The sequence below is a fragment of the Heteronotia binoei genome, chromosome 21 (genome assembly GCF_032191835.1).
Source record: "Heteronotia binoei isolate CCM8104 ecotype False Entrance Well chromosome 21, APGP_CSIRO_Hbin_v1, whole genome shotgun sequence".
Lineage (NCBI taxonomy): Eukaryota > Metazoa > Chordata > Lepidosauria > Squamata > Gekkonidae > Heteronotia > Heteronotia binoei.
In genome coordinates this window covers 38,025,591-38,097,679 of record NC_083243.1, presented here as the reverse complement: position 1 = coordinate 38,097,679, position 72,089 = coordinate 38,025,591, and the positions used below count along the sequence as shown (strand labels likewise).

Below are 72,089 nucleotides of genomic sequence, written 5' to 3'. Positions count from 1 at the left end.
AAGCCCACAAGTATTGCACAGAGGCCAAAATATCCATCCGTACCCACCCCCCTCCCCCGCAACTGATATTCAGAGTAACGCTACCCCAAACATAAAGGTTCTGTTCAGCTATCATGACTAACAGCCATTGATGGAACAAACTTTCAGAAGCACCTTTAAGACCAAGAAATTTTAATTCCGGGTATAAGTTTTTGTGTACATGCACACTTTAGATACATTGAAACAGACTTCATCATTGATAGACCAATCCTCCGTTACTTTCTACATTCACTTTTAAACATCATCTAAGCTAACTGCCCTCACTACATCTTGTGGCAGAGAATTCCAAAACTTAATTACATGTCAAGCGAAGGAGTACTTTCTCTTTTTTTGTCTGTCCTAAGCCTCCTGACCATCATCTGAATTTTAATATTATGAGGCAGGTAGTAAAAGTTCTCCTCTTTAACCTTTACTAAAATGAAAAATCCCAAAAGCTCCAGCTTTTCCTTCTGAGAAAACATTCCAGCTTTTTCTTGATCATTTTAGCAGCCCTTTCCAGCAACTGGATCTTCTCCACCACATTTCCAAAAACACTGGGGATGCCAGTTATGTGTGTAAAAGGCTCAAAGGTTACCTGATACGCAAATCTGCAGTTCAGTGATATGCTGTTGTGAAGATCAAGGTCAATATTTTGTGTAATAGTGAAGGTGAATGCAGTAAATGGTGAATAGAGATAATGGAATTTGAATGTATATATAATTAGTGAAAACACTGCCTTCGACTTCTGTTTTAATAATTTTTTCTTTTGTATGGTAACAGGCTTGTACACAATATATTAATTTAATAAACTATAAAAATATTGAAAAAAAAGTCAATATTTTATGTCATTCTTTTGCCCTACTCTTCCACTAAGGAGCTTAGGGCTTTGCACACAATTATACCCCCTTCCATTTTTATTCTCAAAACCTCCCTGTAAGGCAGGTGGGACTGAGGCAGACTGGCTCAGGATCACCCAGAGAGCTTCAAGAGAGAATCAGGATTTGAACTGAGGTCTCTGAAATCCTAGTTGTAATGCTCTATATGCCATGCTGTAGCACATATCTATATCACTGCAGGAGACAAAGGTTAACCCTTGAGTAAGAGTTAAAATAGGATTTGAACTGAGGTCTCTGAAATCCTAGTTGTAATGCTCTATATGCCATGCTGTAGCACATATCTATATCACTGCAGGAGACAAAGGTTAACCCTTGAGTAAGAGTTAAAATAGTTCTGTAATGATACCACTAACAAGGAGGGCAAAGGGCAACGGAAAATAAACTAGTTGCATCTTAAAAAGGAACAAAGAGAAGAACAACAAAAGGAAGGTTCTTTTTTTGCAGATTCTGATTGTAACCGCAGCATTATCAGCACTCAGGTTTGATCAAATAAAAGAAGCAGTTAAGAAGCCCTTGAGAAACTGCTATGCAAATCACTGCAAGACAATTGCCTGGAGCTTGAATTTCAGCACCCATATCAAGTATGCACATTGTTCTAACATTCCAGATTCCTCACAAACCAGTCTGGGCAACCGTTATGTCTTTTCAATATACTGTTAAACATAATGTGCACATTTAAAACTTAGATGGGAAGGGTTCTATAAACTCTCTGGGCAGACAGGTTGGTCTTTTTTTTTAATGCAAATTGAAATTAATTTGCTAAATTCTAAAACATCACAACTGAATTTTCCAAACTCCCCCATGCTGGCTCATCTACTGAGAAGAAACTGCGTCTCCACCACAGAACCTCCATGTTAAGGGTGTGCAACCTGTTCCCAAAATGGTATTTTTGCGGTCTGAATATATTGAGTTAAAAAAAAAAAAGTATTTCATGATATTTCTGAATCCCAATGCTGGTATGGTATTCAGATTCGGTAAATGTTCAGGTTTCCCAAATTTTTTCCATTATAGTCAATTGTCCCCATAGGCACAATTGAGAATGGATCTGGAGGTATCTAGGGGCTTTTATTTATTTTAGGTAGAGGCATCACACTTGCAGCATAGCAGCAGGAAGAAACTGCGTCTCCACCACAGAAACTCCATGTTAAGGGTGTGCAACCTGTTCCCAAAATGGTATTTTTGCGGTCTGAATATATTGAGTTTAAAAAAAAAAGGTATTTCATGATATTTCTGAATCCCAATGCTGGTATGGTATTCAGATTCGGTAAATGTTCAGGCTTCCCAAATTTTTTCCATTATAGTCAATTGTCCCCATAGGCACAATTGAGAATGGATCTGGAGGTATCTAGGGGCTTTTATTTATTTTAGGTAGAGGCATCACACTTGCAGCATAGCAGCAGGTGCCTCTCCTCAAACGCCCCCCCCCCCGCCATTTCAAAAAGATTGGACCAGGGGATCCAGTTCTATGAGCCCCCAAAGAAGGTGCCCCATTCTCCATTATTTCCAATGGAGGGGGGAGGCATTTAAAGGGACCATGTTCCCCTTAAAGGCCTTTTGCAAGCCGCAAGTGAGCTCTGAAGCAGCAAGTTCACCTGAAAGGTGTTTAAAGGGAAGGCAATCCCTTTAAACACCAGCTATCCAGTGAGCCCAAAAATCCCAAATATTTTTGAAATTTTGGGGGCTTGGCCGTTTCAGATACCTCTAGACAGTAACGAGCTTTATAGTTGAAAAAGAAATCTGGAAAACACCTATAAAGCATTTTCCAGGTTTTTTCCTTGCTCAATATTGCCCAAATACACACTCCTCCTCCATGTGTTATATGAAGTTTCTGTGAAATGTCTTGGGCATGCACTCAGTTCACTGGCCAGGCAAGTATGGTCACATGGTTACCTCACACAACATTCAGAGTGCCTTCATCACACACACCACCTTTCTCCCCAATTACAAGACAAAGATCTGCGGCTAAGGACAACCTGTCTTTCTGGGAAATCTGTCAAGCCTATCACTCATCAGCTCAGTTCAGACGCATATAAACTTCATTGTTAGAAGTCTTGGAAGTCTCTTCGTATGAGCTGCCTCCCTCTTGTTCCCTCATCTTCCCCAGCACAAGCTCAAGAACCAAGGGCTCCCTCCATCTTGTGACCCATAAATGGCAGCTTGCTTTTCTGCCTACAAACCAGGATTCCAAAACAAGGTTCTAAAATAATCAAGATATGTCTCTTGATTGCGCTGCAATTGCTATTGAACCAGTTATTCACTTGGTTTCAAATTTTGTGTTATCAAGATTTTTTCTAACAAAGAGATCTAAACAGGCCAAATGTCTCAGACAAAATTAGCTAAAGAACCGTAGCTGAAACTGACTGCAAAAGCTGACTGCCAATTACTATTTGAACTTTGTCACCAGAGTTAGTACTCCAGTGCAATCAGCAGACAATATTTTTATTTAGGGAGAGTGAAAAACTTTGAGCCGCCTTAGACAATACCGCAATCATAAGTCCATAGAAAAAGCAACTTAGAAGATGGTCGCTTCCTGTATAATCATAAACATTTAAATGGTTGAGGATCTAAGTAAAATACAAGTTTTTTAAATTTATTTACAGAATTTGTATCCCACCTTTCTGCCCTTACAAGGGCCATCAAGGTGGCTAACAATTAAAAATCATATTTTGAAACCATTGCAACAAATCCACTATTAAATCAATCCATGAGTCCCCAAAACACAACTCCCAAGAACTGCCTGAGAGCAGACACCACCTTGGTAGGTTTGAATTCCTGAATGCAAGAGCTAAAGAGGAACTTTTTATTTTTCTTGGCACATGCTGCATCCTTAGAGATTACAAGGCCAGCCAGTTACACCAAGGGAATCCAATGATCTCATAACCTACAGCTCACAAGCACCCCCCACTAAAAAAGCCTGCCCATTGTTTTCAAGTGTTTGAAACCACAAATGTATTGCTTAATTTTCTGTCCATATAACTAAGCTAATCACGTCAACAATATTTACAGAGACTACATTTATTTGCTTATCTTGTAGGTTTTTTAAACGTTCATGACTGATACTTGTTTAGTACATTTAACAATGCACTACTTCACTTACAAAATTATTTTGCATTTCAGGTTTGAAACTGAAAATAGGATTCTGCTGTTCCTCATGTGCTGCAAACTGGCTTCATTCCCATGCAGTGAACGAATAGTGCAATCTTATGCAAGACTGGCTCACAACTCTGTTTCACGTTTCAAGTTTATTTAAGTTTATATCCCACCCTTTTCAGCGAGGTGGCTCAGGGTGGCTCACAACACATAAAAACTAACATTTGAGTTTAAAACATCTTACAGTTAAAACAATAAAATAATAAAACAGATAATAAAACATATAGCGGCGGTGTGTCAAAACTACACTCAGCTTCCAGTGCCAGTTAATTGTAAGCCAGCCGGAAGGGGGCTGTCTTACAGGCCCTGCAGAACTGGGCAAGGTCCCGCAGGGCCCTCACCTCTTCCGGCAGTTGGTTCCACCAGAAAGGAGCCGTTACAGAGAAGGCCCTGTCCCTGGTGGATTGCAGGCGGGCCTCCTTTGGCCCGGGGATAACAAGCAGATTTTGGGATGCCGATCTCAGTACTCTCTGGGGAACATGTGGAAAGAGACGGTCCCTAAGGTAGGCAGGTCCTAGGCCATATAGGGCTTTAAAGGTAATAACCAGCACCTTATACCGAACTCGGTATGTTATTGGCAGCCAGTGCAGAGTCCGGAGCCCTGGCCAAATGTGCTCCCATCTTGGGAGCCCCAATAACAACCGGGCCGCGGCATTCTGCACTAACTGCAACTTCCGGGTTCGGCACAAGGGCAGCCCCATGTAGAGGGCATTACAGTAGTACAACCTCGAGGTGACCGTTGCATGGATCACCATTGCTAGGTCGTCATGCTCTAGGAAAGGAGCCAACTGCCTCGCCCGCCTAAGGTGAAAAAATGCGAACTTAGCAGTGGCTGCTATCTGAGCCTCCATCGTTAAGGAAGGCTCCAATAGTACCCCCAAACTCTTGACCTTGTGCGACCTTGTGCCCCTTGAGGCACTCCGCAATCAAGTGTGTGTCTCCGGGACAGTTCACCCCCAATCGCGACCCTTTGTCCCCAACCCTCAAGGAAAGAGCCGGCCGAATTGGCACACTACCGGGTCTTCTGCACAGGACTGGATTGTAATTTATATATTAATTCCCCACTGGAATTAGCACTAAGAGTAAAGGTCATGGGACAGTGATAATCTGTTATCTCAGCTCCATCTGCCCAGCACAGAATACCATTGTAGGCTGTGTTTGTTACACATAAATGAAAGTTGCACTATAGCACTGTGTTTTGTAAGAAGTGCCTACAGGCTGTTTTCAGTACTTCTGTCAATAAGTTTTTATCCCATTCTTCTTCTGAAGAGCTCAGCATGGTTTGTTTCTTTCACCACATTTTACCCTCAACAGCCCTGTCAGGTCATTTCAGAGGACAGCCATGTTGGCCTGCAGCAGAACAGCTGGGGTCAAGTCCAGAAGCACCTTAGAGGACAATAAAAAAATTTTGGGTATAAACTTTCAAGTGCCAATGCTCTTATAAAGTAGGTTATTTCAAACAAGAGTGACTGATCCAATGGCATCCAGTAAGTTTCACTGTCAAGAAGAAGTCTGAACCTAGATCCCTAGAATTTCTCCAAAATACCACTGTACTATCCTGGCTTTTTATGATTTGGCAGAAATTAGTATTTCAATCCAGTCTGTTTGGCAGGAGATGGTTATGGTAAGATAAGAGCTAGTGCTATAGGATTCCTCTCTAAATAAAAATAATGCCCCTCTTTTCTACCACATGAGGACCTAAAGGTGGCTCAATTTAAAAAACAATGTAAGATAAGATCAAACTGAGACTGTTCTGGGTAGAGAGCCCTTTTGCCCCCAGAGCTTCTCTTTGTTTTTGTACAAGTTGCCCCGGAGCTGCAAGTTGGTGCGCCGCTATTCCGCAGAAAGCAAGATCCTCTGAAAAGCCCTGGGGGCAAAAGAGCTCTTTACCCAGAACAAGCCCTAGTGCGAAATCGGTCTGAGTGAAAGAACAGTGTTGCATTTACCCATAACTGATGCCCATCAAGGTGTCTTCTGTGCAGGCACACATCAGGACTCCAGCCACTAGAGGCTCTCTTACAGCTATTCTGATACCTTTTTAAAACTCCAAGGGGAGCCCTTCCCCTGCAGAGCTTGTTAGAGACTTGTCTTCCCACCTAATGAACATATGCTTTGCAGGGAGAAGCCCCCCTTTCTCTCAGTCCTTCTGAGCCGCTGCGAGCACCATGAATGCAATTACATCCTATGAACTCACACTGGGGTAGGAGGGAGGGAATGTGTGTGATATGTGACCGAATTTGTGTTTGTCAGTCTTTTATTTCTCTACAATAAAATATTCCCATAGCTTTTCATGCAGTGTGAGCGTTGGATATGTTTTCCTAGCTTGCACCTTTGAGAAGTCTTTCCAATTATTTAGGAGCAAAGACACTGATGTAAAAGGTAAGTCACACCCTATAATTTTCTGTATACCAGTCACCACCTCTTTCCAAAATTTATTTACACCTTCACATTTTCATCAGCAGTGTATATTATTCCCAACCTGACCACTGTACTTTCAACATAAAGACTTATTGTCCCAGTTCGCATCATGTTGTTTTAAGGGAGTCAGATACCATCTAGTAATTAGTTTAAATGACTGCAGACTGATATTTATATTTTTAGAGGTAAACATTGGTGGTTTCCACATTTTTTCAAAATCTTGTGGTGTAATAATTACTCTACAGTCTTTCTCCCACAGCTGTTCCTATCTTGAATACTGTTTACTATCTAACTCTAATAATCTTCTATAAATAACTGAGATTAACCCTTCCATTACAAGTTTTCAGTAAACTCTGGTCTTTGGAAAGCTTGCCTGACATCACTTTGTTCTAGTAAATGCTTAAGGTGGAAATAACAGTCCCATCCGAGTTTATTACCTGTTTTTCCAACTGTACTTTTTCTAATATTTCTTCTTTTTGTACTATGTCATACAAACAGGTCATTTTCACTCAATGTCAAATACTAGCATTTCCAAAATCTTCCAGTTGAAACCATTCTTGCCTGAGAAATGTTGACATTGGAGATGCTTTCCCTACTAATTTGATTCTTCTTCTACCCCATATTTTAATGTATTATCCAAAAAAATTATATTCTTGATTATGGACTGGATTTGTGTATTCCATCTTATTTCGTCATCTTTGGATTAGTGTATGTCTGCTCAATATCAATCCAGTCCCTCTACTGCATCCTTGTGAAGTATCCTAACAATATTTACCAATTGGCTGCTTCATAACATATCTAAATCTTGTATACCTAAGCCTCCTTTCTTCTCAGCTCTTCATATTATTTTTGGTTTTCAACTAGTCCAAATGAAACCGTTTAATTTTTGCAATTTTTTAATTTCCCTAGTTGGTACCTCTATAGGCAGTGATCTTAAAACATATAAAAATTGGGAAATATAAAACTTTAAATTAATCCTAACAGGCCATGTCAAAGTCAGTTTATTTCAGGTTTTTAACTGAGTTTCAACTTCTCGCTATTTTCTATCATGGTTGAATTTCTTTAAATTGGTCAATTCCAGGGGTGTGTATATTCCTACATATGTCCATGTGAAGGTAATCCATTTATAAGTAAAACTTTTTGATTGAGATAGCAGTACTAGCCTTTAAATGTAATGGGTCTAGCAGATGGAAAATGATAAGGGGTAGCCTTGCTAAGGAGGCAGAGGCGCAGAACTCTGCCATGAAGCCGAAGAGGATGGTTCCACTGGACAGCTTGCTACTGCAACCGCCAATGCACCTGGCCAGGTTCCAATTCCTCTTCAGAGAATGAATGAGCTGGGGAGGCACATGTAGAAGGTATTTGTGGTGGGGAGACTCCTTTCCAATGTATCAGAACTGATGCTGATTTGACTGCAATCAGTCACTCGATTCCAGAAGCATCTTGGAACTGGAACACTGTTTCTCCTTCTCCTTATGTTTGGACTTGAAATGTGCCTTCTTCAGCGGGGTGGGGGAAGTTTGATGTGTAGCATTCATATAAACAAACAGTGATCAGACTCAATACTTTGGTTCTGTCCCTGGAACCGATGCTTAATACTAGACTTTCAAGTTGGTTGGTTCTAAGTGGTGATTTTGAAGGCAACAATTGGCAGTGCTCCACCAGGGCACATGTTTTCACTGTCAGGCCACTGGAGCAAGAGAGTGCCTTCCCCTATAAACTAGCTTTCAAGCACTCTGCTCGATCTGAGAGGGACTTTGGGGTAAACTGGAGGCAGATCTTGCACTTGACTGCATTATAGGCAGAGAAGGTGCTCATCTGAGCAAATCATTTTTGTACCACACTGGGTACATTTTTTTAAAAAAATAAAGCCTTTTGTGACATATCTCCAGCAAGGAGAGAGCCCAGAACAAGAGAAACTTCAAGAACAAGCTGAAGAGAACACGTCCTCACAATGTGGCAGTAAAAAAAGGCCTGAGGAAAAGGGGGCTTCTCAAAGAAAGCATTTATTTTATTTTATTGGATTTCTATCCTGCCCTCCCCACCGAGGCAGACTCCTGACCATTAGGCAGGAAGACAGCTTCTAACAAGCTTTGCAGGAAAAGGGCTCCCTGAAGAGTGTTAAAAAGATAGCAGAATAGCCGTAAAAGAGCCTTTGGCAGCTGGCCTATGAAAGCGCACTTCCAATGTGTGCCTGCACAGAAGACTGAAGATGAACATAAGCACATAAAAGAGCATACATAAGCAGAAGTATCTGCCATCTGAGGACCTGGAAGAGAACAGGACACCATCCTGATGCCAAAAGGAAAGGCCATGGCCGATTTCACACTCACCTTACGCCGCTCTCACGTCCGTCTTCTCAGCGCAGCATCCTCCCGATTTCCCACTATTTGCATCAGGGCTGCAGCAAACATTGTGGTTTTCGCTCAGCAAACTAAAACTGGTTTTTAGCGGTTTCCGTTTGCTGCACGAAAACCACGATGTTTGCTGCAGCCCCGACGCAAACAGTGGGAAATCGGGAGGACGCCACGCTGAGAAGACGGACATGAGAATGGCGTAAGGGTGAATGCGAATCGGTCCATGTTAGCATCAGTTGCAAACCCACCTACCTCACTTTTGAAAGTAGGAGGCAGCATCTGTCACCAAGCCTTAGGGGATGGTCTCAACAAACAGGCAGGTTAATCTGGGAGACAGCAGTCCAAATACTAACATTTAGACGTAAACCAACACTATTTAAATTTTTGTTCTGCTAGTCCATATGAAAAAACCCATGTCACTATAATTTATCTTAAAGTAAAAACTAGCTAATAAACAGACTCTTGTGTTCTCAGACCATAAAACTTCTATCCTTTGAAAGTACTGAAGTCAACAGATCATTTGGCAGATTATCTGTGCAGGACAAGTTGCAGAGAAATGTCCTGAACATATATACAAACAACAAATTTAAGTGTGGCATAGGGCAAGGCAGCATCTTAGATAAAATTAAGATAAAAGCTAGCCAAACTAACCACTTGGAAAGCTACAACCTCATGTAAACTTACGGGGGAGCAAGCAGGATTTACTTTTGAGTAAACATGCTTGTGATCACACTGTATGATCAACATGACTTGAAGGTGAATCACATCCAGAATGAAGTAATCATCACAGCAACAAAAGTTAACCTTGCAGCATACAACTCTACTAACCAGCTAGGCCTATAAGCATTTTTCAGTCCCTTTGCTTCAGATCCTCACTTTACCATAAAGACTTCACAAAGAAACTTTACAGAATGTTTTTCAGACTTGTCCACACAATAACACAAGTCTTTGAATGTGTTTCCTATGTAAACTTTGATACCCAAGTATCTGCAAGCTCGCTGTCCAGCAAACTGAATTCTGCTTCTTTTGTGGCCTATCTGCTTTGACAGGATTCCCATCAGACATCTGGCATGGCACAGTGGTTAAGAGTATCAGAATAGGTTCTGTGGACACAGAGTTTGAATCCCCACACTGCCACAGAAAATTGCCAGGGTACCACATGCCCACCACACAACCTACCTTACAGGGTTGTTGTGAAGAGGGAGCAGAAGAGAGGTGAAGTATCTGCTAAGTCACTTTGGGTCCAGATTGAGGACAAAAAGCAAAGTATAACATTTTTAAAATGGCTCAAGAAATCACATATTAGTGATAACTCCTTACATACCAAACTTCTTTCTGAAGAGTAAAAAAGGAAAATCAGCTAGCCTCCATCTCTCTTTTTTGGAAAGCCAGTTTGGAGTTGTGATTAAGAGCACAGACACTAATCTGGGAGAACTGGGTCTGATTCCCCACTCCTCCACATGCAGCCAGTTTGGTGACTTTGGGTCAGTCACAGTTCTCTCAGAGCTGTTTCAGTTCCACCTACCTCACAGGGTGCCTGTTGTGGGGCAAGGAAGGGAGAAGAGACTGTAAGCCACTCTGTATGTGAAGGGTAGGGTATAAATCCAATTTTGTAAAGCTTAAATGAGGTTTAAAGCTGCAATGCAAGAACACAAAAAGGACCAGCTCCCTTATTCACAATGAACCCTAAGATTTTGTCAGGTGGTAGAAACTATCCTCTTCATCCTATCTCAAGTACCCAACTTAGGCCTGAGGGATTTCTTCCAGAGTAAGGAGCAGTCCTGCAGCTTCAGTGGCACTTCCTCCAATGGAGGAGACATTTCTCAAATTTAAGTGGCTCTTCCATTGGGAAAACAGCAAGTCAGAGGAAAGTGCCTTAGGCTCAAGGAAAACCTTAGATTTTCCTCAGTGACAGGACAGCATACAGGCCAGTGTCAGGGTACCAGGCTATGGAGGGAGAACTTTGGGTAATTGCTGACAAGATAGCAGCAGCTCATTTATTTTTCATTTTCTTAGTTCTTCAGATCTTGTTACTTGATGCCTGTCTTGATACTTCAGGTCTTGATACAAATAGGATCAGGCTATTAGAATTGGGTTACTCTGCACAAGCAGAGGGGAGAAAAAAGCTGGTTCCCCCCGCCCTTCAATGGACAGAAGGGAAATGAGCATTAATCAATTAAAGTAGTGGTCCCCAACTTTTTTGGCACCAGGGATCGGTTTTGTGGAAGACAAATTTTCCATGGACTGGGGGCGGTGGGGGGGAGCGATGGTTTCAGGATAATACAATTGTACACTTTATTTCTATTAGTTTGGTTTGGTGGTTAAATGTGTGGGCTCTTATCTGAGAGAACTGGGTTTGAATTCCCACTCCTCCACTAGTAGCTGCTGGAATGGCCTTGGGTCAGCCATAGCTGTCGCAGAGTTGTCCTTGAAAGGGCAGCTTCTGGGGAGAGCTCTCTCAGCCCCACCCACCTCACAGGGTCTCTGTTGCAGGGGAGGAAGGTAAAAGAGATTGTGAGCTGCTCTGAGACTCTGAAATTCAGAGTGGAGGACAGAATATAAATCAATGTATTATTATTATTACTACATTGTAACATATAATGAAATAATTATACAACTCATGGCCTGGTTGCTAACAGGCCACTGCCCAGGGGTTGGGGATCCCTGAATTAAAGGGTGTTTGGGGCTCAGAACACTTTGGGAAAGTTACCTGTCTCCATACAGTTCAACTTTTTATCCCCGACAGCGGCTAGCCAAATGCTTTCAGAGAGCTTAGGAACAGGACACAATGAACATATGAAGCTGCCTTATACTGAATCAGACCCTCAGTCCATCAAAGTCAGTATTGTCTACTCAGACTGGCAGCGGCTCTCCAGGGTCTCAAGCTGAGGTTTTCCACACCTATTTACCTGAACCCTTTTTAGTTGGAGATGCCGGGGATTGAACCTGGGACCTTCTGCTTGCCAAGCAGATGCTCTGCCACTGAGCCACCATCCCTCCTCAATGCTAACAAGTCTCTTTTGTGATTGCCCCCAAAGCTAGTTTTCAGAGGCCTACTGCCTTTGAACATGGAAGTTCCATTCAGCCATCATGGTTGATCCGAGAGGCCTACTGAGAGCAAACACACAGCAGGCACAAACTGCTTAAACGGGGGAAACCAAGGAACATACAATGTGATTGGTTTGGCCAGATAATGAAAAGGCTTTTTGGAGACCTTAGCAAAAGTACAAGAAAAACATTTTCAAGCTACATACTGCTTCCTGCCCTACTTTCGAGCTGTGGTAAAACAAATCTAGAGATTACCTCACTGAATCAACTCCAACCTACCTAGGCCTCACAAGGCCATGGGGAAACACCCAGGATAAGATGGTGATAGCCATCTCTAGCAGCAGGCCCTCAGAAACTGGCAATAGCTCTCTAAACGCGAAGAAACATCCTGGCTCTGGGAATAAAGGGTTTTATTTTGCCATCAAGATTTAAGAGGGAACCAGACAAAATTATTCAAAACAGATCTTTCCCTGGCTATCTGAGCTAGGAACAACAATATTTCTGGGAAGAAACTAAATGAAGTCATTTGAGCACAAGGGAAGCAATTATGCAGTTTGGTACAATCTAAACATACTCTCAGTTTCACTAGACACACACAGCTGTTCCAGCTGTGTCAGGCACCATCTTCTCCCTCTATAAGAATCAGCACTGGCTCAGTTCTTCTTGCAACCAGTAACAGGTAATTTCCCAGGTTGTCGTAAAATGCCCCCAAATACAAGAAGGAAAATCTATGCCTTTATCAATAACATGTAGGTTAGTGCTCTCGAGACCATATGCTTTCTGCAGGGGGCAGAAAAAAAGAGATACACGTATCTTTCCTATGTAATCTGTCCAGACAGCTTCTCAGCCTTTTGGCTAAGACCAAGTATATGATCTGTCCAGATTAACTGACAGGTATGTACTCACGCGTCTTTCCACAACTTGCCTGGTGGCAGCTTTCTATGCTCACAATTGGGCACTGCTGGAACACCCAGCATAGACCTTAAAAGCCACTGGGGAGAAAGCCATAGATCTTCTCCCAAAGGACACTACATGTAAAGCAGTACAGATTACTACCCAGTGTTGCTTTCCCATCAGCTGAGTGTGGTGGACAGCAGCAGAAAATGAAGTTGCTGAAATAGCTCTCCTGATGTTTAAAGTGAAAGCTTGCAGTACATATGTCTAAAAGCTGTGATTCCTCAATTGTTCTGCCTTTGGAGAAACACCTCCCACTTTTTGTCTTGCCAACAAATGCACCACTGAATATCAGCCACAGAACACAGATGCAAGTTACCAATATGCTGCAAAGGCGTTTGAGAACATATTTTGGAGGAAAACACTCGATGCAGTGCAATGGCCAAGTCAGCTAGACCTCATTATGTGAGTTGATGTGAACAAGAATGTACCTTAACACATAACCACAAGAGCCCTTGCAGTAGCACACTGCTGGGGAAGATCCATAGAAGAGGCAAGCTGTTGCCCAAGGAAAGCCTGTCCACTGTTGTGGATTGTCTTACAGATGAAACCCTGGGAAGTTTCCCCCCAGAATTTCCTTTAAAACAACATAATGCAAACATCTCAGGAATACTGAGATTCCTCTGCACGAGAAGCCAAAACAATCCAGTGCTGCTCATCCTTTTCACTGAGCTAGCAAATGTTATAAAACTCATAAGGGTCATCCTAAACACAGTTACACCCAGCTAAATCCACTGAAAAGATTTAAGAAGAAGACTGCAGATTTATACCCTGCCCTTCTCTCTGAATCAGAGACTCAGAGTGGTTTACAATCTCCTATATCTTCTCCCCCACAACAGACACCCTGTGAGGTGGGTGGGGCTGAGAGGGCTCTCACAGCAGCTGCCCTTTCAAGGACAACTCCTCTGATAGCTATGGCTAACCCAAGGCCATTCCAGCAGCTGCAAGTGGAGGAGTGCTAACTCCTACAGTGCTGCCCTTAACTGCTAAGTGCAGCACTGTAAAATGTACAAAAGTTCTCCTAGGTGCCTAAACCTAGGAAAAGCAACAAACTTTACACGAGTAATGTTGTCTTCTTTTAGTAAAAAGAAAAAAAGGAAAAAGGAAAGGTACAGAAAGAAGAGAAGGAGAAGATATTGGATTTATACTCCACCTTTCATTTGACGTCTCAGAGTGGCTTACAATCTCTTCCCCTTCTCCTCCCCACAACAGCCACCCTGTGAGGTAGGTGGTGCTGAGAGCTCTTTCGAGAACTGCTCTTGAGACAACAGCTCTGAGAGAACTGTGGCTGACCCAAGGTGACCCAGCAGCTGCATGCGGAGGAATCAAGCACAATTCTCCCAGATTAGAGTCCACACTCTTAATCACTGGCTCTCCAAAATGGTATAGTAAAAACAACTTCCATAATTCCACCCCACCCCACAGAAAAACCCAACTCTTCTCACCCAGTGCTGAACAGGATCAGGAATGCAGTACTAGACAAACTTTCCTGAGTGCCAAAGCAAATGCTTCATCCATGTATGTCAGATGTCTGATATGACATCATGGTAGTTTTGAAAAACCCTAACCGGGATAGCCTAGGCTAGCCTTATCTCATTGGGAGGCTAAGCAGGGTCAACCCCGGCTAGTATTTGGATGGGAGACATCCAAGGAATACCAGGGTTGTGACACGGAAGCAAGCAATGGTGAGCCACCTCTGAAACATCTCTTGCCATGAAAACCCTAAGGGGTCACCATCTGTCAGCTGTGACCCGAGAGCAAAAAAAAGTTCTGAAAAGATATGTGAGATGTGATGTTACCACTGTCCTCCCTACCCCATACCCATAGTACACACCCATTTGCCAAGAACAATAACACTGCCATAGTAACAACTCCATACTTTAGGGCATATTTAGATATTTCTACCCCGCTAATCTTCCTGATGGGGATCTAAAGCAGCTTACATCATAATTCTCACCTCCTCTACTCCATCTTTACAACAATCCTGTAAAATAAATTAAATGAAAGTGATCATGGCCTAGAGTCCCCAAGGAACCTTTCAAGGTATTTATTCAGAAAATTTGTATGCTTCCCCTCCATAGCTGCTTGAGACAACTACAAAACTAAAACAAAACCAAGCATATAATAAAAACAATAAAAGAGTGGGTTTTAATTTTAAGCTGACCCAAGTCTGACACTTTGATCACTGGCTCTCAGATCACCTTATCCCCCCCAGACATCCCCATACTTGAGCAGAAGATGTTAACTGCAATGTCACCTTGGGGGGCCCATTCCAGAAAGGCAGCCAAGTTTGTCGGCAACAGTGAAGTCCCCTAGAGGCTAACAGATTCATCTCATAATCAATTTACTGACTTCACTTAAATCCAGCCTTTCTCTCCGGCCCCCCCATGAGGATCCAAAGCTGAGCCTACCGTTCTCCTCTTCTCTGCTTTATCCTCACAACACCCCTGTGAGGTAGGCTAGGCTAAGAGGGAATGACTGCCCCCCAAGGTAATCGAGAAAGTTTGTGCGGCAGACAAGGCATCCGAACCTGTGTCTTCCCTTCCTGAACCCAGGTTTAGACCCAAACCACTACACCCAATTTCAGTCTAGACTACAACAGATCTTAGACATTTCCCCACCCCAAATCTCAATCTACCGTTAAACTTCCTATTTTTCACCTCCGAGGCGCATATCCTATAATCCCTGGGTCTCATCCAGCAAACGCATCTTCCCTTCCCCTCCCAGAAGCTGCAGGGGTCTCTCTCTCTTTTTATCAAATTTATATCCCGCCCTCCCCCAACCGGCCCAAGGCAGCTCACAACAATCAAAACAAACACAAAATTCTTAAAACCGGATGTACAATAAAATCATTTCCATACATTTTGCAATCCTCGCGTGCGTCAAAGATATACATTGATATTCTGATTATTCCAATGTTTTTGTTTTTTCAATTCATTGAGATTGCCAAGCTTTTCGCAATCTGGGAAAAATATGCCCAATTCCTCCCCACTGGGTCCAACCCGAAACCTGCGACTCATCCAGGGAGGAAGCCCTGCTGTTAAACACAGCGGGACTTACCCCTGGGAGTAAGCACGCACAGTATTGCACTGCCCTCGAAAGTAATCACGGTCACGCCAGCCCCTCTCTCCCCGGAGTTGTAAACCGCCACCCCCCGCTGCGGGCTTCCAACGATGCGAAGCTCAGCCCGGATCCCGCCCTTACCCAGGCTAGGCAGAGGAGAGGAAAGAACCGGGACAGCCCGAGCCCGTCTTCTTTGGAAAACCCAAAGGCAAACGGCGGTGGCTGCGGCTGAGGTCGGTGCAGCTGGCGGGGACGATATGCTAGACGAGGTCAGAGGCGGGGCAGCGGCCTGATTGGTGGAGCTCGCTGCCACTGCTCGGGGCACCTCCTCCTCCTCGAACCCGCCCCTCTGCAAGGCATGCCAATCCTGTCGGAGCGCGCTCGGCCGGCATGCCGTTGCAAGGCATGTCGGGAATTGAAGGCCGCGTGCTCTGAACGCCTCCGGAGAAGCGCTTTCGGATTTGCCTGCAAGTCGGAAAGAAACGATGGAGGCGCACACGGAGGGAATTTGACAGGATGGAGCGCAGCCACGGCTACTCTGAAGTAAAGGCTGCCGAGTTCAGTAGAATTTACTGCAAAGTATGAGGCTGTTTCTATGAAGGAAAAGCGACTGGAATTCCCTAGGGTTTACTGGAAATAGATAAATGTTGCATAGGATTATTCTGTCACGTTGCAATCCAAAGCACACTTACGTGGAAGATTCCTCGCCCCTTCATAGGTCTCCCTCTTGCTCCTATTTTTCTGTAGCTTTGGGGAAGTTTTGTCCATACATTAATACATTAAATTTCTATCCCGCTCCATCCCCAACAAGTAAGACTCAGAGCGGTGTGCAACAACATGTATATACATCAGTACATAAAGTAACAATAGAATACAAATGCAGTACAATTAAGCTCCAGTAATGGCTAGATATAGCACTGCAGTAACGTCATAATAATATATTTAATTTCTATGTGCTTCTGGAGAGCCAGTTTGGTGTAGCAGCTAAGTGCACGGACTCTCATCTAGGAGAACGAGGTTTGATTTCCCTCCCCTCCACATGCAACTGCTGGAGTGACCTTGGATCAGTTATAACTCTGCCAGAGCTGTTCTCTCAAGAGCAGTTTCTGTCAGAACTCTCTCAGCCCCACGTACTTCACAGGATGTCTGTTGTGGGAAGGAGATTGTAAACTGCTCTGAGACTCCGAGTGAAAGGTGGGGTATAAATCCAATATCTTCTTCCATTTCCCACAAGTAGGTCTCAGGGCAGTGTAAAACATGCATATATATCAGTACATAAAATACATAAAATAAAAATACAACAATACATAATGAAATATGGTACAACTAAGCTCCAGTAATGATTAGATATAATACTGCAGCAATCATTTTCAACTGGGCTGACTAGTCCACACAGGAAAATCCAGTTGCAAATGACTGTAGTAGCACAACAATAATGCAATATCCCACCCTATATAGGAACATCCTTGTAAGTCCATCCCATCTCATTAAAAAAGGAACATTGATCCTTCAGTGTAAAGTGTCATCAAGTCGCACGTGACTCATGGTGAACCTGAATGGTTTTCAATGCAAGAGGCGTTCAGAAGTGGTTTTCCAGTTGCCTTCCTCTGCATAGTGAGGCAATCCTCCCTTGGAAGGGGGCCATAGTGAGGTAATCTCTCAACCAAATACTAACCTGGGCCACCCAGGTCAGGGCTGAGGCAATCCACAGTGCTATTAACCTGGTGCCAGATAGGAGAATTTCCCTTAGCACAAGGAAACTTAGAGCACAAATTTGTATAAAAACAAAGAAACATTTTTAAGCAGCAGGAAGAAAACCTTGCAGAGACATGAACCTCTCTACCCCACTGCGTGGATCATGAAAAACTCATTTGTTATGAGGGCCAAATCTGACATAAATAAGACCTTGTTGGGCTGGGCCATGTGTGTACCTATTTAAGATTAGGTAGCAGAGATATAAACTTTTTAAAGGGTACAGACAAAGATTTTTTTTTTTTAAAAAAGAAACTTAAAACATGCTTAAAATATTAGCTCTTTTTGGTCTTAAAGGTGCTTTCTTTGCATTTTTCCCATGGGATCCAGGGAACTGGACAAAGGACGTTCTGGCTCTTTCCCTCCCTCCCCAGGGGGCCAGGAGGCAGAGGAGCCTCAACCAATGAAGAAAATAGAGGTTTTGTAGCTCCTGTGCGATTGAGCAATGCTTGTAAAGCAATCTGAGATGCAGAAGGAAGCAAGAGGGAGGGAGAAGGAAGCAGACAAGAGCCAATTGCTCGGGGGCCTGATTTGGCCCCTGGGCTGCATGTCTGACACCCCTACAGTTGGTTTTAAAACAAATGGATGTGCCACAACATGTTTGTTTTGATGCTCTGGCTAAGAGGCTACAGTTAAAGACAGAATGGTTTCCAACTGGCAAAGATGTCAGATGAATATGTATATTAGTTCCCTTTTTCTTCATTTTATATGCAGAACACATCAAAGAGAAAGCTGTACTAGATTTAAATGAAAGTAGAGTGATAATTCATGGAAGGAACATTAACAATTTGAGATATCCACATGACACCACATTATTGGCGGGGAACAGTAAAGACTTGAAATGGCTACTAATGGTTAAAGTAGAAAGTGCCAAAGCAGGATAATAGCTGAACATCAAGGCATAAGTGATGACTACTGAGGAATTACACAACCATAAGGCTGACAATGAAATTATTTTATTCCTTGGGTCAGTCATCAACCAAAAGGAAGATCACAACCAAGAAATCAGGAAACTGAGACTTGGAAGGGTTAGGATTAAGGAACTAGAAAAGATCCTTAAACATAAGGAAGTGTTGCTGGAGACCAGGCTCAAGATAATTCATACTACACTATCCCCCATTACTATATATGGATGTAAAAATTAAACAAAGAAGAAAGCTAAAAGTTGATTCGTTTTAATTGTAGTCTTATGGATGTTGTGGACTGCCAAACAGAAAAGTGAGTTCTAGATCAAATAGACTAAATTCTCCTTAGACGCTAAGCTAACTAAACTGAGGCTATTATATGTTGGGTCACATCATAAGAAGACGAGACTCTCTGGAAAAGATAATGATGTTAGGAAAGGTTGAAGGAAGCAGGAAAAGGTGAAGACCCAACATGTGGTGTGATTGACTTAATAAAGGAGGCCATGGCCTTCTGTTTGCAAGATCTGAGTGTTAATAACCTTGAGGCCATTATTTCATAGGACCACCATAAGTCAAAATGACTTGATGGCACATAACACACACACGCCACCCCAGAGTCCTCTCAGCATCACAGTGACTTAAGAAGGCGGATATAATAAATCCCTTAATGCTCCTCTTCTTTTATCTTGCTGATAAGGAAAATAGCTGTATTGTCAACCTTCCCTTATTTAATTTTGCTCTTTGTTGCTGCCAGCTCAGAAACCCTGCTAGAAAAGGGAGGGAATTCAGATCTTGCTAAGACAAAATCTATCTATGCATTTATATTCTGCCTTTCCTCTACAGGAAGCTCAATGTAGTGGTCATAGCCAGTGTTCCCTCTACACTGAGTTAGCTTGAGCTGGCTCACAGATTTTTAGCCTCCAGCTCACACATATTTGTCTTAGCTCAGGAAGGATGACCCCAGAGCACACTAATTTATGCAGTAGTTCACAGCTTTAATGCCAGTAGCTCACAAAGTAGAATTTTTGCTCACAAGACTCTGCAGCTTAGAGGGAACATTGGTCATAGCTTTCCCTACCCCCTATTTGTTGCCATAATAGCCTGTGTGGTGAAATGGGAGGGTCTCTTGCAATACTCCCTCTAAGCTGTGGAATTTTCTGAGCAAAAATTTTTTGCGAGCTACTGTATAAATTAGTTTGCTTGGGGGGCATTTTTCCTGAGCTAAAACAAAAATCTGTGAGCCGGAAGCTAAAAAACTGTGAGCTAGCTCACACTAACTCAGCTTAAAGGGAACACTGGTCTCTTGTGAATTTTGTGATAGGGTTGGCACTTTAGCTTGATCTCCAGCCCACATGGCTCCCCCTTCAAAAGAAAGACTGTCCAGAAAGGAGAGAAACCTGAATATTTCAAGGCATGGAAACCAAAGTAAAATCAAGAAATATTCTAGGAAAAAATAGTAGGTTCCTGGTTTTGTGAACGTTCCCCTCCATTTTGATGTATACAGACCCATTTACTAATGGACAACATTTCTCCTCGACCTCCAGTCCTTCAGGTTGATTGAAAGGTTTTAATCCTAAAGTAGCCATGCTAGTCTTCTGCAACATAAACAAACAGGAGCCTAGTGGCACCTTGTAAACATAACAAGATTTCAACCCAGCACACAATTTTGTGGACTTCATCTTGACAACACGGGTTCTTCTGGCCCTCAAAATTTTATGCTGGAATGAAAACCTTGCTGGTCTTTAAAGCGCCACTTGAGGACTTTAATTATGCTGAAAGGTTTTAGCGGCCCCTGCTGGCTAAAAGCTGAAATTTCACCAAGAATCATACAAAGTATACAGTGGGGAGGGGGGGGCTAGTCAATTTATTAATTAGAGTTGTTTATTTCATTTAAATCCCACTTCTCAGTAGGAACCCAAAGTTGTTCAGTGTTCTCCCCTCCTCAGTTGTATTCTCGCAACAACCCTGTGAGGTAAGCAGAACAAAGTTTGAGTCCAGTGGTACCATTAAGACCAACAAAGTTTTATTCAAGGTATGAGCTTTCGTGTGCAAGCACACTTCTTCAGATACAATGACACACAATTTCCTTGATCACTGCATATAGAAACAGAGGGGGAGTCTGTTGCCAGGAAGGATCAACTGGAGTCAAGGCAGAGACAGAAACAAAATTGAAAATTACCAGTCCATACATATGAGTAGAGGGTGAGGAGTAAATTATCATACAGCATAATGAAGATGTTTAACAGATTTGAGGATCAGACAGGAATAATAAGCTTAGTTTATATGGTAACCATTTGGGTTCAGTACTGTGGCAAAAACAGTGAAGGAAATAAATGTGTCAGAATTGGAGATTGATGTATAGTATGCTGATAGTAATGAATTGAGAATAATCAACTGAGACATCTGTCTCTTCTCAAGCATAGAGGCGACTTTACACCAGTTTGGTGTAGCGGTTACTTGTGTGGACTCTTATCTGTGAGAGCAGGGTTTGATTTCCCACTCCTCCACTTGCACATGCTGGAATGGCCTTGGGTCAGCCATAGCTCTGGCAATTGGTCAATTTGACCAATTGTCAAATTGGTGACAATTGGTTTGTCGGTCAGTCTTTGAAAGGGCAGCTGCTGTGAAAGCTCTCTCAGCACCACCCACCTCGCATGGTGTCTGTTGTGGGGGAGGAAAGGAGATTGTGAGCTGCTCTGAGACTTTAAAATTTGGAGTGGAGGGATATAAATCCAATATCTTACAATCTTATCTTACTATCTTCTTCACAGAAGTAGAGTGCTTGGTTGTGCAGATTTCAATTTCTACTATTCATTGTGTTACATTATGTTACAACCTACTATTCTAATCCAGGGGTGGCCAACGGTAGCTCTCCAGATTTATTTTGCCTCCAACTCCAATCAGCCCCAGCCAGCATGGCTGATGGCTGCGGCCGATGGGAGTTGTAGGCAAAAAACATCTGGAGAGCTACCATTGGCCACCCCTGTATTACTCCAACCATGAGATAAAATAAAATGGCCTTCTGGGGGATTGGTAAGAATACAAATATAAGGGCTAAATGAAGTTAGTATACATAGTGAGATAAGAATATTCCTGTTAAGTCTTGGAGACTCCATTGTTCTGAGAGTTGTAATAACGCGCAAGTCAGCAATTCCCCTTTCTAGTCTATTCTTGAAGTTTCTTTGTGATAAAACGACTACTTTGAAGTCACCTGGTTTGATCCGTTTGCCCCGTGTAGAGAACTGAAGGGCATTGTTGGCATTTAATGGCAGATACAATGTTAAAAGATAAGCTTGTGAATAAGCCTGAGATGGTGTAGTTGATATTATTAGGTCCAGTGATTGTGTGGTCTGGGTGTATGTAGCAGCAAAGTTGACATCTGGATTTATTGCAAGCTCTGGTACCATGTTCAAATTAGATGTATTATTGTGGGCGAGTTGAGGCTGGGGCGCTGTCTATGCACAAGAAAAGGTTTGCTCTCCAATACTTGTGAAAGAGACTGTCATTATTAAGTAGAGGTTGTAAGTCTTTGATGATGCATTGAGCTATTTTTTAGTTGAGAGCTATTATGTGACCACTAGCGGAGTTCTGTTATTGTCTCTTTTGGTTCTGTCTTGCAACAGATTTTCTCTGGGTAGTATTCTGGTTTTGTGAATCTGTTTCTTGACTTCATCAGATAGATACTTTAGTTCCTAAAAGGTTTGTTGTAGATCCTTCAGGTAAGAATCTCTTGGAGCAAATGCAGTTGCAGCATACAGCCTGGCTGTATACAGTAGATTGTTTAGGATGGTAGCTGGAGATATGTAGGTTTGTCGGTCAGTAGATTTCCAGCATAAGGTGGTGCTCATGTGTCTGTTGTGTATTTTTACAGTAGTGTCCAGAAAATCTATTTCTTGCATAGATTGGTTCGTTGTTAGGTTGATGGTGGGATGAAAGTTGTAGAATGCCTGGTGGGATATGTCCAGGGCTTCTTTGCCATGTATCCAAACAATAAAAATATAATCAAAATATAATCAATGTATCGTAGGTATACGAGAAGTATGAGTGGCTGAGAGTTTAGGAAGCATTGCTCCAAGTCAGCCATAAAGATGTTAGCGGATGCCCATGGCTATACCACTGATCTGAAGGAACAAGTTGTCACCAAATTGGAAGTGGTTGTGGGTGAGAACAAAATAGCACAGCTTGATAGCAAAGTCAGCTGTGGTATTATCAGAAATCTTACTCACTACTGAGAACAAACTGGCACAGTTTGATGGCAAAGTCAGTTATGGCGCTGTTAGAAATCTTATTACTTAACTGTGAAGTAAGTTAGGCTGAAAATGTGTGTCTGGCCCAAGGTCACCCAGCAAGCTTCCATGGCAGATTAGGGATTCAAACCGGGAGTCTCCGAGCTGACATTCTAACCACTGGCTACGCTGGCTAAGTTTCCTGTACTTTAACCATGGCTACAATAAACAATCTCCATGTAAAATCACAAACAGCATTTGTTATGGTGGAATGGCCTGCTTGAGGAGGCCAGGAAGGCTCCCATGGGTCACATAATTGTTCCCACAGAACTGTTCATGAGAGCTTGTTTATAAAGAGAACAGGGTTGCTATAAAATGCACCTGTCAGGAGAGTATTCTTGTAAAGGGAATAAGATAGTTTATTTTTACTGTTTACTGTATGGGTTGATCTACGTTTTTCAAATTATTTATGGCACATAATTCTAGCAATCCTTATTTATTTCTTACCGATTTACTTCATTTTAACCACACATTTCTCCCCCATGGGGACTTAAAGCAATTTACATCATTCTCCTCTCCTCCATTTTGTCCTCATGACAACCTTGAGAGGTAGGTTAGGTTGAGAAGGTACAACTGGCCCAAGATCAGCCAGCGTGTTTCTATGGCAGAACAGGGATTCAAACCTGGATCATTTCCTCCAGGTAGTTATGGAAAGCAGACTCTATGGCACATATATAATCCAGAACTAAGATTTATAACACGTTCTAGTTTAAACCTAATCCATTGTTACCATCCCCATACTGCAGATCAGGGCTTACTCTTCTCCCCCTCTTGTCTGTCATCTAGCAGGCTAAACATCACAACTACACTTCCCTGAACCACAGCAACTCTAGGAATCCTCAAGAACTCTGCTCTACCTCCAGTGCTCTACTAAAGCCTGCCTCACCACCTCCTTTCTCATTCAAGACTTCACCTCCTCCTCCAATGATGAAATTGAAACTATCCATTCCGATACTCCTACTTCTCTCTACCACATTCTTTTCCAGATCCTCCTCTTTCTACACCTCCTTCTATCTCTTCTTTTCTCTGATCTTAAGAAGATGACTATCACCATTGACTTTGTTCACCGTCTACACACACCCTTGATGTTACATAGGTTGCCAGCTCCTGCTTGGGAAATTCCTGGAAATTTGGGAGCGTAACATGTAGAGCAGGGGTGTCAAATTCATTTGTTATGAGGGCTGGATCTGGCATAAATGAGACCTGGCCAGGCTGGGCCGGGCCATGACAGGTCAGGCCGTGTGTGTACCTATTTAAGATTAGGTAGCAGAGATATAAACTTTTTAAAGAACACAGACAAATACAACTAAAGATTTTTTAAACCCTTAAAATAAAACATATTTAAAACATTAGCACTTGTTGGTCTTAAGGGTGCTTTCTTTGTATTTCTCCCATGGGATCCAGAGAACTGGGCAAAGGAAGCTCTGGCTCTTTTCCTCCCTTCTCAGGGGACCAGGAGGGAGAGGAGCCACAACTAATGGAGAAAATCAAGCTTTTGCTCTGCAGCTCCTGTGCAATTGAGCAAGCCTTGTAAAGCAAGCTGAGATGCAAAAGGAACCAAGAGAGAGGGAGAAGGAAGCAGACCAGAGCCAGTTGCTCAGGGGCCTGATGTTTGACACCCCTGATGTAGAGGGTGGATTCTGGGGAAGGAAGGAACGAAGCTCAGCAGAGATGTGATGCCACACAGAGTCCGCTCTCTGTAACTACCTGGAGGAAATGATCTTTGAAGTCTGGAGACTGATTATGAATCCAGATGATCTACAGACTCCACCTGGAGGCTGGTCACTCTACCTTAATCCTATCACCTCCTGGTTACTCTCATCCCTCCCATTCTCAACCATGTAACCAACCTACCCTTCCTTCTTCTCTGCTGTATCCCCACAGCCCCCCCCCCCTACAGTCCAACACACATTCTACTCATTCTCCAAAAGCCACTTCTTGACGTAACTTCCCTCTCGAATACTACTAATTCCCTTCAAACTCCTACAGCAGAAGCAAGTTAATCCTATTGGCCCTAAAAACGTCTTCTCATCACTCTATCTGCCTCAGTCTTTCAACAGTCTTTAAAAACAGCGGCTCCACCATGGACAACTGCCCCCTTCCTGTTACGTGTAGTGAAAACAAAATAATTTATTCGAGTCCGAAGCAGCAGCATCTTCGAGGCCAACACGATTTTCAGGGTGCATAAGCTTCAAGTCAAATCTCCCTTCGGCAGATACATCAATATAAGGAAGACGCGTGTCGCACTTTCAGAGACACTTTTGCTACTCCAGCGACACGAAAACTCCCAGGTCCCATCCGAAGCAGAGTGTGTACACGCGCACGCTCGGACCCTTGAGATTCCCCTTCAACCAAACCGCGATCATTGACCACGATGCTGCACAGGTGCCGTTTGGTGCCGCTCTAGTCCTTCGCCGTCTCTATGGCCTTCCATACTCTGCACGAATCATCGCAAACCCGGAAGTGCCGAAGATCAACACTGAGCGCGACTCTAGCCTGACACTGACATTATGGAATAATCTTCGAGTCTATGGGCGTCTCTCGGGTTTGGCGTTTCGTCACTTCCGCACCTGGCCTAGTCTGCGCAGGCGCTCCTCGGGAGGGTGAGTGGCCGGCGCCGCCGGGTCCTTGCGCCTGCAGATCCGCAGCCACGTCTCCCGGAAGACCGAGCACGGGCAACCCTAACTAGGCTGCGGCCTGGCCGAGAGTCGCTGCTGCTGTCGAGCCTCGGTTCCTCCTCCTATGTTGCTGCTGGGCCGATCTCTGCTCCAGCGATCGGGGGCCCTTAGAGAGTGTGGCTGAGGGTAAGCTGGAGCCCACAGGACGGGCAGGGCAGAGAGCAAGGCGGCTGGAGGAAGGGAAATACGGGGGGGGGGGGGAGTGCTGACTGAGGGTGGAAGAAAGTCAATAAGAGTTCTGAGGCGGCGGGTATGTTTTTAAAATGTAGGACAATTGAGAGGCCCGATTTATTGGGCAGGCGGGGTAAAATTATCCCAAATGCAGGAACAGAAATGGGGGCTGAAGTATGTTGCTACCCCTGCGGAGAGGGTCTGTGTCAGTCCAGTATCCTGAACAGGGGTGGCCAAACTGTGGCCAGTTTGGTGTAGTGGTTAAGTGTGCGGACTCTTATCTGGAAGGAACCGGGTTTGATTCCTCACTCCTCCACTTGCACCTGCTGGAATGGCCTTGGGTCAGTCATAGCTCTGGCAGAGGTTGTCCTTGAAAGGGCAGCTTCCGTGGAGAGGTCTTCTCAGCCCCACCCACCTCACAGGGTGTCTGTTGTGGGGTAGGAAGATAAAGGAGATTGTAAGCCGCTCTGAGATTCGGAGTGGAGGGTGGGATATAAATCCAATATCATCATCTTTCACACATATTGTGTGGCTCTCAAAGCCTCCACCACCCTGCTGTCTAGCTTGAAGAAGGCAATTGTTTCTCTAAATTACTTCTAAACCAAGCCACCCCGCAGTTTAGAGAATGCATTTAAAGTTGCTTTCTTTCGACGTCTTCCTCCCCATCTATTTTCCTTCCTTCCTTGTTTCAATCTTGTGGCTCTCAGACATCTGACATTTACTCTATGTGGCTCTTACATTAAGCAAGTTTGGCCACCCTTGGTCTAGACTGAACAAGCAAAGCTTTTCTTGGTAAGGCAAGCGATAGAAGCATGGAGAAAGGTGAGCATTGATTCAAAGGAAACTAAGGAAGACACAGGGAAAGATAGTCTGGCCCTTCAGAGTCATAAGTAAAACCATAGAGCCATAGGTAAAACCTGGCTTGGAGATACTCCAGGTTTTGGCACTCTGAAACTGTAACAAAACATGAAGTAAACCGCTGAGTATTAGAGCAGTTGTAGCTGACGGTCTTGGCCTCTCTAGTGCCTTACATAACCCACCTAGCTCTCTGTTATTGTGGTAGAAATATCAAATAAATTACTGACTGTCCAAGTGCATGGGGGGTTTTATGTAAGGAGAGGAAGTGACAGTGTGGCAATAGAAAGAATAAGGGAGAGTTGTTTTGGTGGGAGAAACATGCTATAGTGGGGAGAAGAGGCAAAAATTAGGTGTTCCAGATCTCTCCTGGATGGGAGGATAGTCACCGGCAGCGGGGTTTAAGGGTTTTATTTTGTGTTTGTGTTTTAAGACAAATGATAAGTGTTGAAGGATGAAAGAAGAGTGGGCTGGCTGATGACAGCATTTTGTGTGAATGTCTGTGTGTGCCAGTATTTATAGTTCCAACACCAGGCCTCTGAAACACCCACACGTTTGTTCCTGGTGCTTTTGCTGTTGGTGTGCCCTTCCCATGCACCAGAAAAACCACTCCCACACACTGCAGGTTTGCCAATGGTGTGACTTTGTAAAATGGAAGGATTATTGACTGTTTAAATATGACTTGGCGATGCTGATTAAAACAAGCACCTAAAACTTTTCTTCCTTTTGTATAAGCAGTTGCAGCCATTTCCAGGTCTGCATTTATGTGTACAAATGTGAAGGAGGCAATCACTGGGATGGCTGGTGGCAGAGGAGAAAAACTGCCTTTATTTTCTAGTGATTGGCTGTTGCAATAGCTTTTCTTTGTGGGATGGTGTGCCTGAGAAAGAACAGCTTGTGTGATGGGAAGCTGTGTGATCAGGCCCTAAATAATGACTACATATGTAGTAGTTTTTCTGAGCCAGCTTTTGTACCGCAGGTTACCTCCTGAGTATCAAAGAAGAGTAACAGGTCTGTTTGTTTGAGCTTTGCTCTGCGGTACTTGCTTAGAAAGTGGGGAAGGTATCCAGTTTAAGACTCAAGAGGGTATACATAGGTAAGAGGAATTGAGTTTTGCCCTGCGTCAAGGCCTTGTTTGTCCACAAGCCTTCCCTAGGTGTGTGGGATTTTGTTTTGTTTTGCTTAGCCAAGATTACTTCTGGTGTTGAAGTCCTTAAAGAGCGCACAAAGCTGACCTATGCTGTCAGACCGTTGGCCCATTTACTTCAAGAGGGACAGCTTGTTAGCCTGTTGTAGCAAAATAAAGCAGAAGTCCAGTGGCATTTTAAAGACTAACAACTTTTATCCCGGCATTTATTCTATTGGTCCTTCAAGGCTATTGGTAGGTGGACCGCTGGCAGACTGATAGCAGCTCTCCATGGCCTTTGGCAGAGATCTTTTGTATCAGCTACTACCTGATCGTTTAACAGGAGATTCCAAGGATTGAATCTGGGATTTTCTGCATGCAAAGCGGGTGTTCTGTCACTGAGCTGTGGCCCCTTCCTTCCCAGTCTTCTCTTTTTGTTCCATGATTTGCACCTTCCCACATATCACCTGTTTTTTTGTTTTGTTCTTAATGCAGTGGAGGATTTCTGTCTACAGACATTTAATTTGGGTTTAATGCAGTCGATTCATCTTATGTATTTGCAGGGCTGCCCTGAGCAGTATAGATCTAACATTTTTACATAGAGAAGTAAACACACAAGAGTACATGGCATTACTTCATTTGATCCCCTTTTCAGTGATTATATTTTATAGTGATCAGAAGAAATATTGTAGTGCATGCCTTGTTTATGTTTCAGACCTAATGCATGCAGGGGTGGGACAGTCTCATCAACCCAGCTATCATAAATAGACTTAAGGAGGTAACATACAGGAAAGATAAACCACATTCTTTAGTTTCTTAACATTATTTTTGTGTGTCAGCATGATCTGAAATTTCCACTGTTGTATCTTTCTTCCTTTAGGTTGAACGTTTTGATGATCTAATTCCATATAGTCTTGGTCTTTGACTTACATTATGTCTTGGTTTGCTGAGCTTGCTGGGAAGGCAGAGGATCTTCTCAATCGAGTAGACCAAGGAGCTGCCTCCGCTTTAAGCAAGAAAGACACTGCAGATATTGCGGCCTACAGCAGGAGTCATTTAGATGCTGTCATTGAGTACCCCAAGCTGCAGCAGCATCAGACTTCATCAAAATCGAACTTTATCTCTTCGGCAGCAGACAACATCAAGCACCAGAAAGCAACCATCCTAGCAGGGACTGCAAATGTGAAAGTGATGTCCAGGACACCCGTAGAACCTTTGCCTTCCACAGAAACTGTTTCCACACCCAGGCCATCTTCCCAGTTTGTGAGAAGGAAAAAATCTGAACCAAACGACGAACTCCTCTTTGACTTTCTCAATAGCTCTGAAAAGGAACCGAATGGAAGAATGGACCTCAGACGAGAGAAAAGCAGAGCAGTCCCTGCTCAGAACCATTCTCGGACTTCGAGCATTAGCTCCATGTCAGCCAGTTCTCAGAGTGTCAAAACTGGAGAAGACGTTTCCCTCCGGAGTCAAAACGGTAGCTAAGCATAACTACAGATGTTAAGGAATATTAAGTTTGGTGGTGGTGAGCAGATCTCATAGCTTTATGATGATGTTGTCTGATTGTGGAGTAAATTCTAATTGTGTTGTTTAAAGTAGTGATGCATAAAACACAGAATATCTTGAGTTCTGCTACCAGTTCTTGAATGGATTGCTGTCTGTCATCTGGTGAGGCTTATCTTTGAGAACTGGTTCCTCAGTAGTGAGAGTGGTGCTGCTTTATGGGATTGGCCTTATAGACTTTCTGTTCACTGCCAATGTACCTAGTTCTCCCATCCCTGTTTTATCCTCACAAGCAGGGGTCATTTTGTAGAAAAAGAGGTGCCATAGCTCATTAGCACAACTCATTTGAAAAACTGATTTGCATATGCCACACACCGGAAGGTGTGCTAAATTATATCATAAATAGACTTAAGGAGGTAAGGTGTGCTAAATTATATCAGCTCAGCATCTGTTTTAACATGCTTCTTGAATTATAATTGTCATAATAAAACCTTACTCCCATCATACTTTTAAAATTACTTTCTCCTATGTGACCACAGTGGCATGATGAAGATTTCCATCTATCTGCTTGATATGTTTTGATTATTTTTCCATTTTATGTGAGAAGCAATATTAGAAAGTTTGTCAGATCTTAGAGTTCATCAAAGTTCTCACAGGGGGTTTGACCAGTGGAGCCCAGAAGCAAGTATTGGGAGGAGGAGAGAGAAAGAAAGAGCACAATAAAATTTAGAGGTTCTGGAACTCTGCTCCTGTGAGCTCCTGCCCAAAATGAGGCCTGTTCACAACCATACTGTGAAGTAATTGGATTGAGAGGAGAGGACCCAGTGAGGGTTGTGGCTGAATGGGGGATTTTGAACCTGTGGTGCCCCCATCCTTGTTTTAATACCACAACATGCCTATTTTTTTTTATTCAGTTAGCACCTTGCACTGTGCTGTACAATTGAATATGGAAAGGTGTCATTGGGAATAAAAAAGGGGTATTTTTTACCATATCCACATAGACACAGTTCACTGCAGGAAGCCACACATGGAGACTGTACAGCCTAGGATGATGTGGAGTTGTAGTTGCTGAGCATGAGCTGAGGCATTTTGCCCATGTGTAATGTAAGGACTGGAGATGCTGAAATGAGGGATTCCTAAAATGGTACCTGTAGCAGGCACCAGGATGTCCATTGATGTATTTCATGGGTGCCCTCTTGCTTCTTCCTCAAAGCAGCTAGCCACTCCTGGAGTTTTTTTCCACTTGATTGGAGTAGAAGGTGCTTCAGAACAGCCCAAGAGGCATCATTTCTACATCTGCATGGAGCACCCATTTGGCAACAGCTGCCTCCTCCATGCTTGTCTTGGAACTTCCTGGTGTTTTACAGCCCTCATAATACCCATTTCATAATTGGTTCCACTTCTCCATGGCAGCCCTTTCACAGTGGTGCCTGTTCTCAAAGTGCTCATTGGTTCAACAAAGTTGAGGAACCCAGCGTAAATAATATCAGTCTGTATGCACCCTTCTGATTACCCTAATCTTTTTAAAAAATTGTATTAAAAAAACCCAAATTAAGCTATCATTTCCTCTTTTAAATTAGCCTGGTTTGAAATTAAATTTGAAATTATTACCAATATAAAACCTTTTAAAACTGAACTTACGAACGGATTATTAAATACTGCTTTTATTTGTAAAGAGAAAGGGGAGGGGCTGTAATTCAAAGGTATAGCTTCTGCTCGCCATGCAGAACATCCCAAGGTTCAGTCCCTGGCATCTTCTCTTTTAGAAAGGATTAAATGTGAAAACTTTCCACCTGAGTAGTTGATACGGACCTTGAGAGGCCAGTGGTTTGATTCAATATAAAGTGTTTTATATCATGTGTTTTTTAAAATTATAATACAACTTTTGTCAACCATCCTATAGCATCATACATCATGCGCACATTAGACTTGCTACTGGGAGGCCAGAACTTACAAGGAACTCCAGGTGTCATACAGTGATTATCTGTTCTTTCCTATTTTATGCCTAGGAGTTACCTGTTCTCCGCACTTGGCTCAGTAGTCTTAATTTTAAATACTGATTCAACCTGGCAGTCAAAAAACATGGTTGTTGTTTTTTTTTACTTGTGGAGAGCAGTGGCCCAAGTTAGTCACAACCACCAGCTTTTGCTTCTGCTTGAAATTTAGTCTTTTCTGAGGCAGGCCAGGGCTGATAGAAAAGAGAAGGTATGTCCTAAACCAAAAAGTAACAATAGAATTTTTAAAAAGCACCTTCTAGTGTGCATTCCAAACAGCACCTGGCCAAAAAAACCTTGCCAGGACTTCAGATAGTCAAAGAGACCCAGTTTGAGGTCATGAGCATTATCATTGGAAACTGTGTTGGATTAGGTCCAGTGATGTTTCACAGGGAGGCCCTGTGCCAACAGCAGTGGGAGGGAAGGTGGAGTGATTCTGTCCCCTTCCCTCTCCTCACTGCAACTCACAGGCCTTCATGGCTATTATTCCCTGTGAGTCTTGTAACCCTGGCCATCAACTTTCCCCAGGGTCAGAAGGGATAGTTGGCAAGGAAAAGGAAGCAGGGAAGATCAGCCATTCTTGTGTGAACAGATCACTGGATCCAGCCAAGTATTTGATATCACTTTCTAATGTAGCAAAAATATTCAATTAAATATTTAAATTACATACCATGTTTCCTCTGAGGTTTTATAAAACCTCTGTTCAGTTTTAAATCACTATGTTTTGTGGTTATGGTATCCAGTTGTATGTAGGGAGTAGTTAAATAATAAATGGAACATTTTGTTTTACAACAATGATTTAAGCAGATACCCCCCCCCCCTTAGTCTCCCATGTATAAAAGTGTTGATTTTTCAGTGGGTTACGCAGGTGAGTGCTTTTAAAAATTTAGTGTCTTAGTAGTCTGTTACAGAATTCCACTGTGATATGTTTTAATAACTCACCATTGGTTTGATGCAGGTAGATGTTATTACTAAATACCTTCCTGCTTATCTAGTTCAGGGAAAGGTGTAAAGTAAACAGTTATATGCTAGGCCACAATCTGCTGGGAAGTTGTGCACATCGTTACAAACAGATGTTTTTTTCATGCCTGTTGTCATTGAGGCTTATGCAGGAGAATTTCACCACTGTATTTATTGATTTATTTTAACTTCTTTGAACATCTCCCTTTCTCATTGAAACTCAAGGCAAATTCCAAGTATGCAAAAAAATTGAAGACCACTGTAACAAGTGTAAAACATACAATAGACATTGCCATAAAATTACATAACACAACTAAAGATCAGTGAACTTACGGTATAATACATTCAATGAACAATGCAGTATGGAGGGAGAGGAAAAACTGCCTAGTTTTTTTTTTACAGACAATTAAACATGCAGCTCTGTTCCTAAAACGTGCCCTCCCTTTTACAATGTCCCTCTTCCTTTTTCAAAAATGCCCTCCCAACTTTCTTGTGGACCCCACGGTTGCATTGCTCTTGTTTTCCTGCCTTCAATGGTGACCAAAGTGAGCTTCCTGAGGCATCTACCACCTTTGTCTTGTGGTGGGGCTGCCGTGTTGCATGCTGGTGCCTAAATATTCAATGGGCATAGTTGTGCAGGTTCAGCTTGGGATTTGTTTTCTCTCCATATGGGATTTCCTCCTGATCTAACAGGAATAGGTTTCTTTTACTAATTTCCATCTGTTTTTGCAGCCAGCAAAAATCTCAACTTTGGGACTTCCTTTTTCCTAGTGCATCTATCAGTAACAATCGATAGCAGAGCAGTGGGATGGCAACCCATTTGGTACAAGTGTCTCTGCGCATGGTGGGAAGCATCACTCAGGAAGAAAAGCAGCAGAGCAGAAGAATTGTCTGGACTGCTCTTTTAGCTGCAGAAAAAATGTTCCACTTTTGTCCTGTCTGGTGTTGTTCATCCTACACATAGCCTGCTCACCCAGTGACCTATTTACCTGTCTTTTATATTTTTATCCAGCCCTTCCTCTTAGGAACTCAGGTTGGCATAAAATGATTCTCCTCTCCCCATTGTAGCCTCAAAACAATCCTGTGTGGTAGATTAGGCAAGGAGAGAGTGTCATGCAATTGGGTTTCATGGCAAATGGGCAATAAGATCCAAGTCTTCCTATAGTCCAACCTCTGCACCACACTGTTTCTTCAGAGTGCAAGTGTGTAGTGTGGTGTAGTGTGATAGCTAGCGTGTCAGACTAGGATCTCTGCCATAGAAGTTTGCTGTCTGGCCTTGGGCTGGCCACATGCTCTCAGCCTAACCTACCTCACCTAGGGATAAAATGGAGGCAAGGAGAATGATAAAAGCCACTTTGGTTCCCTACTGAGGAGGAGAGGAGAAGTATAAATGCAGTACAGATATAAACATAACAAATGCATATTGTGGCCTACAAAATGCTGCATTTTCTTTTTCTCTGTCACATACACCCACATTTGCACACTCACACAAATGTTTTTGCAGGCCCAGACAAACAGCAAAACCCAGAAGTTCATCAAGTCTCTGATTGGTTTCATTAGGTCTTGGGAAAGGGGGTGGGGATGGTATCCCACTTTTTATAGGCTTGATCTATACCTGATGACTAGCAATACAGTCCCATAGACCAGCGATGGTCAAACGTGCTTAACATAAGAGCCACATAGAATATATATCAGATGTTTGAGAACTGCAAGACATGAACATCTGATGGTTGTGAGCTGGAAGGAAGGCAAATAGATAGGGGAAGGAGAGATGGAAAGAAAGCAACTTTAACTTTAAATGCATTCTCTAAGCTGCTGGCTTGCTTGGCTTGGAGAAGTGATTTAAAGAAACAAATGCCTTCTCCAAGCCGGCTAATGAGGCAGAGGGGCTTCGAGAGCCACACAATATGTGTGCAAAAGTCATATGTAGCTCCTGAGTCACAATTGGTCACCCCTGCTATAGACATTAACTCCAGTCTGAGTCCATTAATTTAAATGGTTTTAATTTTTATAATTTTTATTGATTTTAACTACAAAAAGGAAAGGCAGAAGCACAGATACATAAAAGGGGGGAAGGGCAAATACAGAATGGGAAAAACAGAAAAAAAGAAAAATGCAAATATATCAGTTATAATTCTACCTCCAAATAAAATACCCAATTCATTCTACCTGCAAGTATAGAGTTCTCCATATATTTTACCATCTTTGTCTTCCATTATAACATTTTTTTACTGAACTCTTACTTGCAATACAAGTCTAAACGATTCTCCTTCAACACAAATAAGTATTAAAAAAAAGTCAGAGCAATCTCAACACGGAACTGGCTGATTTAGCTTAATCATGTTGAAAACACATTCTAATTTGTTAGTTTAACAATATCTTCATTAACATAAACACAAAAAAAATTCATATCTTTATCCTTAACAAGCTAAACAAAAATACTACATAGTAATTTGTCTATCTCATTATAAACAGTTTCTCCAGAGAGGTGTATTAAAAGCAAATCTGCCAGATTGCAAATTAATTGTGCCGTCTGCCTTTTTATCAATTAATCCAACTCTCATATCCCTATTGCTCTAGAAAAAACAATATAACCCAAAAATCTCACTTAACCTTTAAAAGTCACATATCTGTTCTTATTAAGAGGTCCATACCCAACTACCCGCGAAGATAAAGATAGTTCAAAAGACCCTTCTTTCTAAAAAGAAATCTATCTTCTAATTTATAACTAAAATGCACCTTCTCTCTCCTTAATACAGTATCTGTATCCTTAACAGGCTAGAAATAGAACACAATCATTTATCCATCTCATTATAGACAATTTCTTCAAACAAACATATTAGAAGAAGATCTACTAATTTACAAAATAATTATGGTATCTACCTTCTTAATTACAGACTAGCTTGTAGGTTTACCTATACCGATAACAAAACATAAAAAGCTAATACCATTATCTGTTAGAGACAAGTTTACCAAATTACAAAATAATTATGCTGTCTGCCTTCTTTAAAGTTGATCTAAGTTAATTATTTTTACATAAAATTCTTTTCAAAAACTTTTCAGTCCTTTAGCTTTTATGTCCATATTACTCTAGACAAGACAACGTATTATAGCCCCCCTCCCCCAAAAAATCTCACTTAGCCTTTTAATATCACATATCAGATTTTCTTGCAAAGTCCATAGCCAACTATCCATGGAGAGCGATCTAGTTCAAGAAGCCCTTCTTCCTGAAAGATTTCCTCATCATGATTTTCTGGTTAAAATGCACCTTCTTGCTCCTTAATGCAGTCATACTTTTCGAAGAAAATGGGAAAAATTCCACAGCCTTTGTTCCTCTTGGCATAGCTTCAGTCACTCTCAATTTCCGGTCTTTTTAAACTGCGCCATAGGGTTCCATTTTGATTTTCTTTTGTTCATTTCTCAATGAATCACTCTCCCATTTCAATTCCACAGACGTCACCAGGTTCTCTTTAGTACTCTGCTCATATAGATTTGAGATTTCGCTAGCTTTCAGCACAAAAGTTTCCATTTGTTTCTTAATCAACTCTGTTAATGAACCAAGATCCTTCCTCAGAGAATTTAAACTGCTTAAAATATCTTTTTTGTAGAAGATTTCGCTTAGCAAAGCCATTTTTCTCTGTCAGCAAACTCAGTCTATTAATACAAATTGAAAAGTAGCTCAGAGTCCCAGATAGTCCATCCTTCCCAATCTCCTCCAGCTGGAGTTTTGAGTGTTAGTGTTTCAATTCCAATCAGACAACAAGGAGAAATCTAACAAATATCTCGTTTTATTCAGACCGTATTGCAGCCAAATAATAGTCTCTTTAACAAATATCCAATTATAATCCGGGTCGGTTTAAGTATCCATATTCAGGTTAATTCAAATTATTTCCAGTACTTAAAAATGTTCTTCAGCTTTTTGAGGCCTCATTCACAGGGAAATTGGAGATATCGACCTCTCTCCTTTCCTTTGAACTACCAGTTTATTGAAATGTAAAATGACCCATTAGCAAGTGGTATTGAAAGCACACTTACTTGCCATGTACAATTGTCACGCTTGAGGTAGAGAAGCAATAGATCAAAAGCTTATTGAAAAGAAGAGAAGCAAGCAATCAGGCGTTCACCTCTTTCTGCTGTAATGACAATCATGATGGGGAGAGCTTCGAGGCATACTGGGAGAACAGGAACAGCTGCCGCTGCGCCCCTGTCTTGCCGTAAAAGCCCCATGCCGAAAAACCCCTTCAGGGTCTCTTTGGGGGTGTCACATCTGTGGCACCCCTCCACCCGCCTGATTCAGAGGGGCCGCAGGCAGGAGAACCTGCGGACCCTGCTGAGCTCAAGGCGACGTAGCCATTTTCAATGATTTTAGACTGGAGAAACACTTCATTGATTGCATGAACCTGGAATAATTAGGTCTGTTTACAGTATAGTAAGGATTCAGAGCTGTTAAAAATTATTTTTTGGTGTGGTATTGTGCTGAATTTAGTATCCTCGTTCACTACAGTTTTGATTATTCTGCATAGCAAATAGGCCACCAAATGAATGCACTGAGTTGAATATGCATCTCTTTTTGCAGACACCCCCAGCAGCTCCAGTTCTGGCCTAGAGACTGATGTAGATGTTAAAAAAGAGGTCCCACCAAATGCAGAAGCAAACCCAAGCCTGGCGTCCAGTGACAGCACATCCCACGAGCTTTCCAACCTCCGGCTGGAGAATCAGCTCCTGCGGAACGAAGTGCAATCTTTAAACCAAGAAATGGCATCATTAATTCAGCGAGGAACAGAAACCCAAAAAGGTAGGGAAATGTCTGGAAAGGCGGAGATGACCGTTGTGTTGTTAACAATATGAAATTACCAGGCTGTTTCCAGTGAACCACGAGAGAAGCAAAGCTTATGCCACAGGACTGTCCTTCCCTATCAGCAGTAGCCTACTGTGCTCCTCCCTGAAATTCTTTTTGCAAGGTGTTAGAGACCATCACAAACAGTGTAGTGGGATTTCTAGTAGATGAGGACATTGGTAACAGCTGCCCCTTTTCTGATGGAAGTGGCCTCATGCTGGAAGTGAATTGCTATTGGGATGTAGGGGAGCCCCTGAATAATTAATTAACACCCCCATAATAATTGTTATACTGAAAAAGAGCATGCTTTGCCTTCAAATTAGGGTGTCTGATGCAATTCTTCTATTGGAGACTGACCACCGCCTAGCGGTGATTAGATAAGAGAGCAACCTCCTATAGGCAACTTGCTGTAATAGATAAGTGAAGGGACTATGTCATGGAAATTTACTAGAAAAAACTCAGTGGAGGCGGGACCTTTGAAATAAGATAAGTTTGTGTGCCTGCCTGTTTGCTTCTGTGTGAATAAAACTGTCTGTATGCAGAATGATTTTAACTCAGTCTTTGGGGCAGCCAAGCCTGACTGGGTCCTGCTTTTGGTACCAGAAGTAAACCTCCCTTCAAACCAGAAATTCCGTTCAGACCTCGTTATTTTTCTGCTACATTTACCTGGTACATTGCATGGGAAAATAATGGGGTAGGATATTTCCTTCCCCTTGGGATGGCTGCATAACCGTCCGCCTTCCACCCTCGCGGCAGGAAGATCAGATTAGGTGCCACGGTCACATTTTTGATCAAGTTCAGCTCTCTCCGCCCCGGTGGGGGAAGGTGTCCAGTCCGCCAACCAAGATCCCGAGCCTGGTTGAACAACGTGTGCAGGGAATTCTTTAGGATTGTGAGTATGAACTGTCTGGGAATCTGGAATTACCTCTCCTTAGGAGAGAAGAAGGGTCTGATCACCCCTTAAGCACTGTCCAGTAGGCTCCACTCTGGCACTGAAGCACAGAGGCTAGGATCTGGGAGGATTTCTGTGGTGTGTGTGAGTGAGAGGAGGCGCAGCCTCTAAGCGAAAGCGGACTCTCTTTTGTGCTTTTCCCAGAAGGGTGACTTCACTGGGTCACGAGAGAGAGGAAGTGAAAACCCCCAGGGCTCCCTGGCTGTCCAGACTCCTTACTGGAGGCTGCTGTTTTCTGTTTTCCCTAGAAGTGTCTTGTCTAAATGTCTGGTGCCTGGGTGGAAATCAGTCAAAACCCCCGCTAGAATACTTGTGTAAAAACTTTTAGCAACATTTTTGTGATGATTATGGAGTCAAACTGACTCCTGAAACTCTGAAAGCATTATATCAGGAAGACTGGGTGGCCTTACATGTAGAATGGCCGCCCGGGGGTAGCTTTGACCAAGGCTTGGTTCACAGAGTTTATAAGAGTGCAGTACAGTCCCCAAGTCACGCAAATCAGTTTCCCTATGTTGATAGTTGGGCAGCAATGGTGCAGAACTTTTACTGGTGGCCAGAGAAATTGCAGAGGATGTCAAAGAAGTGGGCTCAGAGGGCCGCTAATAAACCTGCAAGACAAGTTATGGTTTTGCGCTGAGACGTGTTAACAAAAACAACTTCTGCAAAGAAGGAAAAGCCCCCAGTGTTAGATGCCAAACCCAAAGACCTCTTGGCCAGTCCCCCGCCATATGTCCCAGCATACCCACCTCTCCCGAGGCCAGCAGCTGGAGGAGGTGCCGGGGCAGCGGAAGGCAAGGCTGATGGCGAGAGCCAAGCGCAGCCAGATAAAGGCGCTCCAGAATCCTTTGATGAGGAGAACCAGGAAGCAGAGGCAAATGAGAGAGCCGGGGCTGTGAAAGGGCGAACAAGATCTCTGCGAACTTTAAACCCAATCCAGCAGCTGTTTTCTGAACGATCGTTTCATGCAACAGCCCCCCGTTACTCCACACCTGTAGCCAGAGGTTAGCTGCACATTTTAATTTGCCCCTAGAGTTTTCATCCAACACTGAACTTTCTCCCAGTACTGAGCAAACTTCCAGCTCCTCTACCGCCTCCCCCTCAACTTTTCTGGGTTTTATATCTGGCTCAGAGGGCTCGCTGCTAGCTCCCCTTCGGGAAGTTCACATTCCTCAACAGCCTGGTCCCAGTATTGAGACTCGATATATGTATGTGCCCTTCACTTCAAGTGATCTAGTAGTAAATTGGAAAATCCATATGGTTGCATTCTGACAATCCTACCCCAATGACAAATCTGCTAACCAGTATTATGGCTACACATCAGCCCACCTATGCAGACTGTCAACAACTTTTACTGACCCTCTTTACAACAAAGGAGAGAAGCAGCATCCTGCATCATGCCCGAAAACATGTAGAAAAAAAAGTCCCCCCAGAAACCGCAGATAGAGAAGTGTGGACAAGGGCCCGTTTTCCTGCAACAGACCCAAATTGGGACTCTAATGGCTGCGAGTCCAAACAGAATACAGGCAGGCAATCTTAGAGGGGATGAAAGAGGCAGGCAAGAAGCCTATTAATATGTCCAAAGTCAGTGAAGTTCTCTAGAAAGTAGATGAGAGCCACAGAGCTTTTGCTGAGCACTTGATGCAAGCATTTTGAATGTATACTCCATTCGATCCTGAGGCTGCAGAAAACTTGCGCGTGGTGAATATAGTTTTTGTCACTCAAGCTTATGCTGACATCCGCAATAAGTTCCAGAAGCAAGATGGCTTTGCTGGCATGAATTTATCCCAATTGCTAGAGATTGCCCTGAAAGTTTATGCCAGTCAGGATGTAGACCAGAAGTGGGAGAAAGATGAAAAAGAAGGCTGATCTGTTGGCAGCAGCTTTGGCTGGGCAGCCATCTATGAAAGGCAGAGGGGCTGTTCGGGGGCAAGGAATAAATGGTGGAAATCAAAGATCTGCAATGACTAATTTAGACCCAAGCCAGTGTGTGTATTGTAAAGAATTTGGGCACTGGAGAGATTCATGCCCAAATAAACCCCCCTCCGCATACTAGAGATCCAGAGTGCCCCTAGACAGATGACAGGACTAGAGTTTAGAGGCTGTGGGAGCAGAGGAGCCAGAGGAAGAGGCAGAGGCCAGGTCCAGAGCGGCAAATATCGGAGGAACAAAGAAGAGCCTATCTACGGTCTGGCTGGTCTGGAAGGATGGGATGACTAGAACAGACCGGGCACCGATGGTCCTGGTCCCGTGGAGCCCATGGTCACAGTTGATATTGGGGGTTGGGAGATTCCATTCCTTATAGATACAGTAGCTGCACGATCTGTGGTGCCTGTTAAGATTGCTCCTTCAGTTCACAAATACATTAATATAATTGGAGCTACAGGGCACAAGCAATCCAGACCACTTCTAGCCAAACGAACTTGTACAGTAGGAGGTCATGTAGTCCACCACAGTTTTGTCCATTTACTCGACTGCCCGGTGCCGCTGATGGGAAGAGACCTGCTTTCTAAGTTGCGGGCCCGATTGACTTTTGATTCAGAGAGCCAAATGAACTTTGAGTTGCCTTATACAAACCCAGAAGGCAAACTACAGTAATAAGATGTATATGCCTTAGAATGCCCCCGAGAAGAAGAGTGGCGGCTTTATCAATCAGCTCCTGTAATGGCCATGTCAGAAGCCTGGTTTCAACAATTTCCAGATGTATGGGCAGAGGAAAACCCGCCTGAGTTAGCAGTAAACCATGCGCCTATCAAGGTAGAGTTAATCCCGGGGGCTGCTCCAGTCCGAGAACGCCAGTACCCAATACCCAAGAAGGCAGTAGCTGGCATCCAGAAACACTTAGATAGGCTCCTCCATTATGGAATTCTTCCTGAATGGAAGTCTCCATGAAATAGCCCCCTTTTGCCAGTTCAGAAGCCGGGTACCAATGATTACAGACCGATGCAGGATTTATGAATTATTAATTCTTGCACACACACTTTGCATCCTGTGGTACCCAATCGATATGTCTTGTTGGGACTTATACCTGCCTCAGCCACTTATTTCTTAGTTGTGGATCTCAAGGATGCGTTCTTTTGTCTAAGACTGGCACCTGAGAGTCAGTCACTGTTTGCCTTCCAGTGGGAAGAGAAAGAGACTGGTAGAAAGCTACAATATACATGGACCCATTTACCCCAGGGGTTCAAAAATTCGCCCACTCTCTTTGGTAATGCCCTCAGCAAAGACTTGAGCTGGTTCCCAACTGTGCCAGGAGAAGCTGTGTGCCTTTAGTACGTTGATGATACCCTGATAGGGGCCAAAGACTTACAGACCTGCCAAGAAGCCACTTCTACTTTGCTAACGCTCCTAACTGAGGCTGGGTATAAAGTGTCTCAAAAGAAAGCTCAACTACGCCAAGAGACAGTGAAATTTTTGGGCTTCCATATATCCCAGGGCAGACGGCAGCTAGGCAGGGAGCGAAAGGAGACTGTGTGCTATTCCTGTGCTCACTACCAGGCGCCAGCTGAGGGAATTCTTAGGAGCAGCAGGGTTCTGCAGAATTTGGGTCCCCAGTTTTGCTATAACAGCTAAGCCCGTGTACGAGGCTACAAAGGGGAAGTACCAGAAGTAAACCTCTCTTCAAACCAGAAATTCTATGTGGACCTCGTTATTTTGCTGCTACAGGGATATATCTCAGTACGATGTTTAGCTTAAGAATGTGAACTCTGGGACACAGACGTTCCCAGTTCAGGTCTCACCTCAGCCAGCCCTAGGTGGCTGTTTGCAAGCCACTGTTTTCTTGGTCCTCTTCCATTACTGAGATGATAATGCTGGGTGCTTTTACAGAGTTGTTTCTTGTATTACAAGGATGACATATTAAATCGCTTTGGTTTCATGGAATGCGCTATAAAAATGTTGAAGGATATTATGGATTATTCACAAAGCTGGTGCTTTGTTTTTGAAATCAAATACGTGATTTGCAAATAAAAACACAAGATCGCTTTCAAATTCTAGTTGTAAAATTATCTGGCTCCTTGACAGTCATAAGGCAGTTTTTTCTTTGGTTGTGCAGAAGAAATGCAGCCTGTAATAGTGGATGCAGAATTCAGCATTCTAAGAATCTTGATCATTTTGAAACAAAGAACAATCTTTTCATTATGCATGCATTGCAAAGGTTATGTTCTAAAGTAACTGGACAGCGGCTGTAAAATTTTCCAATGTAAAGAGAGATGGTTGGATAAGACTTCTGTTGCTTGAGCATGAGACTGTAGTGTCTTCATCTTTCCTGTGTCCAGAAGAATCAAAGCAGCAAACATTGTCGAATAAATAATGTAAAACAACAGAAAATATGCAAAAATGCCCAATTATTCATACTCTGCAAAATATATAGAATATAGCTTTTTCTTGGTGCAGAATTTTGGGCTGCTTGGACAAACACCCCCTGACCACAGAGTTCTCTTTGACTTTGTTCCTTCTTACCCATTTTTCTTTTTTCCTTCTTAACCCAATCCACTCTATTCTGCTCCTCTAATTTATTCTCACTGCAGCACTTTGGGCTCAGTTTGGTGTAGTGGTTAAGTGTGTGAACTCTTACCTGTGAGAACCGGGTTTTGATTCCCCACTCCTCCGCATGCATCTGCTGATGTGATCTTGGGTCAGCCACAAGTTCTCTCAGAGGTGTTCTGCTCAAGAGCAGTTCTGGGAGAACTCTCTCAGCTCCACCTATCTCACAGGATGTCTGTTGTGGGGAGGGGAAGGGAAAGGAGATTGTAAGCCACTATGAGACTCCTTCAGGTAGTAAAAGGTGGGGTATAAATCCAGCTTCTCCTCCTCAGAATTTGTGAGCCACCTCAACATTTTAGATCTCTGATCACTGACTCTTGAAGTTGACTGGGCATAACAAACTTTTTGGACTATCTCCTAATAATTTCCCGCTTTTCTTTCTTGTTCTTTAAACTTTTCTCTCTTTTGTTCCTGTACAAATGATTCAGCCTGTGATTTTTAACAAGGCAGCACATATTTATGGCAGAATTGTTAATGAATCTATGAATGTATTAACTTCCTCTCCTGTATGGATATACCTTATACAAAGTCAAACCATCAGTCCACTTAGCGCACTATTTTCTTCTCTCCATCTTCCATCCACGAGGCTTTCACTGGTGATAGAATTTGAACCCAGGTCCTTGTGCATGCAAAGCATAGTTTGGAGATGGGATAGTGTGCTACGGTTCCCTATGCTTTCTCCTGTGAGAATCTTTCCTCCTTCCCATAGTTTGCTTTGACAAAAGTGAATTATGTCCTAAGCACAGCTAGTGTTAGCCAGAATTGCCCTGGGATCCAGAGTCTGAAACTAAGATTTAAAGTGGGTTTTGCAAGCTCTGTTTATGATGGTATCTGCTTAACACTGTCTTGGTTGGAGCTGTGATCAAAGTAAATAGTGAAAAGGGGGGGGGGGATTGAAAGGTCTGGAGGAAGGGGAAGGGAGTGGGAGTGGGAAGAAACTGCATAAGTAAATGGCCCATGGTTCTCCCCCCTCCCTGTGTGTTTTCCAGCTGTGATCAGGTTATTAGGAGCATTGTGTCTGCACAAGGTCAATATACTCACGCCCCATTAAGCTTATTTCTTGTTGCTGCCTCATTTCTGGTTCCCGAGAGAATCATGCTGGGCATGCAAGAAATATTGACTGTAAATATGCCAGAAATAAATATGCATGTCAATCATGCTAACTTTTGCTGATTTGAATCATGCAGAGTTGAGCAATGCCCGAGCAAGGATTGAAAAGTGGAATGGTGACAATTCGAAGAACGACAGGCTTGTTCGCGAACTTCAGGCTCGGGTGGATGATCTGACGGAAGCTGCCTCTGCCAAGGATTCCCAGTTGGCTGTCCTGAAAGTGAGGCTGCAGGAAGCGGATCAGCTTCTGAGTTCACGGACCGAAGCTCTGGAAACCCTGAAGTCGGAAAAATCTCGGTATGCAGAAACCTCCGTTCCACTGTATTAACAGGGGATTCAAACTGTCTTTGCTTTCTCCAAAGCAGTGGTCTTCAACCTTTCCTGACCCAAGGCCCACTGAACATGGTACCCCACCGAGCTAAAAGCATGTGATGGGAAGTCACATGATATCTGAGTCAAGTGGCCACATGTTACAGGAAGAGAGGGAGCCAGACGTTTGAGCTCACTGGAGTGAATGCTGAGACTGTGGGCAGTGGAACAAAAGAGCTGGGCAGGAAGGACAACAGCCCTGAACAGAACTCAGTAGTGGAGGCATAAAAAGTTCCAAAATAAGTAAAAGAAGTACATGAGATAAACACCAGGTGGCTTCCTGTAGTGAGGCCAAGGATCAGAGCCACAGAGGAATTTTTAAAAAGCGTTTCTCACAAAAATTACAAAACCTTCCATTTTAAGGGAGTTTGTTCTTGTTCTTTTCTTTTTGGTAGAAGAAGAAAAAGTCCTAAGTACAAAAACCATCCTTGTCAAAGGAAATAATTTAACTTTGGATTTTTTGTTTTCTCTTCACAACTTTGTTGTTTGAAAAACAGAAGGTGTGCAAGTTAGTGGATCAAGGGTGTGATCATATGCAAGAGTTACCTCAATCTTTCAGTGGTGCTGTGAGTCCAGTCCACTGTTTGTCTCAGTATTGGTCTAGTTCTAGGGTAGCATCAAAAGTTGGATTTGAAGGTTCCCTTTATGATGGGGCCCTCTTCCAAGACAACAGGCCTTTCTTGGTTGCTTGGGGAGTTCCTCCAGCAGAAGACTTCTTGTACCAATGGAAGGCTCTTTATGTTGCAGGAAGACTATGCTGTTAGTGGAAACGCTAAGAATTGAGACATACTGAGACAAACAGTGGACTGGACTCACAGCACCACTGAAAGATTGACGTAATTCTTACATAAGAAGAAGAATTGCAGATGTATACCCCGCCCTTCTCTCTGAATCAGAGACTCAAGAGCGGCTTACAATCTCCTATATCTTCTCCCCCCACAACAGACACCCTGTGAGGTGGGTGGGGCTGAGAGGGCTCTCCCAGCAGCTGCCATTTCAAGGACAACCTCTGCCAGAGTTATGACTAACCCAAGGCCATTCCAGCAGGTGCAAGTGGAGGAGTGGGGAATCAAACCCGGTTCTCCCAGATAAGAGTCTGCACACTTAACCACTTAACCTCCCTCAGGGAGGGACGGTGGCTCAGTGGTAGAGCATCTGCTTGGGAAGCAGAAGGTCCCAGGTTCAATCCCTGGCATCTCCAAAAAAGGGTCCAGGCAAATAGGTGTGAAAAACCTCAGCTTGAGACCCTGGAGAGCCGCTGCCAGTCTGAGAAGACAATACTGACTTTGATGGACCAAAGGTCTGATTCAGTATAAGGCAGCTTCATATGTTCATATGTTCAACCAGTGCAATAAGATTGCACTGTTGATCCACTAACTTGCACACTTTCTTTTTTTCATTGGGGGATTGCCATAAATTGACTGTGGCTTGATAGCGCTGTATGCACATTCACTAATCGCATAGGATAAATTCTAGCATACTTTTTAAGGGAAAAAAGTCTCAAGCATATATGACCACTGGTCCAGTCTAGAGCTGTCTGTTCTGTCTGGCAGCAGCTCTATGAGGTCTCAGGCAGAGAAATGACATGCTCAGCACCTTGCAGCTTTGGACTGGATGTGGCAGGGATAGGGCATGGGAGATTCTGTGTGCAAAGGACACATTTGGCCACTGGTGTAGCCCCTAAACAATCGTATTTATTTTGAAAGCAAAGAATGTGCTTTCTTCCTGTGTCAGGTTTACTGATTCCTGGTCTGTCTGTCTGCCTAGAATAATACAGGATAACTGTGAAGGGAACAGCTTGCACAACCAAGCTCTTCAGACTCTTCGGGAGAGGTTACACGATGCAGAGTCTGCGCTCAAACGGGAGCAAGATGGCTACAAACAGATGCAGGTCAGAACAGCAGAATAGCTGACTCCTTTTGCTGCTTGACGACTGATCCCTAAAAAGCACAGAAGGGCACCTTCAAATATTGTTATTCCTTTTGCACTCTAATGACCCGTTCCGGGGAGTGAGGGAAGGCAGTCTTCTGTTTCCTTCAGCTTCAGTGACTCCTCTTATTTATCCCATCTGAGATTCAGCACAAATACAAGTAGCATTTTTGTGAGGTTGGGTTGATTTCTGTTGCCAAAGGAAATTGAAACAGAAACAAAACTTGAAACAGAATAGCTTGTGCAATAAATTCAGTGCATCCAATGTTACCTCTAATTCTTTTTCCCCACTAAGCAGAGCAGTTCACATCCTGAGCCGGATATAACTGCTGTCATCTTAAACTGGGCAATGGGCAGTGCAAGACCTTGCGCAGCCCCAGGTTGCTGCTAAGTGGGGCTTCCTGTGTTAATGAGCAGCCACTCATGCATACAACTTAGAAGAAACACTGAGTGCATCTGCAACATTGTATTTTCTTATCCCCTCTTCCTGGGAGTTGCAAGGGCCTGTAAGAAACTGATCAGTCCACTTTGCAAACTGGGACCTGAAATAGCAAGTGGCTGTTCAGTAGTGCTGTGAGGCCTTAGGTGGCAAGTGCCCACTGGCCAGCCAGCCCAGCCTAGTTTGGCCTGTTTGCTGCCTGCTAGAACTGGTGGCTAGGCAAGCCTGCAGAAGCTGAATGCAGCCCTCCAGCCATGACTGGTTGGTTATCTGCCAGGTGTCTGGTTGTCTTGGGAGGACTGCATTGAAATGTTTCACTCTCCTTCATGTTTGGGTTCTGCCTTTATTACTGACAGTATTTTGAGCTTCCCCTGCTTATTTGGTAGTAAAAATGGCTTTTAAAACCTGCTCCTCACAGAACGAGTTTGCAGCTCGCCTCAGCAAAATGGAAGTCGAACGTCAGAGCTTGGCGGAAGCTGTGACCGCAGCTGAAAGAAAGTGCACAGAAGAGAAGCGGAGAGCCGATGAATTTCAGCAACACGTCAAAGTAGCCAAAGCCAACCTGGAGTCTGCTAAACAAGAACTGGTTGACTACAAGCAAAAAGCTACACGCATTCTCCAGGTGAAGCCATTAATGTAACTCCTCGGATAATATTGTAAGCCTTGTCAGGAAAGTGATGTATGCCGCAGCACTCGCTTATTATTAGAAGCTCAGTAAAACTTCCTTGTATGAAAGTAACATGCTTTAGCCTCAGATGTTGAGGAAAAACAACAGAGAGGAGCCGTCCCCTTTAAGTCCATGTGTGGGTTCAAGATGTTGTTCCCAGATTCAAATAGTGCAGGTAGTGTACATAATTGAGCATAGACTCTTGGGATTGTGATGCAGGTGCACTAACATCATTATGTTTTAATTCACAGTCTAAAGAAAAGTTGATCAACAGCCTGAAAGAAGGCTCTGGCATTGAAGGCTTGGACAGCCAAACAGCCAGCATCATGGAGCTAGAGGAGCTGAGGCACGAGCGAGAAACACAGAAGGAGGAAATGCAAAAGCTTCGGGGGCAGGTGCAGCAGCTGAGGACGGAGCTCCAGGTATGGACTAACGTGCTCTGATCCTGATGTTTTTCCTTCCTCTCCTTGTATAGTCAGGTGGGAGAAGAAAAGTTGGGCCTCTGTGATGTAATGGAGAGAACACAGATCTGTGGACTGCAAAGATCTCTTCCTGACTGGAGATCAGTTGCACATTCTAGTTTTAGCATGCAGCAACAACTCTCAGTGGAGTTGTTGAGAAGATTGTGTACTTGGTCCAGAGCTCCTTAGAAGAAACTGGAGTAGAAATGAAGCTTAAAAAGAGAGAGGTCTTTGGGGCCTCGCACTGTTTTGTGTTCTGTTGGTTCAGGCAACAGATGTAAAAGCAGGAACAGAAATGGAGGTTTTTCTGCTCCCTTTCTCCCGCTGTTGCTGCTGTAATACTTCCAGTATGAAGTCTGGAGCAAAACTTGATTGCTGCCCCCTCCCCACTGCCTCAGGCAGGATGTCTGTTTGGTTTTCTTTTTTATATTCAGACTTCCATATGACTATCAAATAGGTTGTTTGGATCTTTATTATACTTTTTAAATCTCCTGTTCTGCTTTTTACATTTTGAAATCTGTTCCAGTCAGGTAGGGGGAGTGGCTTCATGACTGCCACAAGACCGAGCCAATCAGTGTTGTGCACAGCCCTGCTTTAAGGAAGGGGGACAGTAATTTAAGAACACCAGGATTTGACAATCAAAGCCCTGCAAAGCTGGCTACTTCTTTTCAGAGCAGGAAAACTGGTGCCCCTTAGCCACTGGAGAAGATCTTACTTATGCAGTGAGTGTGCTTTGGCAGCAACTCGATGCTGGAAATGATGCCAGTGACTACCAGCTCAGGAATTTGGGGTATTGCTGATGGGAGGGGATACACCGAGAAGTTGTGAATTTAAAAAAAAACGCCACCAGATAGCTGTACAGTCATTTGGCTCTGTCAAATCATTTCTGTAGGCAGAAGGATTTCTGCCCATGGAGTGTGACTTTTGCCTCTCCCTTACTGCTGCAGCCTGGGAGCAGCATTTCTGGCTGCAGCAGGAGAGGGAAGACTGTAGAGTCATGTGCCACGACAGGAAGGTCCTTCCATCCATGGAGGCACTTGAGTGGATTCAAGCCAATGTGGTGACTCTTCTTTGTAATATCCAAAGGATGATATGCGTGAGGCTGAGCTCAGGTTAAAGATTGTGTGTGCCCTTCAGATGAAGTGGTCCAGTGGAAGCCCCAATAGCCAGGCACCCAAATCGTCCATGGACACAGCTACCAGCTCTGCTTCATGACATCTGAAGATGCTGTCCGTGGGACTGACTTGGCCCACAGGCTGTGTGCTGGGGAAACAAGCATAAGGATTGATCATATGCAATGGTGCAGAGGTCGGGTACTAGCTGATGGGACCAAGTTTATGACAACCAATACTTTGTTTTGTGAAACTGCACCAATGAATAATTATCCGTAGGATATGGAAGCACAGCAGATGAGTGAAGCAGAGTCCACCAGAGAACAGATTCAGGATTTGCAGGACCAAATCTCAGTGCACAAAACAGCCAAGCAAGAAGTCGAGGCTGAACTGGAGAGGCAGAAACAGGTATGTCGATTGGTTTTGCTGTCCTTATGTTTATGCAAGTGAAATCTAATTTTGCCCCTCCCCAGGCTTGTAATACTGGTTTAGATCAGAACTGCAGGACTTGCTGTGGGTGCTAAGGGAAATTTTCAAAGTGATCATTGGTCCTATAGAAGGGGAACTGCGGAATGGGTGGAGAGTATAACTTCTAATAAACTGACTTTTGAAATGTGTTTGAACTACTCAAGAGCCAGTGGTCCCTAAGTTCCCTGAGCTGACAAAGACTCCAGCTACCAAATCTAAATGCTGGAATCAAGCCCAAAGACCCAGAAGAAGGATGGGTTGTAAAGGGAGCCTTTGTGTGATCTGGAATCCTACTGTGGCTCATCATCATCATCAGTTTTTTGTATTTTGTGTGTGTGCATGCTTGAAGGTCGTAATGACTTCTGATGACTTCTGGTGATCCCTACTGGGTCATGGAGGGTGTTCAGAGAAGTGCCTTGATATAGCCTGCCTCTGCCACCCGCACCTGGTATTCCAAGGAACTTTCCTTCAAAATACTTGGCAGGGTCAGCCCTACTTAGCTTACCATGAGATTGAGCTTGCCTGGGCTATCCAGGTCAGGGCGGCTGTGGTTCAATATTATACTTCTGTGGACTAATTTTACTGCCTTCAAAGTCCAAAGTAGATGGTGGCAGATCCCTTCAGGTAAAGAGGTCTAGCACGTGTCCCAAACAGTTGTTGTACTGGCCTATATGTGCAGCCTGTGAGAAACCCACTGTATTGCATTTTGATGTAGGTGAGTGGTAAGGGAAAAGGACTGTGTCCCTTAAATATGAACATTACTAAATGATACTATAGCTTGATACTACAGCTTGTTGTTTTGGCAGATAAGCAAGATCCTGATGAAGTCCTTATATATGTGTGTGTTTATGCTTCTCCAAAGTGGTCTCTCAGCCACTTTGAAGAACCACCAATATGCTCTTAGAAAGGTTACTGGTTTTCTGCTGTCTCATCTGGGATTTAAAAATGTGTGTGTGTGAATATATTTGTGAATAGCTGTTGCAAAGTGAAAAAGGTTTCATGAGAAAGTAGATGTTTAATTTCCTTTCCTTCTGGGAATTATTTATCTTGCAGGATTACCTGTTCCTTTCGGATATTCCATATTAATTAGATGGCTGCAAGACTGCCCTTATGAAAAGGCAACAGTTCCCATTTGTTCTTCTGAGCTGGCTGCATAATGTTTACTATCTATATTGAACCATACAGTGGTGTTCTATTACCACTGTCCTTTTGAAGGGCTGTCCTATAGAGGATGGTGTGGAATTGTTTTCTGTGGCCCCAGAAGGTAGGACCAGAACCTTATCTAGGTTACCACCCTAAATTTGTAGGTTGAAATTAAAAGAATTTCCTGCTCAACATTAGGAAGAACTTCCTGACTGCTAGAGTGATTCCTCAGTGAAACAGGCTTCCTTGGGAGGTGGTGGGCTCTCCTTCCTTGGAGGCTTTTAAACAGAGACTAGATGGCCATCTGACAGCAATGAAGATCCTGTGAATTTAGGGGGAGGTATTTGTGAGTTTCCTGCATTCCTGCATCTAGATGACCCTGGAGGTCCCTTTCAATTCTATGATTCTAAGTACTGCTTGGGTACCCCTTTATGACTATGAACCAGGAAGATCATCTAATGTTGAAATCCAGTAAGAGGGACTTCCACTTGGCATACTTAATCATAACACTTCTCTAATAATCATTGCTAGATATATGTATTTTACAGGAGCTCCGCTATACTGAAGAAGAATTGTACCGGACAAAGAATACATTGCAAAGTCGAATATCAGACAGAGAAGAAGAAATTCAGAAGCTGAGAAACCAGGTAATGATTTTCTGCCATCAGGGATCTGTTTGCTGAACAGATTGTTCCCACCTCCCCCATCTTCTGTTCCTTTTGTGCTGCTGAAAAAGCAGTTCAGGGAACCCTTGGTAACAATGTAAGATGAAGGATGGAGAGGGTGAGGACTGCCGCTCAAGTGGGAATTCCATGGAAACTGCAAAACCAGCAACCCCCCTCCCAGTAACAAAACATATACTCATGGAAGGATATCTTTGAATCCAACTTACAGGCTTTCAAGAGGGCTGGTGAAACAAGGAGACTGTGGGGAAGGAAGATCCATCTCCCTGAGCATGTTGTGCTGACAGCTAGTAAAACAGAATCCCTTATCTCTATTCAGTGGCACAGGAAGTGTTCAGTTTGGGGATGGATCTAGCTATATTTTTTTCAGTCAATTGCACCCAATTCCTCTCCTTACTACAATCCCCATCCCACATAATTTGCATTATTTCCAGCATGTACTTTTTTTGGTGGTCATTGGGGAATCCCCCTTCCCTTTCTATGTCAGGAAAAAAGCTAGTTGGATCCATCACCTCGAGGTTGGACTATTGCAATGCTCTCTACATGGGGCTGCCTTTGTGCCAAACCCGAAAGCTGCAACTAGTGCAGAATGCCGCGGCCCGGCTGCTGTTAGGACTCCCAAGAAGGGAGCACATCCGGCCAGGGCTCCGGGATCTGCACTGGCTGCCAATAGCTTACCGAGTCCGGTACAAGGTGCTGGTTATTACCTTTAAAGCCCTATATGGCCTAGGACCTGCCTACCTGAAGGACTGTCTCTCCCCACATGTTCCCCAGAGAGTACTGAGATCGGGAGCTCGAAATCTCCTAGTTATCCCCGGGCCAAAAGAAGCCCGCTTAAAATCTACCAGGGACCGGGCCTTTTCTGTTACAGCCCCTTCCTGGTGGAACCAGCTGCCGGAAGAGGTGAGGGCCCTGCGGGACCTTGCCCAATTCCGCAGGGCCTGTAAGACAACCCTCTTCCGGCTGGCCTATGACTAGCTGGTACAAGAAACCAAGTGTAGTTATACTAGATGTCTGCTGTCCCTAATGTTTTAAATGGCTTAAATGTCTTAAAATTTTAAATGTATTAATTATTTTAACTGTTTTTATGCTTAAATTCTATTTATGTGAAATTTTGTGTTGTGAGCCACCCTGAGCCACTTGTTGGGAATGGCGGGATATAAATCATAAAATAAATAAATAAATAAATCTTTATGGGGTGGATTCTACCATTCCACTGAGCAACATTTGATTTGATGGAAGAGTCATTTAAGGCTTCCTTAGACTGAAAGAAGGCACCTTGGAGGATAGTTGGATCCTCCTCATTGGTCCAAAGTTCTTGAATTATGCTCTGAGGCCGCATAAACTTGGTTGCAAGCAAGCAGTTCTAGGTATGTATTGTTACAGTAATCAGTTGGCAAGCCTTGCTTCTAGGGGAGATGTACAAAGAGGAAACCAACTTATTTAAATCATCATGATTTTACCTCCAGCCACCCTGTACTGTAGTATCTCTTCTTGTTTGTTTCATTCCAGCTAACCAACAAAACACTGAGCAGTAGCAGTCAGTCTGAGCTGGAAAACAGGCTACATCAGCTGACAGAAACACTAATTCAGAAACAGACAATGTTGGAGAGTCTCAGCACAGAGAAGAACTCCTTGGTCTACCAGCTGGAACGAATGGAGCAGCAGCTGAAGGCTGTCCAGGGAAATTCAACCAACGGTCCCTCCATTAACATGGCCGGACTTGACAGCAGTGAAGGTAAAGATGGAAAAATGACAACAGCCAGTGTCCTTGCAGCCATTTTAGCCGAGTAAAGATGACTAAAAATGGCTCAAATAAATAGTTGTATTTTAGCTAAATTGGCTGAAGCCATATCTTGCCTACAAGTTTCACTGATGGAAAGATTTCTAACCATGGAGCACAACAACATCCATGTTTCCCACCCTGTAACCCCAAATGACACCCCAAATTCTGCTTCTGGGGTTCAGGGGAAACCCCCCCCCCCGAATAGCTGGAAAAGGGATTTAGAGGTCATTTGTCACCGAATGGAGGAACTGGTGAAAACCACCTCTTCCCCTTCCCTTTATGCATGTGGGAATGCATAAAGAAGAAGGGGGTTGGTCTGTTCCTACTCTGTGTCTTGAGTTTGCACACCTCTCCATGCAACTCCGTGTCTTGGATTCTATGTATGACTCCTGTGTGCACTACATAAGTCTTTGCTATTGAGAATGTTTCCTTTCTGCCTGACCTTCAGTTTGTGGAAGATCGTGGACCCTCGTGCAGCTGGAAATTTTACAGAAAGAGGGAACATTCTCTGGCAGAAACTAGATAAGCATATGCAGTCATTCATAGAATCCTCTCAATCCTCTCTGGGGCTTAAATGCCACAGAAGGTTGGCCAGGTAGATCAGGAATGTTACTGCATAGAGTTAATTATGCTATGCACTATGTGGTTATTGCTGTTTTTGTGAAGCTGTTTGGTTCTTTTGATAGCATACTTTAAAAATCTGGTTTGTTTGTCCCTGTGTTAATTTCTTGGCTGCCCTGAGTTCTTCTGTGCAGCAGAAAGGGAGTGTGCTAATTAACTAACTGAACCAGAATCTTCTCTGTCTGGCCTTCTACCGCCTCTTCCAGTCGGGGATGGAATGGGAGGTTGAGAAGACACCAAGGGGTGCGTGCATGAACTCAGCACACGGTTTTTTTGTTGCCACGTTGTTATTTGTTTAGGGATTTCTCCTCCTGGCACTACATAGCATTCAGGCCAGTTTACAAAAATATCAGTAGACGCATAAACCTACGTAAGGGTGACTAATGTTCATAATTGCTGATATGTCAGTTTTCTGTTGCTATTTATTTATGTAGTGAATTTTTATGTCCCCTCTCCAGATACCTGGTACTAATTGATTTTTTTGTTTTAAAAAAAACTATCTAGGAACTCGTATGCGAAATGTTCCTGTCCTTTTTAGCGATACCGACGTTAACATGGCAGGAATGTATGGCAGAGTCCGCAAAGCTGCCAGCAGCATAGACCAGTTCAGGTGAGGAAATGGCACCATTGTGGGCTTTCCCCCCCCTTTTTTTCCTGTAAGCAAATGGGAAGCTGACTCAGCGGTGGAGCATCCAGTTTGCGTGCTGAAGATCCCAGCTTCAGTTCTTATTATCTCCAGTTAAAAGGATCAGCTAGTAGGCAATGTGGCAGACTTTGACCTGAGATGCTGGATTGCTGCTGTCAGTCAAAGTAGATGATACATACTTTGCTAGATCAATGGTCTGACTTGGTAGAAGGCAGGTGCTTCGTTTTATAGGCTTATTTTGACTTTACTCCTGTCTGCAGCTGGAGTTTAAATGCCGTCTTCACCTGCCTCCCTTTTCTAGTTCTCTCAAAGCCAGGGCTTGAATTCAGAAGGAGCTCACAGGAGCACAGCTCCTGAACCTCCAGCCAGAGTCTGCATGCAGTGGAGAGTTCTCTCCCTGCTGCACACAGATCCCGGGGCATATGCAAATGAGATATGCTACTGAGCTCCTGCACCTTTTTTCCTACAAAATGACCCCTGCTCACAGCATAGCAATTGATGTTGACTGGGAAAGAGGAGTCAATTTTATTGACCATTTCTCCAGTCCCTTTGATAATTTATCAAAAAAGAATCCAAAATTGCATTTCTTAAATGAACGGTACTATCCAGAAATCTGCATTACTCCATTTTACTAATTGAGTAAAATCTGTGGTAAGGTCATTAAAGGTCGGGGTTGGAGATAGTGGCAGAGCTTACAGGTGGCAACAACTCTGTGGATTCCCCCCCACCCCCACGTTCTTCCAGATCTGCCCCCCGCCAACTCATTCTGTGAGCTTTTCCACAGGACCAGACTTCAACCATTGTCTTCGATAATAGATATAATTGCATATAATGTGGTTTTGCATCATGCTCAGCATAACACAGAAATGAAGCCCTGAAATGATTATGCCTTTCTGGCATTACTGTACTTGCCTTCTCTCCCTCCCCCTTCATACATGTTGTGGCATTATTAAAGCTTTCCTGCTTTGTTAATAATAATGTGGAATCTTTCATCTGGAATTTTTATTTCAAAACCGGCCAATTTAGTTTGTGGCCTGTGGCCTCTTTGAGGAAGGCCCCCCTGCTTCTAGTTTTGCCAAATGCACAAATCAGAATTGTTAAGGTGGGCGTTCTTATAAAGAGAGCAGAACTACAGTATAATGGATCAGCTCAAGGGAGTGACTTCTATAAGGAATAAACTTTTCCTCCGTTGATTGTTTTCTAACCTTAAACAAGAATTCTTGTGCTCTCAACCTCATTGCAACAATTGATTTTACTAAGAATCTTGTGGTTAGATTGAATTGTTTTATATAAGGGATAAATGTTGCCTATATTGATTGTTTCCTTGCTTTAAGCGCATCTTTTGTTTGCTTGTGTTGTTTTTCCAATTCTTCAGTTCAGTTGTTATGTGAAAAATCTTTGCTGTTAGACCGAATTATCTTGTTATCCTTTGGCCTCTGCTCAAAGGATTGACTGAACATTCTTTCTCATACCTCTAATCTGCCCAGCTCCAAGGCCTTATTCTGTTTTACCAGAAATCTTTCCTATTAGATTCAGATGTTTTTACAATGCTTTATAATTTGCTTGAATGGCAAACCACCCTGTAAAAAGTCTGCCGTGAAAACATTGTGAAAGCCACATCACCCCAGAGTCAGAAATGACTGGTGCTTGCACAGGGGACTACCTTTACTTATAATTTGCTTGAGAATAGATGTAATAGTTCGTATTGTATTTGTAATCCTCCCTGCATTCCAATGAGAAAGGTGGACTGTAAATGAAGATAATAATAGCTAAGAAGACTTAAATTGCTTTATGCAGACTGAACAAAAATCAAGTGATGAGGCTTGGATTTTATTGAAGTTCTTAAATAGGATCCAGAAAAGAACTAAGGGATTGATTTTTGCCATGAAGCAAAATACAAGAAAAGAAATATTTCTTTCTCTAATGCTATATTTATCTTGGGTACAGCATTCGATTGGGAATCTTTCTACGACGGTATCCCACTGCAAGGGTGTTTGTAATCATTTATATGGTAAGTTTGTTTGATATACTCAAGAATATTGTGTTTTTAGTCTCTTTTGCATCACCTGTAACTTTACTCTGACAGGCAAGTGAATGGCATACATAAGAAGAAGTTAGATAGAATTAAGTTTAGCATTTTAACACACTTCATGAGGAACCCTCATCTTGGAGTTGAGCAGCACAGCAGATGTTTGTGTTGTCATTGTAAAAAACCATTTTACATATCAATGTAGTTATACTTTGCGACTGTTTCTCCTAGACATAAAAAAGCTGAAAAGTTCCGTAGTTTGCTTCTGTGAAGTAAAAGGGGGAGGGAAGCGTGGCATCAGTGGTCCTTATGGAATTACACTTGTTTATTTGTTTTATTTATACCCTACAATTTCCCACACTGGGAACCCAAAATGGGTCACATCATTCTCCTCTCCTCTATTTTAGCCTCACAAACAGCCCTGTGAGGTAGATTAGGCTGAGGGTGTGTCACCCAGCAAGCTTTCATGGCATGAGTGGGGATTCAGACATGGGTTTTCCAGATTCAAGTCTGACACCTCAGCCACTAGATCACACTGGCTGTCTTGATACAGTAGCATTTTCAAAATGCAATTGACATTGTAGCTTGCTGTACAAAAGGGTTAAAAACCACACAGCAGCTTAAAATAAAATTACTTTTGTGAGACCTGAAGAAAACCCTGATTTCAGTGTAAAGTCATAGTGGTAAAACATTTGGAGTGAGGAGCAAGACAAGAGTCAGAGAGGGATCCTTTCCATGCTTGATGTCCTGCTGTCCTTTAGCTTGCATGGCACTTCTGTGGTCTGTGAGTGTGCCCTAGAACTTGTCTGTACAGAAGGTAGCAAAAAAAAGTGTGTCTGTAGGGGACCCACTGAAGGTTCCATCTCTAAAATACCCCCTTCCCCCAGTCCTTTGAGGTGGTTGCTGCTGCTACTTCTCTTTCAAGTACTGACTACAAGAAAACTAGTCCCCCCACCAAAGTGTGCTATCTAGGAAGAAGAGCTAGAGGGAGCTCTGTTTACTTTCATCCCTCAAGGCTGGGCTTTTCCTTGCTCAGGTTAGGTCTAACATCTGAAGCTCTTGGCTGTTCCTTACTGTAGCAAGGAAGAACGTGTATGGGGCGGGGGGGGGGGGGGGAGGATTTGATCTACAGTGCCCTCTTTTCCCAGTCCTTTGGAGTTACTATTGCTTGATGTTAGACTTCTGCTGTCAACCTTGTTCTGCCAGGGTGGAAAAGCTGTCAGAGAGGTTCACCCTTCTGCCTTTGCAGGATCAGAGCTGCTCTCTTGTTGTCCTGTGTCACCCTGCTTCACGTACAGTGTTGTCCTGGCCTGTTTGGGCCAGCACTCTAGTTCATGTTTTGAGTGTACAGTCATATGAACATAAGCAGAGAGTCCTGATGGATCAGACCCATGGTCCGTTTAGTCCAGCATCCGGTCTCACACAGTGGCCAGCCAGTTGCTCTGGAGAGTCAACAACAAGGCTTAGAGGCCAAGTCCTTCCCCTGATGTTGCCTCCTGGCTCTGGGATTCAGAGGTTGGAATGGTTAACATGAGGCAGATTTGACAAGCCTCAGCAATGCTTGGGGGCCATTTTTTACAGGATTGCAGGATTCTGTCTGTGAAGTGTAATTTTTCATATATCTGGTGTTTCCAGAGCAATGGTCGCTGTCTGTACAGCTAAGCTTTTGCTGCTTTGGTGGTCCCCCAAAAAGAATGTGGGTCAGACCCTGTGGAGAAATTCTGCAGATGGAAGTGGGGTGATTTGTGCTGATTTCCCTCTCCACCAGCCCTCTCACTCCCCCTCCTGGAGCTGTTACCTTGCGCCTCTGGGAGCAGTATTTCCAGAGGCATTTTGGTTTGCAGTAGGAGGGGAAGCATGAGAAAATCGTGTTTTGCTGACAGAAACCCTTCCATCAACAGGTATTTCTGTCAGGATCCAAGCCTGTACCTGTTTTTATTTCTTGAGTGAAGGGGGGTGGGGAATCCAAAACATATGTCGAATTCCCACCATTTTCCACTAGAGGGAAGAGAAGTCTGTGGTTAACTGAGGTAAATTTTACAGTTATATAAGAAATCCCTTTTGCACTGCTTCTCTACTGAAATATTCCCAGTGTTAAAATCATACACTCCTTTCCAGAGAAAACATGCTGAGGCTAGGGCTTCCATTTTTCTGGGCTGCAGGATAGTGAAGTGCTGTGGGAAGTCAGAACCAACACTACAGGCTGACCCTTTTATTCAACATCTTGTCTCCCTGCTAGCTCTGAATATTAAATCAAATGGATTCTGTAAATTTTCCTCCACTGTTAAAATTATTCACAGCCCCTCTGCCCCACAATCAGTGGCTTTTTAAGAGGCACAGTTCTTAGACTAGTATCTAAGCTCAGTTAGCATCTGCAGCGTGAATCATCAGGGCTTCAGCCTTTTCCCCAATCTAATCTGCAGTCTCTTCAGCCACCATTGTCGCTTTCTCCAGGAGCCTTGCGCCAGGATCACTGTGCATTTTGAAAGGCTTTTTGGAGCCCGACAGGAAGAGCACTTTTTTTCTGGTCAATCATGCAAAGTCTTTGTTGCAACAAATTTAAGTGTGCACGCTCTTGATTTGGATGGAAATAAAAAATCAGAACTTGTAGGAGGGTTTCACAGAAAGCATTTGTCATAGACTTTGGCAAAGACCGTGTGCACACGCAGCCTCCCATTGTCTCTTTATATTTTTATTGAATTTTTTAAAAAATATACAAGTTAATATCAATATTTATATTCATATAAGATTAATTAAACTTATGGAATCAGGTTGTAAACAAGCATAAATACTTACATGCATACAATAAAATATCGAGTAAGGATTTTAAGTTATAAAGATGTATCTAGATATGTAGACCATTTTCTATCCAAGGAGAGAGGTCAAGATGAAAACAAAAGATTAAGACAATAATTCCTGTATCAAAACACAGTTAATCTAATTGAACCCATATTATCATTAAACTATTAATTATGCATTGCTATGAATTCTTAACTGCGTACATATTCTCTATGCAAACTATTACAGGTTATTCCAACATTTACTATCTGCTAATTATAATTAGGTGCGATCCACGACTAGCTCAGTAAAAGAAAAGGAAGGTAGAAAAAGAGAGAAATAAAAGTGTTAGTAAATAGAAAAGAAACAAAAAAACACAACTGAAGGAAAATATTATAAACTTTTTTATAAGTAGAGAAGATCAAGATATTCTGGTTTGTGTGGGTTGAATGTTATTTGCTGTAATGAACTCAATAAAAGGAAACCATTTCTCTGTGAATTTCAAGTTATCATTGTCCGAGTTTGAATGTTGGTTATGATCTGTAATTTTTTCTAGTATGACAATGTCCCATACCTTGGATAATCAGCTGGAGACTGATGAAACTTGAGGTTCTGAGGATTTCCATTTTGAAGCAATTAGGGTTTTTGCTGCTATCAGCATGTTAGTTATCAGTGCTCGCCTAAATTGAGGTACTGTTGGATCTTGCCAGATGTCCAGGAAGATCAGTTGAGGAAGTAATGGAATTTCATATCCTGTTTTAATTTTGATTTGTTGTAAAATCTCATGCCAAAATGAAGTAATATGAGGACACTTCCACCAGCAGTGGGCAAAATCACCAACCACCACAGTTTTTCCAGCATAACGGAGAGTGGTTAGATGATATTAAGGATAGTCTTTTAGGTGTAAGGTACCACTGTGTTATAATTTTGTAAGATATTAATTTTGAACTGATCAGTTTAGATTAAATTAGAGAACCAGATCTTGTCCCATTGGTCATCGCTGAGAGCTATCCCACAATTATGTTGCCATTTTGACTGGCATGGTAAACGCTATCCAGAGAAATCAATATAGCATAAGTTTTAGAAATGATGCCTTTGTGATTATAGTCCGATTGTTTAAGAAGTAGGTCAAAATCAGAGTGAGGAAATGACATTACTTTTTTCAAGTTTACTTCAAGTAGAAGAGGTATATTGAAGCTGCAAATAAAAGTACCAAGGAATCTGTTGTTGCAGTTTTCTTTCCAATATATTTTTAGGTAATAATCCAGAATTATCAGCTATATCTACTAGTCTTGTTAGTCCTGCTTGTCTCCAGATTTCTGCAACCTTTGCTTCATTGCCTGGAGGAAACCAGTTTTGGAATAAAAATGATGAGAATCTGGAAATAGCAGCCTCCCATTGTCCATTGCAGCTTGTAGATTACAACCCGGTATTGTGTGTAGCCAATGGAGTGTTGGATTTTGGGGGAGATATAAAGTTTTAAATCCTCACTCTGCTGTAAAATCTGCTGAGTCATCTTAGACCAATCACCATGGGTTGGATCCAGACTAACTCTTCTGCTAACGGAAGGGGTGGGGTAACTTCGACTAATTCCCCATTCTGATGCACTGTTAGAAATGTCTCATAAGCAGAAAACTTAGTCTGGATTCGACCTTGTTAGCGTAATGTGCCTCACAGGGTTGCTGTAAAGATAAAATGAGACGATCCCATATGTGCATACCTGAGTTCTTTAGAGAAAGGTGGAATGCAAACATGACAAATTATGTGACTGAGTGATGCTTCCCCCCTGCAGTTATTGCCATCATGAGAAGAACCCCATTTGCATGCATCAGGCTTCACCTCCAGCATGTAGCTCAGCGCTGTGCTCAGTGGATGGGAGTAGCTCCTGCTTGTGTGGTGCTCCTTATGAACCTTGGAGCCCTGTGGGGCTCTGAATGGGGAGGTTTTTGCTGCTTGTGGCTTCGTTGCTATTCACTGGCTCTCATTTCTCTTTTATTAGGTGTTGCTTCACCTGTGGGTCATGGTGGTTCTGCTTACCTATACTCCAGAGATGCATCATGACAATCCAAGCGGGAACTGAAACATGATCCTGAAACAGCACTGAACACTGACAATTAATAAAGTTTTTACTGCTGATGTATTTAAAACAACTGATTCTCTGGAAGGGAAAAACTTTGAAGAACAGGACAGCTGCCTCGTCTGTTCTGTTGCTGCTTGGGCAGACTTAAATTATTTGGCAGACCTTCTGAGTTCCTTTCACTTCCATAAAGCAAAAGCAGTTTCCTTGATAAAAGGCTGCTTGAGTGAGCTGCGGCCTCTGTTCCGTTTTCATCATTCTCCTGTAAGGGTACATGCACATCAGAGCCTGTACATCTGCAGTCTGCAAATGTACATGCTGTATTCTCAATCCTATAGGAAACAGGCTGTAATCAGGGAAACCGATTGTGCTTAGAAGCCAAAATAAACTGTTCAGTTTTTTTTTCCCAGTTATTACAGTTGTTTCTACACCTTTTAACCCTGTAAAAATATAAATTCAGCTTTTCTTTAATGTATACATTTCTGGCAAATCTGACAGCTGTTTGGTGGCATTTATCTTTTCTGTAAATAGCTTTAAAAAGAGAAATAAAAAATATATATATTGCGTTAATTTTGGTCCTTTAACATGTTAGAAGCATATCTTCCAGAGTAACGCAGAAGAGCTGGTGTTTGTAAGCTGTGTATTTTAATAGTCCTGTATAGCTGTGTACATCTAGAACTGTGAGACTGAGCGTGCCTTGGCATCTCTGAGAGGGACCACTAGCTGCCTTATTAAAAACCTTTCACGGCTTCAGAGATTCATGGTATTGTGGGCATTTTAATTGTAAAGAAATATATGCAGATTCAAACTAGGTTTGTATTCATGAATGTGTTGAATATTCCTGATCAAATGAGGTTGCCAGAAGACAGTGAAAACAGCAAGTTAATTCAGAACTGTTTTTAAACACTTGAATCCTATATAGCATCTTTTATCTGTGAACTATTGATCAGCCATTGCAAGTTCGCTATGGCCATTTGATGCATTTTCTCATTAATAGAAGACTGTCTTGCTTTCTCCCCCCACCCCCCTGCCCTGGAATATACATCTGAGAAGTGCAGCAATGAGTCAGGCAGGAGAATTGGAGCTCTTAGGCCTCAAGGATATGATTGTACAGTGTGAGCACAGATATTGGTCATACAATACTGATATCGGCCATAACATTCTGCATCTGTAAAAACTCAGTTCTCATTTTTTCAGAAAGGGACTTTAATGCATGTTTAGGCTCTGCCTTTCCTTCTAGCACTCAGGACAAAGCTTTACCATTCAGAGCCGCAGATGCAAGCTTTGTAATACGTGGATGTTGTGACGGAACTGGCCCGATTCTGCCTTCAGACCCGTTGCCAACTCCTGAAGGGAGCTAATCTTCCCGTCATTAAGGTACACTGCCACCACCTGCTCAATTTAGGTGTTCCTGACTGAGAGGAACAGGACTCCCAATCCCCCTTGCCAGTTCCGAGGCCTAGCCTCAAGGTTCTCTTCCAACGCAGCACCTTGTTAACACAGAGACCAAAGTCCCTCTTTCGGAGACCCCTGGAGGATTGGCACTCTTGCCAACCATATGCCTTCCTTCTTCCCTGGACTCCCCTCTTGCAGTAGCGTGGTCTAAGGCAGTTGGGGAAACTATGTGGTACAGAGGGACTACCTTTTAAAAAGACAAAACATTTATTTAAAATTTACAAGTAAGGGTATTTTTAAATAGTGAACAGAAGAAATAAATCAAACTAGGGAAAAACGCTCATTCTTTCCCTATTATACAACTTGCCCTCACTGGATGACCATACCTTCTGAAATAACCAGTCTCCAAGACTCACCAGCCCAACTGAACTGGCTGAACAAAACCCAATTCAAACTTCAGTCTTCCTGCCAAAAATCACTAATATATAAAACCCAGTTCCTGCCCAGGAACTGGTTTTCCCTCCTGCAGCCTTCTGGGAGACCAGCCTGAAAGACTTCCTGCCTCTCTAGGGGGCCTCCTCGAATTCCTGCTTTTAGACTGGAGGGAAGGGGGGAGGAGGAAGAGACTAGGTTTGATGGCCTCTTCCTGCCAACTCCCAGATAACCATAGCCTAAAATGGCGTTTCTTCACAGATGTGCTCTCTGAAATCTGAGTTAGGCAGGGGAATCTGAGCAGGATTGCAAAGAATGCCATAAAAATGTAATGCCAGGTACCAGAGATATGAACATTATAAAGGACACAAGCAAACCCAATTCACAATATTTTTTTTACCCAAAATACTAACATGCTTTAAATATTTAACACTCTTACAGTATTTCCTTAAAGTACCTCCCTGATACCTACCCTCCTACTTATAACACGCATTGCTCAGTAGTATTGGGACAGTATACAGAGATGTAATGCTCCATCTCTGTCATCTGGCAATAAAGCAGAGCAGGAATCAAGATGCATTTTTAAGACCAACCAATTTTTCTTCAGAACGTAAGCTTCCATGCGCTCTCTTAAGCACACTTCATCAGACATCCTGCTCTGTTCTACTGCTTCAGACCAACACGGCTGCCCACTTGGATCTATCTGGCAATAAAGGTAATGACCAGTTGCTCATGGGATGGACAGGTTGGTCCGGCCCACAGGCTTTATGTTCGACACCTCTGGTCCAGACTACCTAAAATGGTTATTGGGTCCTGCCCCTCCCCCCACCCGAGAAAAAAAGCAACCCGCTGCCATGCTTGCTCGAACAGCTTGATGAATGGACAAAGACCAATGTTTAAATAAGAATGAAATATTTTGTGGCTTATCAGTGGAACTGGAGCAGCTGCTGTTGTTCCATGGGAGGGTTGTTTGCTTTAATGTTCCCTGATGAAAAACCAGCAGCCACATAATTGCAAAACACTGCCAGGCATTTTCAAAGCTTTTTTTCTTTTCCTTTTTGATTGATGCCCGTTGGAGCTGTTTGCCTCATATGCCCTACCTCATACATGGCCCATTAGGTTTGATAAGCATATTTATACCTCATTCAAAAGCCAAAAGATGCCAGGCTGGGCAGGAGAATAGTTGGGATGTGTAATAGTGGGGGGAGGGGGCAGTGTTCAGCCATCTCCCATTCTGCCTTTTCAGCAGAATGAATTGCAATTTAATGACATCCCATATGTTCCGCTCAAAAGATGGTTTTTGCTGATGATGTGTCATCTATTATTATGATCATTTTCAATTTAAATTTGTCAGATAAAGTGTGAAATATAGAAAAGAAAGTCTTGCTTCCAGGGATAGGGGTTATTCATAAAAAAAATGAAATATGTTTAAATTGTGAGAGGCTTTTCCCTACCTCCCAAAGTTTTTTATTGTAAAATTTGTATATTGACATATTGGAAAGCTGATGTATACAAATATAGGGAACATCCAGAATGAGTATGTAATCCATAGGCATGTTTGGTTTTAATATTCCTGTATTTATTAAGATATTTATACTTTAGCTCACATTGCTCTTCCCTCCATTTTATCCTCACCTCTGTGAGGGAGATTGGGTTGATCCAATACGCCTGGCTCAAGGCCATCCGGTGAGCTTCCATGACAGGTGTGGATTCAAATCTGAGTCTCCTAGATTTTGAAAGAAATGTGAAAGTAATTTAAAACTGTACAATGGATGTGCCTCAGTTTTCAGGTGGATAACTTGCTGCCCAGGCCTGTCAGGCTTTCTTCTTTGCAAAATACATTTATATTTCCTTGGACTATCATCCTGTTCTACTTGGCTTAACTGCATGGTCTACCACTAACCTCACCCATCAACTGCTGAAACTTGGCTTTCTCATTCTCTGACTGCTACAGACTCACCCACAAGCTGGCCTTGAATCCTTGTTGGTACCACTGATAGCTTTTCCCTCCCCCATAGCTGGGTCTAGCGTTACCAATCTCCAGGTAGTGGCTGGAGATCTCTTGGGACTGCAGGAAGAAGAAGAAGAGGAGATTGGATTTATACCCCACACTTCACTACCCAAAGGAGTCTCAGAGTTGCTTACAATCTCTTTTCCCTTCACCTCTCCACAACAGACACCCTGTGAGGTAGTTGGGACTGAGAGAGCTCTGAGAGAACTGCTCTTGAGCAGAAAGCTCTGAAAGAGTTATGACTGACCCAAGGTTACTCAGCAGGTGCACGTGAAGGAGTGGGGAATCAAAGCCAGTTCTCCCAGGTAAGAGTGCACAATTAACCACTACCTCAAACTGGCTCCAGGCAACAAAGAACAGTTCAGCTGGAGAAAATGGCCATCTGCAAGGTGGACTCTATGGCATTATACCTCACTGAAGTTCCTCCCATCCCCAAACCCCACCCTCCTCAAGTGCCACCTACAACATCTCCAGGTATTTTTCAACCAGGAGCTGGCAATGCGAGCTGGGTCATGGATACTATTTGGTTTCCCACATAAACAGGATTAATCTGTCTTGATCTTTTTGATGCTCAGGAGGAGCTCTGGTATTTCCCCTGGAAATGTCACATCTAACTACTAAGCTTAATTTAATGCTCAATATTACATGAAAAAGGGAACAGCAGAACAAAGCAATTTCCTTATATGTTCCTTGCATAATCTTTCCAGCAAGGGCACAATGAAAAGCGCCTTCTCTTCCTTAGGTGCCCACAGAATTCGTTTTATGATCTTTAAGCATTTCATATGTCTCTTGCGTAAATCTTTCCTCTATATCAATCTGTGTAGCCTTTCAGCTGTTTGGTGACTGAGATGAATAGAGATCAACTGATATAACTTAGGTAAACTGTGACTGCAATTGATATTCCTATATGGCTGTTTGTTGTACAAGATGAGCTTATTATTGTTGAATACTGCTGTTCCAAAGGTCACTCCTTATGATAAATTGCCACATCTCTTAGCAAAATATAAGGAAGCAGGGACTGGAGACTTTCCCATTGCCGCTTTTGCAAATGCCAAATACTCCAAGGGATGGAGTGTGTGTGGAATGCTGCTTTCAATCTGTATGCACCCCTCAACATGCCATGGACATAAGCTTTCTATTTGGGTTTCCAAATGCAACAGATATCAGAAATGGCTCTAACCCTTGCCATTGAACCAGTTTTGCACTGGTGTTTTCAACAGCAAAAATTCAACAGTGGTGGGCTAGGGTTGCCAGCCTCCAGATGCGGCCTGGAGATCTCCTGCTTTTACAACTGATCTCCAGCTGGCAGAGACCAGTTCCCCAGGAGAAAATGGCTGCTTTGAAGGGTAGGCTCTGGCATTGTACCCAGCTGAGGCCCCTCCCCTCCCCAAACCCTGCCCTCTCCACGATCCACCCCCCAAAGTCTCCAACACAGACCTGGCAACCCTAAGTGGTGCAGTGGTTACAGCACTGGACTAGGCCTTGAGAGACCCAAGCTCGAAGAAGAAGAGGGTTTTATACCCTGCTTTTCTCTGCCTTAAGGAGTCTCGTCTTAAACAATTTTATTGGTAACATATGGTAGCAAATCTATATCAATATATATCAATATCTTACAACTTAAAAAAAAACAATTAGTCTACCCCATATCTTACTTTTCTCCCACCCCACCCCCCATTACTTGACCCCCGCCAGTTTTGTTTACTTAAGAAAACAGATATTAAGGTACACTTAACTATTAAAAAAATAAAAACAGAAAAAAACAAAAGTTATATTTTTCTTTTAAAACTTAATCATTATCAAAAACTGTCCAATATCCTTTTATTTTCCACTCTTTTTCTATGTAACTTCTGAACTTCTTCCACTCCCTCTTAAAAACTTCCAAATTATAGTCTCTTAACGTTCTTGTTAGTTTGTCCATTTCACTCCATGTCATAACTTTTATAATCCAGTCCCATTTCACTGGTATTTTTTCTTGCTTCCACAGCTGCACATACAATGTCCTTGCAGCTGAGAGCAAGTACCAAATTAAAGTTCTATCTTCTTTTGGAAATGTTTCCATTTGTAGTCCCAACAGAAAAATCTCCGCAACTTTATTGAATTCATATCCCAAAATTTTTGAAATCTCTTGCTGAATCATCTGCCAAAACATTTTAGCTCTTTCACAAGTCCACCACATATAGTGGAAAGAACCTTCGTGCTTTTTACATTTCCAACATCTGTCAGGCATCTTATTGTTCATCTTGGCCAGTTTTTTAGGAGTCATATACCATCTATACATCATCTTAAAACAATTTTCTTTAATACTTTGACATGTTGCAAGTTTCATAGAGTTCTTCCACAGATATTCCCAAGATTCCATTTTTATTTCTTTATTAACATTAATTGCCAATTTAATCATTTGAGATTTCACTACTTCGTCCTCTGTAGACCATTGTAAAAGTAATTTGTAAACTTTTGAAATTAATTTCCATGACCTTCTAAAATTAGAAGTTTTTTGTTTAACAGCGTTATCCATTCTCTTATCCACACTAAGCAAACTGCTTCATGATATAATTTTAAATCTGGTAGTTGAAATCTGCCTCTCTCTTTGGCATCTGACAAAACTTTCATTTTAATCCTTGGCTTCTTCCCAGCCCACACAAATTCTGAAATTTTCCTACGCCATTTATCAAATTGTTTAGCATCCTTCACAATAGGAATAGTTTGAAACAAATACATTATCCTTGGTAGAATATTCATTTTGATTGCAGCAATTCTGCCCAGCAATGACAGATTAAGCTTATTCCATTTTAACATCATCGTCCATTTTACGCCACAATTTCTCATAATTATTTTTAAACAGATCAATATTTTTCATTGTTATCTCCACCCCTAGGTACTTTACCTTAGAAGGGACTTCACAGCCCGTTAGTCTCTGTAATTCTTGTTGCTTATTCATCTGCATATTTTTACACAGAATTTTTGATTTTTCTCTATTAATACAAAGTCCCGCCAACTCCCCATATTCTTGTATTTTAGCATCTCAGTAAATAAGTAAAAATTCATAACCTTTGTAAGCATGTCTTGGAAACATGATTGGGCCAGTTCCCAGCTGCATACACAGAGGGTTAAAGATCCTTGTGCAAATGTATGATGTCCACCCATTACAACCTTGCTGCAGCTGGGAAATACAAGTGTCACTCTAGGGCTTCCCTCACTAGTCACAACTTGTGGCACTGCTATCAGGGATGTTCACTACAACATCTTGTTTCTGAGGGCTTTTGACCTGGGATTTTGTACATTCTTTCAAGGGTGTTAATTCCCAAATTGGAATTCTGTAAGGTTGGAGTTTTTTTACAATTGGTGACCTCTGAACAGTTATTGTGTCAAGTTATTGGATAGTTATTTATTAGACACAGGTCGAACACTAAGTGTGGGATTTACGCCTATAAAACAGATACTTTGAGTTCCTTTACTGCAAAGGAACTATTCAAGAATGAAATAGAAAGGGAAACTGCTGAATTACAAACTCCTCTCCAGGGTTCAACAGGGATGTTGGGTTTTTATCTCATTATATAGGCTAAAACCATTTTCACCAAATAGAGTTATATGTCCACTGTATTCTAGTATATTTCTTGTATTAGGGCACAGGAATAATGTTTATAATGCATGTTAGAATGAAATTAGAGTGTACATAGTAGAATGAAATTAGGTGGACAGAAACACCTCTAAGAGAAAGATGTTGTTAGTTTAACCCATGCTTGCATGATAACTTGTGATATGGACTCTCACCATCATTCTCCAGTTCTGACATGTTTATTGCCTTTGCTGTGCCCTCCCCAGTTCAACCAATGCAGATGATAACCAGAGACCAAATGTTATTCTTTTAATATGTCCAAAAAAACCCCAAACCACTATTTTGCTTTATAACTCATTGCCCAATCCCCACTCCTCCACTTGCACCTGCTGGAATGGCCTTGGGTCAGCCATAGTTCTGGCAGAGGTTGTCTTTGAAAGGGCAGCTGCTGTGAGAGTCCTCTCAGCCCCACCCACCTCACAGGTTGTCTGTTGTGGGAGAGGAAGATAAAGGAGATTGTAAGCCACTCTGAGATTTGGAGCGGATGGCAGGATATAAATCCATTATCATCTTCTTCATCATCTTCATCTATATGTAGCACTGTTCACTGTAGTTCATTTCATTGTCTGATAAAGTGTGTGTGTACACAAAAGTTTACCCTGAATAAAAATTGGTTGGTCAGTCTTAAAGGTGCCATTGGACTCTAACTTTGTTTTAATGCGTTGGATACAACTCAATGGCTTGGATCCAAACTAGGCATTTTAGCTGATGTAGGGAATGTGGTCTCATTTGGTTGCCTATGGTTTATCAGTGTGCTGGGCTTTTTTCTGACCCTTCCCATCTCCTAGGAGCTGAATTTCAGAAGTCAGCTTTGGGATGCCACAGGGGAGTAAAGGCAGGAAAATATAGTGCTCCATGGGCAAAAAATCCCTGCTTCTGCAGAAACATTAAGTTTTAAAAAATATTTATGCAAATGAGCTTGTACAGAGTCTGAAGGTCTCACAAAGGGACTCTTTCCCTGCTGTGCAGCTGGAATAGCTTTAATAGGAATGGAACTCAGTACCTTTCACATTTGAACCATTAGTGCTCTAAATTAACTATATACCTTCTCCATTCCAGCAACCACAAACAATCCTCACTGTAAACGGGACTTGTTCAGGAACAGGATTACATCTGAAGCTAACCTTCTAAAGTAGAAGTTCTTTCAAAAAAATCAATCGTGCCCTCAGGGCTTTTTTTCTGGAAAAAGAGGTGCCAAGACTCTCAAGAGGGAAATGAAGAAGAAACACACAGGTGCCCCTCATGAACTTTTAAACATTTTTTGATAATTTTGTTTCCATGAAGAGGTTTCAGAATTCCATTCCACCATGTTCCCCCAGGAAAACAGCCCTGAATCCTAATGTGCACCTTAAGATTAATGAATCATCCCATTTTGTCTCAATGAGAGCAAAACATTTGTTTCTCCTTTTAAAAGCTTGAGTGGGAAAGTAGCAGGGTTGGTACTTGGATGGGAGACCACCAAGAAAGACACCACAGAGGAAGGCAACAGCAAACCACCTCTGCTTCTCACCTCTACCTTGAAAGCCCCTTGCTGAGGTCGCCAAAGCTTTTTTTGCAGCTGGAACTCCTTTGCATATTAGGTGATACACCCCTGATGCAGCCAATCCTCCAAGAGCTTACAGGGCTCTTATTACAGGGTCTACTGTAAGCTCTTGGAGGATTGGCTACATCAGGGATGTGTGGCCTAATATGCAAAGGAATTCCTGCTTAAAAAAAGCCCTGCGGGTCGCCATAAATCAGCTGTGACGACAGCATTTGCATATGTTTAAAAAAACAATTTACACAAAACACCATCATCACACAGTTTTAACTAAATGGTTTTTACTTCTGTCTTTTCTAACCCAGGTTTCAAAAATTGGTCTTTCTGTTAAAGGAAGCCTACCATGTTCTTGGTACATTATTTCTGCATTTCCAACCAGTTTCCACTACTTGGTTCTTCAATTATTAGCTAGGCCAGTTTGGGGTGTTGCTAATCTCATAATTGCAAAAGGAAGGTGGTTTTGTCCATCAAGTCTTTGCAGTCCTGCGGATGGCTTGCCCCTTTGCTCTCTTACAGGTCTGCTAAACAGATATTTCTGCCTTCTAGAATGCTGTATGTTATTTAATAGCTGACCCTTCACAACAGCTCAGACAAGGCACTTTATTTGTATCTACTTCTAGTGGGTGTTTAGCGCTGTGAATCTTCTGAGATGCCAAGAGTCTAATTGGATTTGGCGTACTTTTTCTATTGAAACAATATGTCTGAAGAGAAGATAGTACAAGTACATGATCGCTACAGAAGATTTTGTCCTCCACAGAACTTCCATATTCATTCAGTTGCTGAGTAATGCTTCATCATCACTGGCACATGATAATTCTTCCAGTGCTCAAGACTGCACAGTGATGTCTGAACCTTACTAGGGGTTGCCTCTGTAGGGATCTTAACCTGAAGGCATCTGACTGTTCTAGCAGGATATTTATATCCATAAAGGTGCTCATGCGCCAGTTTCTGGTTCTTTGACTTCAAGCAGGACAGCCAGTCAGACTGGTTTTGATGGGTTCCCGTTTCCTTGGTTGTTCTATTTCTCTATCTGCTGTGTCACTTCTGGATCCAGATGATTTTTGCACTGCTCTGCTCCTCCTACAATGGGGCATTCTTCCAACAGCATTCTACCTACAGTGTGAAGCGTGGTCTTTCTTTGACTGCCTATGAAAATATGCTGGTCCTTTTCCTGTAGAGTTGGATTATTTCTTCAAGGAAAATGTGGTTGGAATGTTATCTTCCCTTTTTATTTTGCTTCCAGACACTGCTGGTGCTTTTGCTTTGTTGTATTCCAGAAACAGGAAGACAGCACCTTGAGGGCGGGCTTCACGAATATCTACCTGCTGGCTGTTCTTCTGAGACTGACTGCTGCATCATGATTTCTGTTTTGTGGGCAGTTTGCTTCCACCTTAACCTTGATGGTTCTTTTCCTTCTCTGTGTTAGTACTATATCAAACCTCCCTTCTCTCTGGCCATTGACTACCATGTCAGGATTCTGGTACTTCTTCTGAAGCTTCTGGTGCCACTTCTTGAGCCTCTTCTGCAGTTTCTGGCTCCACCTCTGGAGCTTCTGGTGCCTCTTCTGGAGCTTCTGGTGCCTCTCCTGGATCTTTGGGTGTCTCTTCTGGAGCTTCTGGTACCTCTTCTGGAGCTTCCAGTGCCTCTTTTGGAGCCTCTTCTAGAGTTTCTGGTGCCTCTTTTGCAGCCTCTTCTGGTGCTTCCAGTGCTTCTTCAGGAGCTTCTGGTGCCTCTTCCAGCACCTCTGGTTCCTCCTGTGCCTCTGTTGGTGCCTCCTGTCCACCATCATGTTTGGATTCTAGTGCTTTTGGCTGTTGGCTAGTATGTTCCTGTTCTTCCACCTGTGGAGTGCTGGAGAAGAGTTCTTGCACTGATGCCTGTATAATTTCTCCTGCCTCAGGAGAAGCGGTATCTTTTTCAGGACAGGGGGCCTTTGCACTTGAAGGGCGGCGCAGAATCTCTGCAAGTGGTTTTCTTTCCCAGATGAAACTTGTCTGATTAAAACTGCATTTCATTTCTTTGCCTGTTTTTTTGCTAATCAACTTGATGTCCCCTTGTGTCATAGCAGCATTTGGAGGCTGCACTTGGGAAAGTGGGAGCTGAGACGCAGTGGTGTCTTCACTACCCTGTTGTGATACCTGTTCTTCCGGTTGTAGTCCATGCTCAGACTCCTGTTCCACTGGTGATGGGCTAGCACCCTGACCTTCTATTTCCTCTGAAGGTGGCATGCTGTGGGAAGATTCTGGCATGGCATTCTGCTCTGATTCTGTATCCTGAACAGAAGTTACAGCTTCCCTAATAACTGTCTCATA

The 72,089-nt window shown here is 42.9% G+C and overlaps 1 protein-coding gene across 1 annotated transcript; it reads left to right on the top strand.

The window, feature by feature from the left end:
• Window positions 1-25,325: 25,325 nt before the first annotated feature.
• On the top strand, window positions 25,326-61,347 carry GOLGA5 (golgin A5). The gene is made up of 13 exons (XM_060261855.1): window positions 25,326-25,651; window positions 28,558-29,154; window positions 36,711-36,929; window positions 43,653-43,872; window positions 45,712-45,835; window positions 46,731-46,934; window positions 47,231-47,401; window positions 48,832-48,960; window positions 50,712-50,810; window positions 52,359-52,584; window positions 53,758-53,863; window positions 55,847-55,910; window positions 60,706-61,347. The coding sequence occupies exons 2-13, from the start codon at window positions 28,611-28,613 to the stop codon at window positions 60,784-60,786; spliced, it is 2,187 nt and encodes a 728-aa protein (XP_060117838.1). The 5' UTR covers window positions 25,326-25,651; window positions 28,558-28,610; the 3' UTR covers window positions 60,787-61,347.
• The last annotated feature ends 10,742 nt before the right edge of the window (window positions 61,348-72,089 follow it).

Coding starts and splice junctions, on each gene's coding strand:
- GOLGA5 (XM_060261855.1), top strand. CDS start 28,611: ATGTCTTGGTTTGCTGAGCTTGCTGGGAAGGCAGAGGATCTTCTCAAT. Junction 46,935..47,230: donor AAGCTACACGCATTCTCCAG/GTGAAGCCATTA, acceptor TTTAATTCACAG/TCTAAAGAAAAGTTGATCAA. Junction 55,911..60,705: donor TGTTTGTAATCATTTATATG/GTAAGTTTGTTT, acceptor CTCTTTTATTAG/GTGTTGCTTCACCTGTGGGT.